The sequence below is a fragment of the Neurospora crassa genome, linkage group VII (assembly GCF_000182925.2).
Source record: "Neurospora crassa OR74A linkage group VII, whole genome shotgun sequence".
NCBI lineage: Eukaryota > Fungi > Ascomycota > Sordariomycetes > Sordariales > Sordariaceae > Neurospora > Neurospora crassa.
The window spans coordinates 454,867-508,189 of record NC_026507.1 but is presented as its reverse complement, the minus strand read 5'-3'; the positions used below and the strand labels follow the sequence as shown (position 1 = coordinate 508,189).

Sequence of the window (53,323 nt, the reverse complement as noted above, 5' to 3'; positions counted from 1 at the left end):
CTATAAAATCTAAGAACCGGTAGGCTATTATCTAAATATATTAAATTTATATACCTAACTTCGCTTTTATTAAAGTACAACCCCCCCCGCCCCCGTAATAGAAAAATATATTAAAAATATTAAATTAAAATAATTTTATATACTTAACTTCGCTTTAATTAAAATACAAACTGCCTACCCCGGCCCTATACTAAATATAGAAAGAATACTCAAATTTTTTTAAAATCTTTAAAAAATAAAATACTTTGTTCTAATTAGAGTATAAACCGCCCACCCCGGCCCCGTACTAAATACAAAGAGAATATTTAAATCTTTTTAAAATTTCTAAAAAATAAAATACTTCGCTTTAATTAAAATACAAACCGCCCACCCCAGCCCCATATATACAAAGAGGATATTCAAATCTTTTTAAAATCTCTAAAAGACAAAATACTTCGCTTTAATTAAAGTACAAACCGCCCACCCCGGCCCCGTACATACAAAGAGAATATAAATCTTCTTAAAATCTTTAAGAGATAAAATATTTTATTTTAGTTAGAGTACGAACCGCCTACCCTAGCCCTATACTAAATATAGAAAAAATACTCAAATCTTCTTAAAATCTCTAAAAAATAAAATACTTCGCTCTAGTTAGAATACGAACCGCCTACCCCAGCCCTATACTAAATACAGAGAGAATATTTAAATCTTTTTAAAATTTCTAAAAAATAAAATACTTCGCTCTAATTAGAGTATAAACCGCCTACCCTAGCCCCATATATACAAAGAAAATACTTAATAATCTTTTTAAAATTTTTAAGAAATAAAATATTTTATTTTAATTAGAGTACAAACCGCCTACCCCGGCCCCGTATATATAGAGAAAATACTTAATAATCTTCTTAAAATCTTTAAAAAATAAAATATTTTACTTTAATTAAAGTATAAACCGCCTACCCTAACCCTATATATATAAAGAGAATACTCAATAATCTTCTTAAAATTTCTAAGAAACAAAATACTTTACTTTAATTAAAGTACGAACTACCTACCCTAACTCCGTATTAAATATAAAGAAAATACTCAAATCTTTTTAAAATCTTTAAAAAATAAAATACTTCGCTTTAATTAGAATATAAACCGCCTACTCCGGCCCTATACTAAATATAGAAAGAATATTTAATAATCTTCTTAAAATCTAAGAGGTAGAAAAACCCTAACTTCGCTCTAATTAGAGTACGACCCCCCTTATTAACAAGTATAGACATTAAACCTAAAATAGTCTTATATATTTAATTTCGCTTTAATTAGAATATAGCGCTAGTTTTAATTAGATAGAATATTTAAATTATTAAATTTTATCTTAATATAATAATAAATATACAAATAAGTATCGTAGGTAATTCTAAATAAGGTTTATACGCTATACCCCGGGCCGTTTAGATTTTATTCTAATATAGTAGTAAATATATAGATAGGCGCCGTAAGTAATTCTAAATAAGGCTTATATACTATACCCCGGGCCGTTTAGATTTTATCTTAATATAGTAGTAAATATACTAATAGGCGCCGCAGGTAATTGTTAATAAGGCCTATATATAGTACCCTAGGCCTTAGGTCTTTATCCTAATATTTAGGATTAACCCTAACCCTTACTACTTCCCCTACCCCCTCCCCTCCTTAAAAACTATTTATTAAAATCGCCCTTACTTTTTATTCTAATACTAAGGTAAATAGAAGAGACGCTAATCTAAAGCGGCTTTAAACCCTCTTAAAAAGGTATAAGAATTATTCCCCCCCTTCCTTACCCCGGTCCCTAAATTCTCCCTTCTATACGTATATACTATCTAGCACTTCGAATGAGTATTTATATAACTAAAAATTTATTCGAAGTACTAGACGGTATATTCCTTTTACCGTAGGTTAATAATATCGTTACTTAATTTAATACTTATTAAAATACTAGATAGCGTATTCCTTTTACTATAAATTGGTAATAGTTACTACGAAGTTTGTAAAGCACGGGGTTTATTTATTAAATTTAATAATTTACTAATTTAATTTATAGGGAATTTAAATTAAATAATAAAAGTAATATTAATTTAAGCTTTAATATCGATTTATACTTTAAGATAGTAATTATATTTATTTGTATACTTTATAATTAGCGCTATTTGAATTAGGATAAAAGAAGTATTCTTAATATTACCGAGGTTAAATAATTAAAGATTAATTACGCCCCTCCCGGAATACTAACTTCTATATAAGAAGTATATTCATAGGAGCCTCAAACTAATTTATATTAAACTATAAAGCTTTCGGATAGAAATAATAAATATAGTAAAATAAAATAGGCGGAGGATAGTAAAATATATTAAATATTAAATTTAGTATTAATATCGAACTTTAAGGTCGATAGTATAAACGGAAATAAAATTTGGTTTACTAAGGAATTAGGAGAGGGAGTATAATAAAGTAGTACTTTAAAGAACGTATGGGTTTCTAAAAGTTATAAGGTACGAGGGTGTAGAAGGGGAGTAGACGAGGCTAATACTAGTAGCGAATACTAGAAGTAAGGAGTAAATTTATTAATTATAAACCTATATATATATTTTCTACCTAACTAACAAATCGAACCTAACCTACTATATTCAATCGAAATGCTATAATAGTCAAATACGGCTCTCGCTCTAATTAGAGTCTAGTAAACAACCTATATATTACTTATAGACGATTTTCGCTCTAGCTAAAGTAAATTCTAAACTACTATCTTTCGCTCTAATTAAAGCGAATAGATTCGTTTTAACTAAAACGAAGGTCATTTATAAATAATATATATAGGTTATTAAACTTTAATTAAAGTAAGAATTAAATAACTTTAATCCGAATAAACAACCCACTTTAATTAAAATAAAAATAATTAAACGTAAAAAGTACTTTAATAAATATATTAACGCTAGCTAGTAGTTGTATAGTATTTAGTAGGGCGGGGATTAGGAGTAGGGGCTAAGGTCGTAAGAATATAAAGAAGCGGGGGTAAAGTAGGTTAGATAATATTATTCCTATTATATATTATATTTTTAATAGAATTATTTTTACACTTACTATTCTAACTTACTTTAATAACCAATAGTACTCTAATATATTCTACGAAAAGGTTAGGCCCGTAAGTATTAAAGTACTCCTAATTCTATAAAAGAGGTATATATATTATTAGGTCGTCCAATATATATATCGAATCGCTTACCTTAATTACAACTATAATATATATAATTTACTAAGAGATTTTAGGTAGTAAAAGAATAGTATAAGGTATTTGGAAATTAATATAATATAATACGTATACCGACGTAATACGTTCCGAAAAAAAATTTTAGAGGTATAATAAGAAAATACTAGCTTTAAAGGTATCGGATAGTAGGCTAGACTTCTTCTTCGGCCTTTTAGGTAGCTATTTAACCTGACTAAGGTAGTAATTATACCTATTGCAACACATAGTACGAATATAATTATTATAATCGATATAACCCTAGAGAATATAGAGAATGGCTTTGTAGAAATACTTTGCATTCGCGATAATATATATATTAGGGTAATATACAATTAATTTAGCCTATTACTTAGTATTATACTTCGTCTATTTCTTTAGTTTAATAATCCCGAATATACCGAAATTAGGGTTTATTATAAACGAAGGGCATCTAAATTAGTTAAATAACTAAGATTAAACTATATTGAAGATTGTGTCCGATATAAATAACGATTTAGTATTATATATACATAAACAATTATTGTATAGTTAATTTTACAATAAAGACGGCTTTTTGAATATATATCCAAACCAATTAAAATACCAATAAAGTGCAAAGAAATAGGCGATACCCTCTCCGCCAGCGCAAACGGCGCGACCAAAACATTACTATAAATCTGCAATATCCTTAAACGTAACCTCATTATATTATATAACTCGGACTATATTAAATATATCTATACCTATCCCTAATACGACCATCGATATAATAATACAATATTAGGAATTAGGGGTAATAAATTACTAATATAGACGTTCTTAGTTAGGGGGGCGAATATAAAAGTAGTAAACTTAGACTACTATAGGCACTTCGGTTTTAGTATAGAGATTGCGCTTAATTATAGTATAAATAAAATACTTCCTTACTTTATTAATTAAGTCCTTACTATCAATATAAATAATAATTTTAGGGATTATTACCCCTATTATAGGGATAAGGAGAAATTCAAGTCGCTCAAAAACTTAATTTTCACTAAGTGGAATATAATTAAAAACTATATTAATATTAGGGCGGTCGATTAAAATATAGATAATACGTAGGGAGTTGGAAGATTCTCTAAATTTATAAAAATTAGCGTATTATTATATATAAACCTTAGATTCTCTAGTTAATATAGCTATATAACCGAACTAAGGAATAAAGAGGGGAAGGGTCCGGTAGAATTGAAAGAGATTAAAGAATTTAATATAGAAGTTACGCTATTGGTAAATTATATAAAGTTCGTCTATAATTATAAACGCTATACGGGCGGTAAATTCCGGATTACAAAGGATTTTAAAGAACCGGTAGTAAAGAACTTACTTAGGCCCGAGGAAGATATACGTAAAACGTCTAATATATATATAGTCCTATATTATATAAATCTAAATATATTAATTAAATACTCTATATTTAAAATAGTAATTACTAAATATACCTTATAAAGGTCCTAATTAATAAATAGAAGCTTAGCGCCGGAATACTTTATAATAACGTCCCTCTATTCCTAACCGAAACAGCTTAAAGGAATAATTTGTAGAATAATTTTATTTAGTAAAATTACTAATATTGTTTAAAGTATAATATTCTTACTAAAACCAATTACTACTATAAGGATAGTATTGCTAGAACGGTATATAATATAATAGATATATTTAACCTATTCCGGACGAGGTTTATAGCGGTTGGAATTTACAATTAATTAAGAGATTGGATTAAGTAGAAGTCGGACGATAGCGTATATAAAACGAGTCTAAAGTCTAGAGTATTCTATTGGGTATATATATTCAACGATAGTAGTAATATATTTGTACAATATTAATCCGGGAGAGGGCGAAATAGTAAAGTTGGAACAAGTTTTAAAGTATCGAATAAACCCCAAAACTTCGTCGAAGGTAGAATTAAATTGGGCTATATTTAATACCAAATTTTAAATTAATATAATAAAAAATAAGTAAAATATAATACTTATTTCTTAGGATAGTAATTATAGCGCTTAACGAAGGAACGCCCTAGACTTTATCTAATAATAAATATTAATTATAGTAAAAAAAAAAAAATTGCGAAACTAAAGGTAGGACTAATACTAAACTTAATAATTAAATTAAATTTAGGTATCGGTTGTAATTGTAGAGATATCTACGAGTAATATATTTGAGTAGAGTTTTGTTTGTATGGGAACAATAGCGCTTGACGGCCAAAATGCTCAAAATTGACACAGACCTCCTCTTACAAAGTTCGAGGAGACCCACATTTTATGTAGGGCGGGGGAACGGAGGTAGATGGGGTCTGTTCAGAGACTAGTATTATAAATGGTTTTGTTTGATATATCTTTATATAGGTTCACTTCGTTCCGTCTTATATATGTAGGTGCATACCTACCTACCTAGTTGAGAGTAGTATAGTCCGGAGAATTAAGCAGTAGGTACCTAGGATGGAAATTAACGAAGGGTGCTTAGACACTCTAGCGCCATATGCCTGTGATGATGATTCAAAGGTTGGGATAAAAAGGCTAAAATAAGGTAAGGGCGTGAAAATATGTACCTAAATGAATTGTAATTTCCTTTTCTTTTTCTCTCCATATAGTAGTGGGCCTTCATCGTGTGATTCCGAAAATGATGCATGTTGCATCGCCAGTGGTAGCTTTTGATGATACATCGGGGCAATACATTAGATGAACGCAGCAGATGAAGATTTTCCTGCATTGGGCAGCAAAGACAACGTTAAAAGTAAACCTGGATTCCCCCTTTCGTAACATACTCATAACTCCTCAAAATAAATAACACAGAAACCCACCACCCAACAACAACAAAAGACCATAATCTAGTGATCCCGATATGTAACAGAATTTACCGGCCAGCCTGCCAGCCGACGAGCCAAACCCACTTTCTATCATCTCCCTCCACCCCCCTCTCACAGTCCACCCTAAGCCTCAATACTAGCAACAGTAACCTCCGCAGCCGACTGTTGTCCCATCATTTCCCTCTCTCTTTGTTCCCTTTCTTGCCTTTCCCTCTTCTCCTCTTCTTTCTGGCGTCTCTCCCTCTCCCTCCGTTCTTTTTCCTCCTTCTGATGTTTGCCTCGCTGGATATAATCATGATTCTCAATTGTGACCGACTTGGTCATGTGGTTGACCTTGTAGACGCCGACCAGACGGGCGGCGAGCTCAAACATGTTGTTGCGCAGGGAGATGACGATGAATTGGGCGTTTTTGGTGCGTTCTTTGATGTAGGAGGCTACGATGGAGACCTTTTTCGCTTTGTCAGTGGGGAATGAAAAAAAAAGGGAGGGGGGAGGGGCGGGGATCGAGCGTAGCGAGGAAAGAAAAAAAAAAAAAAAAAGAAAAGGCAAAGGAAGGAAAAGGGGAAAAGGGGAAATACTAACATTCCTGAAATCCAGCGCCGCATCAATTTCATCCATCACATAAAGCGGCGTCGGCTTGTAATGATGCAATGCAAACACCAGCGCCAGAGAACTCAACGTCTTCTCGCCACCACTTAGATTAGAAATATTCTTCCAGCTCTTCTTGGGCGGCATCACGCTGAACAAGATTCCCTCCGAGAAGGGGTCCAGACTGTCCACCAGCTCCAGCTCTGCGTTGCCGCCCATGGTGATCATCTGGTACATCTCTTTTAGTCTAAGAGAGATGGTCGAGAACCCTTCCATGAAGCCCTCCAATCGCAGACGACGGAGCTCGTCGAGACGCTTCTTGGCGGCGTCGCGCTGGGAGACGGCTGAGGCCAAGTCCGAAGAACGCGCGAGATGTTCTTCCACGCGACGACGGTATTCGGAGAGTACAGACAGGTCGATGTTCACGTTGGAGATCTTCTCTTCGAGCGCGGCGATCTCGCCCTTGAGTTTCTCTTTGGACATGTCGGCTAGCTCGTCGCGGGTGTAGCGGGGGAGTTCGAGGGGGTTGCGGGGTTTGCGCGGGGTTTTGCCGGTTTGTTGACGGCGCTTTTGCTTTTGCTTCTTGGGGGTTTTCTGCTTGCGCTGGCGAGGTTCCTCGTCGTCTTCGTCGAGGGACATGGCTTCTGGATCTTCGTCTTCCTCCTCCTCCTCTTCCTCCTCGTCCTCCTCGTTCTCTTCGGCCTCGGCGGCTTCGGCCTCGAGTTGGGCTTGGAGAATGGAATCAGGGTCGTCGACGTCCATGGCATCAGGGTCGGCAAGTTGTTGAGGTGCTGCTGCGTCGCCGCTGGTGCCGCGCTCGAGATCTTCAATGTCTTGGAGGGCGAGCTTGGAGAGCTTGTCTTCCCAGTAGCGCAGACGCTTCTGGTTCTCAGACAGGATCTTTTGGTTTTCCTCGAGCTTATTGCGCATCTCAATTTCCACCGCCCTTGTCTCGTTGAGCTCGGCCGTCTTCTCATCCAGCTCCTTCTTCATAGCTGCCAGTTCTTTCTTCTTCTCCTTGAGTGCCTCCTGGGCCTCTTCAACACGGGTCGTGAGGCTCTCGGCAGTATCGCCCTGGTTCTGAATCTCCTCTTCCAGAGCCTCGGTCTCCTGAATGGCATTCTGCAGCTCTTTAGACGCCTTGTTAAAGTCCTTCTCTAGCTTGTGCTTCTGTTTCTCCGCTTTCGCCATCTTCACCTCGGCGGCAGAAGTTTCCTCGTTTTGCGTGGCGATCTCTGCCTTTAACGAGTCCACAGCGGCTTTTTGAGAGCGAAGCTTTTCACCACCTACCTTCATGATCTTATCTTGAAGAGCCTTAATTTCATCCTCGACGGAGGACATCTCCTCGCGCAGCTTCTCGACCTCGCCCTCAAGCTTGGCAATTTCCTTTTCAAGGGCGGCGACGCGGTTGTCATCCGTCTTGGAAGGCTGTTGCTCCTTGCTGAGCTCCTTGATACGGCGCTGGGCATCGGCAAGGTTGCGCTCCGAGCTCTCAACTTCGAGGTTGATCTTCTGCATCTTGGTCTCAAGCTGGGGAATCATGGACTGGATCTGGCGCAGACGGGACTCGAGTTCTCGTTGGCGGTCTTGGAACTCGTTGAAGGCCTGCTCCAAGGTATCACGGTCCGCCTCAAGCTTGTCAACTTGCTCCTTGGTGGTGTCAGCCACAAGCTTGGAGGACATCAGACCCCGCTTGACTGTAGTGCCACCACCGGTCATGGTACCTGACTTATCGATGAGCTCGCCGGCAAGGGTCACTACTCGCCATCTCTTAGCGCCATAGGCAATGCGGTTTGCCTGAGCGAGATCCTTGGCGACCAATGTGTCCTGAAGAGCATGGTAGAAGGCAGGTCGGAACTTGTCGTCTTTGGGCTTGACAAGGTCAAAGAGACGAGGGGCGTTTTCGGGAGTCTGAATAGGAGACATGTCGCGGACTCGCAACTTGTCCAAGCACATAAAATTACCACGTCCGAGGTTGGTTTTTCGGAGATATTCAATACATTGCTGACCGGCCTCAACAGTGTCGGTGACAAAGTTGTCCAGAGCACCACAGGCTGTAGAGATGGCAATATCGTACTTCTGGTCAATAGCACCGAGATTTCCAAGTCGTCCATGAAACCCATCGATACGACCCGACTCCTTCATGCGCATAAGGGCAGTCAAGACATTGCCTCGGTTTTGTGTGGCGGACAAGCTCGACCGCGCCTCGTCAGCCTTTTGGCGGGCATTCGAAAGCTGTTGCCGGTACTTGGGTTCCTCCTCCGCAAGCTTGGAAAGTTCAGCCTCGATCTTCTTGCCCTCCTTGATCAGGTTCGCTCTCTCAGCTTTGCACTGCTCCATCTCCTCCGCCTTCGCCGCTTGCCTTTCCTGGATGGCCACAATTTTCGTCTCCATCTCCTCAAGGGCCACAGTTCCGGCATTGGCCTTTTCCCTGAGAATGGCCAGCTCACTCTCCGCAACGGCAATGGCGGACTGTTTCTGATTGATCTTGTCCTTCCAAGGCTCGAGAGACTTTTGCTTTGCCGCGATCTGATCCGAGTACTTTTGCGTCTTGCCCTTGAGGCTCTCACGTATCGTCGCAAGCTCGGCCTCCTCTTCCTTGACCTTCTTCTCCAGGAAAACAATGTCCTTTTGACGACGCTCAATCTCCTTGGTGCAGTTCTGAATGGTCTCCTCCGCTTCAACAGCCGTCTTCTCGGCGTTAGCGATCGTCTTCTCAAGCTTCTTACGCTTGTCCGTCAAGAACTTCCGCTTCTCCTCGAATTTGACGCGTTCCTGCTCGAACTTGTTCATCTCCTTGACCAGCTGCTGTGTCTGCTTCTCCCAAGAGTCGTATTCCTTGCTACCCTTGGAGTAGGCCTTTTCCAACTGCTTGATGAGCTGTTCGCTGCCGTGGTGCTTCTCAAGCTCAGCGTCAAGTTGTGCCTGCATCTGACCGATAGCCTCCTCTGTGACAGCAATATTGTCGTCGCATTCGCTGATGTATAGCTGGTAGAGAGCCGACTGTTTCAGCGCCAGTTCGTTTTCATCGCGAACATACGCCAGCGCCTTGTTCTTCTTGTCCTCGAGACTGTTCCTTTCCTTTTCCACGTGCTGGACACGACCACTCTTCTCCATGCAGATCTCGTTGAGGGTTTCGACTTCGGTGGCCGACTCTTCAATTGGTGTCTTGTATTTGGAAGTGCCAATAATGTCTTCTAGGTACTCCAACAGACCATCTTCGTGCTCGTTGCCGGCTTTGGGCTTCATCTGGGCAATCGATTCGACTTCGCCCTGGAGAATGAGAAAACGCTTGTGATCCAGATCGACACCACGGTCGCGGAGTAGCGTGGTCACGGTGGTAAAATTGGATGATTTGCCGTTGATGTAGTACTGGCTCGAGTTGTTCTTGAATGCTTTGCGCGAGATGACGAGTGTTGAGTCGGGGATAACCTCGTGGCCACCGCCGGGCTATCAATGTCAGCACAATGACTCCCCTTCAAAACAATGTTTGACTTACCAAGTCCATGACTTCCTGGAAATGCACTTCCACCTCACAGTAGTCGAGATTCGGAAACTGCGCCGAATTGTGAATCAAGGCCGAGATCTTGCCTTGTCGCATCTTGCTGGCACGGAAACCAAAGACGAACAGCAACGAGTCGATGACGTTGGATTTGCCAGAACCGTTGGGACCCACGACCGAAGAGAACGAAGCATGGAAGGGGCCGACCTCCTGTCTACCGGCGTAACTCTTGAAGTTGATGAGCACAAGATTGGTGATGACAATGCGTGGCTTCGGGCCGGTATCCTCGACGACGGGAAGAGCCATGGTCCGTGACTTGAGCACAATATCCATGGGCTTTTCCAGAATAGTATCCATAGCCCTGACGGGCTTCTGGGCCGCCACGACGGTTTCATCTGCTGTTGATGTTGGCTGTGTGTTGACAAGGGTCTCTGATGCCGCGGTCGCTGGAGGTGGTAGGTTGATGAGGGTCTGGGTGATGTCCTGTAGAGGAGCAGGTTGGCGATCGACGCGTTGAGTTGACGGAGAGCCTGGCGTTGGTGTCCCTTGACGGCTGGCTTGTTGCTGTTGCAGCTCGAGTTGTTGCTGCATGATCTTTGCTGGCGATCTGCTGAGGCGCCGCACAAGAGTTCTACGCTTCCGCGGGGGTGACTGAATTTCTTGCGTATCCCGTGCTTCTGGCTCCGCGATCACGGCGGTTGTAGCGGGCGAAACGGCAGACGCGACAGTCACATTGGGGTCGATACCCTCCTCGATCGGCTCATCCTTTGGCTTGACGGCAGGCGCTGGGGCTTCGGGTTCGGCTTGGGGATCGTTATTCGCTTCGACACTCGGTTCGACACTGGGCTCTTTGCTGGGTTTGGGCGCGGCATTCTTCTTAGGTCGTCCGCGCCTTTTCGGCGCAGCTTTTGGTGCCGGTGCCGGTGCAGTTGATGATGATGCTGCTGCTGGTGTTCCTGCCCTAGGAGCGGGCGTGGCAGTGGATCTTCTGGTGGTTCGCTGAGCAGTCTTGCGGGCTGCCGAAGCTGGCGCGGGTGTATAATCGTCCTCCTCGTCGTCATCTTGGGCGCCTCTCGATGTGGTGTTTGCGATATCGTCGTCTGATGAGGATTCTTCGATGATGGCGGCGCGCCTGGTTGCGGCGGCCCGACGCGATGGGCGCGTCGACATGACTGATGTCTGTCGGTGGTTTCGGCCTGCAAATTCTCGACTCGATGATGAAAACAACAGAACAGAATGGAACAGAAAGCGCTGCAAGATGCGGGTATCAGACAACCAAGGAGTGAAAGTTTATGTAATAACAAGTAAAGATGAAAAATGGTATTCACATTTCGCAGGGCAGTTGTTGCGACAGACACGGAATGGGACGCCCACGCAGAAACTCTTTGAGTGCTGTCGCAGCTTCTTCCTTGCCCCGCCGCGGTTAGATTGTTGACATTCAGGGCAGTTTTTGGACGGACGCTTCTTGCAATACCGTGACTGCGGTGGTAAACAATCAGCCACAGCAGCCACGGGCAGCCAATGCAATTCGTGCACTGCAGCGGGCGACCCCTCCGCTGCCTGGAACGCTCGCACCGTGTTGCGCTATCACTGCATGCGTGGCAGGCTGGTGGAGTCCCGCTCTGTGTAACAAACATTCCATGCGCTTACGGCTTTCTTACCTTATCGATAAGCCAAGACAGGCCGTTACCTAGCGCAGGTACAGATCCGGGGAAGGCTCCATTCCAGGTGCAGGGGATGGACCTGACGGACCCGATGGCCGTTGCATACATGTATCCCAGGCCATGACGGCACTCATCCATCCCTTCGATTTTCCCTTTTCCCTTTCCATTCAATTCATTCAACAGCTAAGGACACTTGGGCACTTCAACTGTGCAATCCAACTTCAACATCACGATGCTCGACTATACAGAATACAACAACGTGTTCCCCTCTCCGGGATTCATAAACCCCTACGATCACAAGGGAGCCAGTGCCATTGAGACTTTCCGCAAATCATTGGGCGGCGTCCTGTTTGTGGATCGCGTCCTAAGTCGGTTAGGCATCGCCCAAGGTTAGTGTAGTGTAAACACCACACTACCACCTAATCACCCTAACAACCCATGCCCTGTCGTTATAGCGCGCTTCATCGCTAATCACCACTGTAACTACCTCTAGGCACTGCATATCCGCCCAGAGGTGAGAACGGCTTGCGCTCCCTCCACCAACAAATCTGCCAGAGCAGCGCCTCGTCGATCCAAAAGATATCCGTTCTTTACTATCTCCTCCTCGACCATGATGACGTCCATCCAGGTCGTTCGCATTGGGCGGACAGCTTTGCTGAGGAGACGGGACTGCCGAAAAAGTACCAGATCCTTATGAGGGGCCTGTGGCACATGGATCGCATGGAGTTCAAGGTGCGGACGTCCGTTTGGTTCTGGAACCTAAGTTGCACACTGGACATCAAGACGCTAACAAACGCTGCTAAACAGTACGCAATCGAAAACCTAACCCACCCATCCCTCCCCACCGAATTCGCCGACGAAATCACCATCGCCCTTGTCCGCCATCCGCTCGTCAACAAGCGCAGCTCCACCAGTCAGAGCGATTACACGCTAGCTCTCGCCTACTTCCACGCCGCCCAGCCCGTCTTTACTTCATCCGAGGCTCTCGAGCTGCTCTTTGGCGCTCTTGCTCGTACTAACGTCACCGAAGCACTCGATTTCTCGCGTCGCTACCCGGAGTGGACCCGCCAGCAGCTGTTTGAAAGGTTAGTAGCTTCCATTCTAGAGCAGCCGGACAAGTTAGGAGCGAGGGGCAAGGAACTCGTTAGCGCGGCGTTGACGGGCGAGGAGGAAAGCTGGTTTCAGGAGTACTTGAGGCACGGGGAAGGAAGGAAGAGTAAAGGCGCAAATGCGCTTTTGAGGATGAGAGGGGTTGTGACGGGGAGGTTGAGCAGCACTGCCGCTCTGGAGAACCTTGCTGGTTATTCGTGAGGCTAAAGAGTTGTGGGTATACCTTCATAGCTTGGCAGTTTTCTGTCGATAGGTTGATCTCTGGCAACGGGCATAGCGACGGCGTTTGGATACTTTTGGGTCTTGCCATGGGGAGATGGTCACCTGAGTCAACATGTTTATGACTGTTTATCGTCAAACCGACGAGAATGCTCTTTTGCTTTTTCGATTTGCAGCAACGAAGGTCGAGTCTCGCTGACTGGCAGTAATGACTGGACGTTCCTGATTGGTTTCAATCAACTGAAAGAGGCATCCAAAAAAAAAAAAAAAAAAAAAAAAAAAAAAAAAAAAAAAAAACCGCTCAAAGACAATTCTGACCACCAAAAAAGGCCTGAACAGAACTTCTTTAGCTCTTTGTTGCTTGTGTAGTCCGATCGCAACTATTACTTTGAAATCTAGGTACAGAAATCACTAATAGGAAATCATGGTACAATCTGTTTGAGAATGTACATTGAGGACAAGCGCGAGATCTCAAGTACCAAAGTCACTTCTACATGTAAGCATCTCGATTTCTACCCACTGTACCTAATGCGCTGTAAGTTCATCATAACTGAATTCTACTTTTACGCTCTATAATTGACACCAGTCACCCGATTACAAAAAAGACGAATTTGATACCAACCTTAACTTGAATACTAGAATCATTCACCTCATTGCTTCGTTAAGTGCATCTACTTCTAAAGGTATTGAGTAGAAAAACTGAGGAGTGGCTGAGGTGAGTTTTGGCTCTTTTTGTCGGTAAAAGAATCGTGGGGCGTTTTTTTGTACCAGCAACTTTCTCTCCGCCCGGGCAGTTGGGTAGCAGTGGAAGGCACCCATTCACTCTTTCCCTGCCACTCTAATCTCCAGGCGGTAACCGGCGAAACTCCCGCCGTGCCACGTCAATGTCTTCCATCTTTCTTCCCTCCAACGCAAAACACCGTGACATTCCTACCATTACTACTACCAATCCACCACTTTGAACAAGTCCCGCCTAAACGCCATAATGTCGACCCACCTATGCGCGGTTTGCAACCGCTTTGTACCCCACTGGCAACCGAAAGGGTTCAAATGGGGGACTCCACATCACTCGAGTCTACACAACCTCCTTCGAGCGGCAGACGAGGGATGCTATATATGCCAGTCAATCACAAAAAGTTGTCATTGGAGGGATATATCCTACCTGACCGTCCAAGGCTTTCCCTTTGACTTTACAGTGTCTTTAGGGACTAACTATAACGGCTCTCACTTGACTCTTACAGTTGAAGCCACCTGTCTCACGGATGACTCGCCTAAACTCAGGCAAGCTATTGAAGCTCTTGACGAGATTAGGGAGAAGTGGCTACCAAAACTAGGGAGCATGTTGATGTTGGGATCAATCTCCTTTTCTTTCCATTTTCATCTCCGGCCTATCGGAAATGGTGAGTCATGTACCCTCTCGAGCAAAATAATAACAAAAAAAAAAAGGGTTGACAGAAAAAAGGCAATCAAATTGACTTGCGAGCTTTCAATACAGAAGTCACTGATGATCATGAACAAAGATCGACACCATCTTCTGTACAGCGTGAACCAGACATGATGGGTTTACTGAAGTATTGGTTCAAAGAATGTTACAACAACCACCCCTACTGCCGCCCTTCAAGTCCCTCGTTTAGTCCAACAAGGCTCTTGCTCATAGAGAATGAGTACTCTGCCAGGATAGTGGAAACAAAAGATTGCAATGCTCACTACCCATATGTTGCTCTGTCGCACTGCTGGGGAACTGTAAGCCGACTCAAACTCCAGAAGAGCAACATGGCGGACCTGCTCAAGCATATCAGGATCACAGAGTTGCCAACGACCTACAGAGAAGGCATCTCTGTCACTTTGGCCCTTGGTTTCTCTTACATATGGATCGATTCGCTGTGCATCATCCAAGACGACGAAAAGGATTGGGCTGAGGAGGCGGCCATGATGAAGGACGTCTTCGAGCATTGCTTTATCAACTTGAGTGCCACCGCGGCGCCCGATAGCTTACAAAGCAATTTCACACACAGAGATGCCACAAGTATCCTGCTCCTTGAAGGTGAGACTCCCAATAGAAGAGGGGAAAAGCATGGACCATCGAGATTCTGGTTTGCGAGAAGTTGGGTAGACCTGAGGCAAGAAGACATTGTACACTCGCCTCTCCACTCACGGGCCTGGGTATTCCAGGAGGCGAACTTAGCTCGGCGCCGCATCGACCTCGCTCGATCCCAGATGTGGTGGCATTGCCAACAACACTGGGCTTGCGAGACGCATCCTTCGGGCGTATGGAGTCCAGAGGACTATGAATGGGAAACGGAAGAGAGCCAACAATATTACAACATGTGCAAACGAAGAGATAACCATAACGCATCGTTAGGTATGTCTTCACTAAGCGGGCCAATTACTAGCCATACCTGGTTTGAGGGAGACTACCGACGCGATTGGCTTGGAAAAATCCACAGATATTCCAGTTGCGATATTACCAAGACAAAAGACAGGCTAATAGCCTTTTCCGGGATTGCTCAACGATACGCTCAAGATCAAGGACATGACCTCAATGACTATCTTGCCGGCATCTGGCGCCAAGAACTCCCTCATTATCTTCTCTTTCGGGCGACTCACGAAAAACCAACGTACCGCTCGGATGAATATCGCGCTCCTTCTTGGTCCTGGATCTCGCTGGAAGGACCTGTTCGCCCCCCACCCCCCCAACATAGCAATCTATTGCTCTCGTGGTCGATGTGCAAGGTCATTACAGCAAAAACCATCCATCAGTCTGAGCGTTATAAAGCTGGGGAGGTAAAAGGAGGCGTCATCCATTTGAAGGGCTGTTTAGTTGAAGTGCTACTGGGCAGTCAGGCACCCAAGTGGCCTGGCCATCCAAGATATGAAGGGCCAGCCACTAAGATAATCGGTCCCGGCGCCTTCGACGAACGTCTGAATGGCAAAGATTCAGTCAGCTATCTTGAGCATCCCCAGGGCCAGCTTGACCAAAGAAAAGAGGGAATCGTGGACGGTGCGGTACGAAGATCGATTAGCTTCCAAACTCTGAACGAGCTGTCCGAGAATATTCGACTATTTATCCTCCCAATTACAGGGGAAATCATTTACGAAGAATTCAAACCAGTTTTCTCATGTCTTCTTCTCTGTCAGACGTCGGATGACTGCGTGGCAGGGAGCGACATCTATCAACGTGTAGGCTGTCTTGAGTCTGTTGAAGGGCTTAAGACTGTTGTTCCTGAACGGGATGTCTACATCATTTGACCTTCATCATTCTTCATTTGTCGTTACAGACAGAACCACGTCAGCAAAAATTTAACACAATTCCAACTTCCTTCCACTCTGCAAATACCTATATCTACCTACTATCTAGACTCGCTACGAAATACATACCTACCTATCGAGCTATTATCCCATGGCCACAGTCTGCCTCCAGCCTAGCCGAATCCAGCACCTTGGACACTCTCCAGTAGGTAGTTGCAAAAACAGAGACGTGATGCAAAAGTCATCAATTAGGTACATTTGCCACTTCGTCCCATATGCGGTTCCAGGTAAAGCGTCAAAAAAAAAGCGTTTAAGCATCCCATCAACGGGCGAAGCAGCGACACATAACACGTGCGAACGACGCCCATCGCCTTACACCGGGAAGTCTCACTTCTTACCAGATTGGCCTTCCGAAGGGGAACAAATCCCCAGCTCTTCGAATGATAAATACCTCCAAGTCTACTAGGAAGCGAGTCCATCAAAGTCTGTCTAAGGTCACTCACTTTATCTGTTAGAGACTTGTGGCAGCCCTTATCGCAGAGTGTCCTGGTAGAGAGAAACGTGGTGTGTTTTGCGTATGAAACGTGCCCGCCCGAGTTTCTAACTACCTAAAAAGTCTTGGCGCCAAGTGTTGTTAGTAAAGACACCAGTGCATAGCGGTTAAGTCGTTAACAATACCTAGGTAGTTAATTTAAGTCCCAAAACCGCCGTTCCAGGGTCAGGTGGGCGGTCATACCACCATCTTCGGCAGGGCGTTACGGTGATGCAGAAGGTACTGTACTGCCTTGATACAGGAATTACTATGCTATGTCCAGAAGAGCAGGAACTCAGGGTTGGCTGAGAAGGAGGAAAGTGAGGAAGGAAGGAAACCATCAACGTAGAGGAAGGCCGGTATGTAGGGGGCGACTAGAAATGTGTATATAATCCTGAAAGTCACCCCAATTTCATGATTTGGGTGGTTTTCCCTTTTGGAAGACAGAATCTACCAGCAATTTTTCCCGGATCTTTTGGCATACTACAACCTTTTTACCACTGCAGCTCTTCTTACACCGAGGCTCAGCCTACCCTGGTGCTGCCCGTCGGTACCTAGTATGATTCGCCCAGTGTCGCGAATGCAAGTAACTGGCAAACCACCCAACCGAACCAACATGACCAACAGCACCAACCACGGCAACGACATGGCAGACAACCCAAAACTCTTGTTCTTTTGCGGAAATTATGTAATATGAGACTTTCTATACCTCGAACTGCTTGATTCGTATAACTGGGCTGGCGCCGCCCTTGACCCAACAAAACGAAGTTCTTCAGATTCCCGCATCACCTCCACCACGAGTCCCAACGAAACCAACATTTTCTGCATCTTTGACCTTCCGTTTCATGGAGGAATCAAGGAAAAGGGGGTGCTACTGTAGAAGCCAACGCCAAGTTTTAAAAAGGCAGATACTAGCGAAAAGTCAATCAGTCGCGGTATAAAAGGGTGAAAATCCCACCAATCATGTCTACCACAGGACCATGGTACTAATCCATCCCAACCCACCAGTCCTTTCACAACTCACTCTCTCCTCCTTACCGCAACAAACTCACCATGAAGTTTTCACCCACCTCTCACCCTTGGCCCCGTCTGGGCCATCATCACCCCCCCTCCACAACAGCAGCTAGCTCCCACTTCTGACCCCAATGTTCCATCCAACTTCACTCTAGAACAAGCGATTTCCACTTCTTACAACTCCCGCGATAAGTCATCCATGGCAAAACGCGAGGTCAGATGCGACATCATCCCAGGCGACTCTAAAAAGTGGGAGTCCCACGGAAGGTTTTGCCTACTTGATTTCTACTTACACCCAAACGAAGAGGTAGTCGTCCTGGAAGCGGGGACGAAGGACTTGTGCGTCAAGGGCAGTGGGAAGCTGCGCGCAGGGGTTAGTGGGACTGAAGACCGGAGAACTAGCAAGTGAGTTTCCCCCCCCTTCCAACCTTTCATTCTTGGTACACATTTAGGTTGTTTGGGGCTTTTGAAAGGTGTTTGGTGGCTTAAGCATAAAGAGGCTGTAATGTTTGGATGATAGACAAGGTGGAAAGGGCGGCAGTGTTTGGTGCGTACCTCTAGGGCCTGGGAATATGGGGCTTTGCGTGGAAGAACTGAGGGTGGGATGAAAAGGAAAGGATTGGAAGCCAAGTAGATGTAGGATGAAAGTTGTGGAAGTGATTATTAACGAAAGGGCGATGCGGTTATGGTGTAGAGGAGCGATTGCCAAGGCTGCGTCGAGGATCTTGGGTGAGTTTTCATTTTTGGCTAGTACTCGGAAGGGGGAGTTGAGGATTGTTGAGTTCAGTCACTTCTGCTGACGGTGTGTAATATAGATACTTGTAGCAAGGATGGCTGGGTGGTTGGCACGGACAGCCTGGAGGGCACGAGTATCTGGCTGGTGTTCTCGAAGTAACTGAGATGGATGAAGGGTTACACAGTAGGGGTGAACTTGGGGGCATTCGAGTTGATCCTCCCAATAATGGCCTGAGAAAATGGGAAAAATATAGGATAAATCTGACGAGATTACTCATCAACTGTGTTGTTTTCTTGATCTCCATTTGATCTCGTTAACAATTCATACAAGAATCAAGTTACCTACTCACCGACCTCAGCTTTTCTCCGTTCTCTAGCATGAGCTGGAATCAGTCAAACGGCGCAGACTGGACAACAAACAAACGTATCTCGAAGGCAGCCACAAATCATCTCATCGCCATCATCGCCATCATCACCACGAGGATAATCCACCACTACCTAAAATTAGAAGTATAAAAGAACCCAATATCCCCCCCTCCCCATCCACAACTTCCCCTCTCCCTCATCATCAACCAACCTCACTGCCTCCTCTTACCAACCTTTGCCCCATTTCTCACCAAGCAACTCACTTACAACTCACAGCTTACCAACCACCACCCAAAATGCAACTCACCACCATCCCCTCTCTCTTCCTCGGCCTCACGGCTTTCATCGCCCCCCTGGCCCTTGCCTCTCCTACCCCCATCAACAGCAACAGCAACAACAACGGCAACGCCAACCTGCCCTTCAACCTGATCAACAAGCACCACAAGACCGTCGTTACCAGCCGCCAGACCGACTCTGTGGACACCACCCCGACTTGCGTGTCCGATCCCGAGGGGTTCATGACCATGTTCGACGCACGCTCTTGTCTCGAGGAGATCGCCGCCAAGGGCAGCGAGCAGGTGACGGTGCCGGCGCCGGGGAGGGCGTTGTGCGAGAGGAGCAGTGGCAAGTTTTGGGCGGGGGTTAGTATGCGGGGGACGCAGGTTGCTGATGCGTGAGTACCTATTCTTCTTTCTGTTTCTCATTCTTTTTTGACTGCTGGACCGCTGGGCCGGGAGTGACTTGGTGGTGGTGGTGGTGGTGGGGTGAAGGGGGTAGGAAAGCAAGGGGAAGGAAGGAAGGGGACTAGTGGTGATTGGAATGGGATGCTGATCGTGACTGACTGAAATGTAATGGGTGGATGTAGGTCCGACATGGCTGCTGCTGGACAGCTTATTTTGGGTGAGTATAACAACAAAATTCCTCAATTGTTTTATCTTGAGTAAACACATCGCTGACAAACAAAAAATGTAGACGCCTGCAAATTTGATGGCGTTGTGGGCATGCAGACTGAGATGACGGGTGGTGGAGCGTACGTGGCTACCAACGGCAACATCTATGTCATGTTCTCCAAGGATGAGGAGGATGATTGATTTTCCAGTCTCTTGCGGATTGTTTCTGTCGCCTATGGGTGAACAAGAAATCGGGCCGGTAATCGAGGAACACGAACGGATATCAGATATCCAAACAGAAAAGAGGAGTGGTGAAAATTTGGGGTATCACGTGGTTGGTCCTGCGTCTTGGATGGTCGTACAACACCTACAGGGGGAGCTTCTTTCCAGATTTGGACGGGTCGCCCGGTTATCCTCGGCCATGGGTTTTGCTTGCGATATCTAAATCGGGGTAACATGAATCGGTTGGATGCGGATATGGAAGGGTAGGAAACATTCATGAATGTGACTTGATACCTCACATCTTCGAGGAGATAAGGTTTAGGTTTGTATATTTGCAGTGATGCTGGATGATATTTTCCGTTCGGTTTGTGAATTCCATGTTAGTGCAACTGCTTCTGTAGCTCGGCGTTGTGGGGGAGTTCCATAACAGCCGGAGCAGGGGCAGCTAGGTCTCTCCGCATCTCTCCGGGGAAAACACGACGTCATTTGCAGCTTCCTCCCGCTGAAGCTCATGCCGCTCTCCACTCAATTTTTGGGCCGAGCTCACTGATAAGATTTATCGATTCCACATCTCGGGACTTGTGTGTGTTTGTCCCAATTGCATCTTTCGACAACGAACACCGGCCGCCAATTGCATCACCAAACTCACCATACACACAATGGCCGTCAGAATCGCCCTCCCGCGCAACACGACCTCGTCGTTCCGCCGCTTCGTCCGCGTCGCCGGCCGCTTCTACTCGACCGAGGCCCCCGCGGGTCCCATCATCCGGGTGACCAACCTTCCGGCGCCCAACTCGGGTCACATCCGCATTCTCGAGCTCAACCGCCCTGCCGCGCGCAACGCCATCTCGCGTGCTCTGTTGTCTTCGCTCCGGGACGAGATCGATGACGTCCACTCGCAGTACGATGCCGCGACCGGCGAGGAGAAGCCCGTGGCCTCGTGGCAGAAGCGCTTCGGCGGCGTGGCTGGCGAGGACGAGAAGGGCCCTACCCGCGCGCTGATTATTTCTTCGGCTGTTGACACCAGCTTTTGCGCGGGCGCGGATCTGAAGGAGCGCAAGGGGTTTTCGCAGGAAGAGTAAGCTTTTACCCTTTTTTTTTCTTTCTTTTTTTTTTTTTTTTTTTTTTTTTCTCCCATCCGGACGGCTAACGGATTCCTTTCCCTCCAAAACAGAACAGCGGCCTTCCTCACCTCCCTTCGCACTGCCCTCACCTCTTTGCAAAACCTCCCCATCCCCACCATCTCCGCCATCTCCTCCATCGCTCTCGGCGGCGGTCTCGAGCTTGCCCTGGCCACGCACTTCCGCGTTTTGACCTCCAACGCCGTTGTTGGCCTTCCCGAAACCCGACTAGGCATTATCCCCGGCGCCGGCGGCACCTACCGCCTGCCCCAACTCATCGGCATCCCCCGCGCGCGCGACCTGATTTTGACCGGCCGTCGCGTCAGCGCACCCGAGGCTTATTTCCTAGGCTTGGCCGACCGCTTGGTCGAGGTCGCGCCCGAATCCGAGGAGCAGGCCAAGGAGTGGGCGGCCATGGAGCAGGAGCCCAGGGACAAAATGATTCTAAGCCTGGCGCGCAGGACGGCGCTGAGCGAGGCGGTCCGTCTGGCGATGGAGATTTGCGAGGGTGGCCCGGTCGCCATCAGGGCCGCGCTCAAGGCCGTGCAGGAGCCCAGTGAGATGGTGGAGAACGATATGTATCTGAGGGTGGTAAGGACGGAAGACCGCGATGAGGCGTTGAAGGCGTTTGCGGAGAAGAGGAAGCCTGTGTTCAAGGGGCGGTAAATGCGGTGGTGTAGAGTGATGTGAAATTTTTGAAAATACCATTACCAGTTTGAAGTCATACACCACATGACTGAAAGACTGGAAGAGTGAGATGGGGTCACCGGGGTTCCTCCTCATGGATGGACCCTGGATACATTTGGTTCCATTGCTGTAACTTGCTTCATGTTTTGTCAAGCGTCAGAAGGCGTCACGGATCCATCTGATACAGACAATCAGGTAAGGTAAGTTAATGGTTGTTGAGGCTGTGATGGCCCTGGTGCAGGTATTTTTGGTGTAGCTAGGTTGGTACCTGAGTGGTAACGTCATGGAGTCCACCAAAAGGCCCATCAAGGTGCCAAGCTTTCGACATGGGTGACAGCCACGGGACTTGACGAGTTGCGATCTACCGCTCTAGGCCCCGATGGGCGCCGGTAATCACACTATCGAAAGGAGCCTCTTAAAAAAAAAAAACTTGTGGCCGTGGGAGCTCTCAATGTTTGAAGCTATGATGGTTGGTGTGAAGGTGTTTGGTGCTGGTTGCCATGTGAAGTGGAAAGTGTACATGTGGTGTCGCTTCTCGTCAAGACTTTAAATCAGGCATTAACTACACGAACCTCGACCGAAGCACTTGTCTCAGCTCTTGAGTTCTTGCTCTTCTGACAGATTTTACTGGCATCATCGCCTCAAAACTGTCAAGCCTAGAGGATACAGCTGTCTCCAGCGTTCCGTGCTTGTTTACATGCGAGCCATGATCGTTGGCGGTGGAGTAGCAGGTGATAGTTCCCAAGTACAACCAAGGCACGGGAACTTCACAATTTGTATAATTTGAACAATTTCAAAAAAAATTATTTGTAAAATCTGGACCAAAGAAGACTGAAAAAGCTGAACCGAGAATTGTGCAAGGTACGCAGGTACCTCCTTCCCTCACAAAGACCAGCGAGTTTCGCACGCACCTTCCCCGCAAGAGGACGTCATTGGCCTGCAGGGGTTACACGCAGCTGCACTTCACAATACCTATGACATCACCACAACAAAACGTGAGAGGAAGGAACAAACAAACAACCTTTTTATAAGCAACATTATCCTCGATCTCAGACAATTCCTTCTTCCCTTTCCATTCAGTCACACAAACACCGATAATCAAGCAAACACCTTTTTTTTTTCTCAAACAAATAACGAGAAAAAGATCACGAACCGAATCCCAAAGCAGAGGATCTAATTCAAACAACAAAACAACAACAACAACACCCAAGATACCCAACACATAAACACAACAACCAACCACACATCATCACAATGTCAGCCTTCACAATTGCTACTCGCAGGGTCGCCACCCAAATCCCCCGCGCCGCCGCCGTCTCTACGCCCCGCGCCGCCTTCTCTTCTTCCGTTACTCTTCAAAAGTCCATCTCCGAGACCGTAAAGGACACCCTCAACACCGTCAACCGCGCTGTTTCTGACAAGGCCCTCGATGGCATGGACATTGGCTGTACGTATTCCCTGTCTCCTTTAAGTTGTCTTCCATCATCCAATGATAACAAAAACACTCACTAACTCATTCCCTCCTCGAAACAGCCAACGTAGCCTCAAAACTCAAGGAAACCGCCGACACCCTCACCAACGCCTCCTCGCCCTCCGACCTCGCCTCCCGCGTCAAGGACGCCGCCAGCAACGCCGCTTCGGACGCCGCCGACGCCATCCCCAAGGACGTCAAGGGCAAGGCTTCGGAGCTCGCTGGTGAGGCGAAGGGTAAGGCGTCTGAGCTGTCAGGCAAGGCCAAGGGCGCCGCCAACGAGGCCACCTCAGGCAACGTTTCGGAGCTAGCGGGCGAAGCCAAGGGCAAGGCTTCCGAGCTCGCTGGTGAGGCCAAGGGCAAGGCGTCTGAGCTGGCGGGCAAGGCCAAGGGCGCTGCCAACGAGGCGACGAGCGGAAACTTGTCTGGCGCTGCTTCTGAGTTGACTGGCGAGGCTAAGGGCAAGGCTTCAGAGCTCGCTGGCAAGGCCAAGGGTGCTGCCAACGAGGCTGCTGGTGGGGATGTGCAGGGAAAGGCCCAGGAGCTCAAGCATGAGGCGAGCGGTAAGGCCAGCGAGCTCGCCGGTAAGGCGAAGGGTGCCGTGAGCGAGGGACAAGGGAAGGCCAAGGGTATGGCTCAGGAGACGGAGAAGATGGCCAAGGAGGCTGGCAAGCAATCTGAGTTCTCTTAAAGGGGTTCATTCAACCGAGAAAAAGGACGGAATTTGCATTTAGGATTGAAGAACGGGACCATTCAGATTCACAGGGATGGATGGATGGATGGATGGGTAAAGGGAAAGCAGAGGCGTTCAGGGACGCGCGCACAGCAGTTATTGATTGCATCATGATGACTATCACGAAGTTTTCCTCCTATTAGAAAATCATCAAGAGTCGAATCGTAATTTTTATTACATTTCACTTCACCTTACCTTCCACTGCAACCTTCAAACGTGAACATATTCCTATGTATCGAAATGTATCAGCGCACAACACCCGACTTCCTATCAGGGCTGCCCGACAGGCAAAGGAAGCCAGGATAAAAAAGAAAAAAAAGATTCTTCTTCTCCCACCACTTGTACTCTTGGTACAAATCCCACCAAAGTGACGCTGACAAGTTCCACCCCATTGGGGATTTGCTTGTTTTGATGTACCGCTCGGAATACAGAGCCTGGAATCAAGGATTGTTCTCGCCTTGTGCTCCACCTGAACGTGCGGAAATATTCCTGAAAAGGAGGAATGTTTTCGGAGGAAATGGGGAGGAGTATATAGGGAGGATGTGTGTGGGATATATGGGATGTATTGGAATGGGTAGGTAGACTTGCAGGGTGGAAATGCAAGTGGAAGTGGAAGGGTGTCCAAAAAAAAAAAGGTGAAAAAAAAAAAAGGTGAAAAAAAAAGGGGGCTGAAAGGGGTTCGGGCGACTGGGACGTGAAAATAAAACTGATGGGAATACTTGTTGAGGTTAGCTGGTAACTTGAGGCATGGAATTCAACGTCGAGAAAATAAAGGGGATCAAGGGAAAAAAGTGGACAAGTGGAAGTTGGTAGCAAAGGTGCAAACGGTCCTTGCCTGACTGAACAGACGATGCTGGTAATTGTCTTTCGTTCTCCTTCAAAAGATATCTTATGCTTATGCATGCTGACAGCAGAAAATGTCCTTGTTTAGGGAAGAGTTAGCATTGTCGGGTATCTGTAGACAACTTTCCATATGCCTCCCCTCCATTTGTTCTCATCCGTCGGTAGGTGGGTAGACAAATACTCGGCACTGCTTGTCGTCGGTACTGTTCTTTCCGGCACAGACTGGTGTTGGTGTAGATTGCTGCGCCGGTGGTGTCATTCAGATGTGTGACGTCTTCAAGTCGGTGTTATCGCTTCCGTCTCGTAAATGTGTTGTCGCCATGTCAAGCCCGCAAACGTTCAGCCCTCCTCAAAAAACACCCTTTTAGTCCCCTGTTTACCCCTCTGACTCTCCATCTCCTCCAACTCCCTATCAATCTCCATGATATCCATTAACTCGGCCTCGATATCTCTTCCCTCCGCCTCCGACTTGTCATCCTCCACGTCCGCAGCAAAGTTCAAATCATTGATGAACAACAAGCCCGGATCACGACCCTGGCTCTGACTCTTTCCTCCTCCATAGGCGCTGAACGCAACAGTGTCTTGACTATCGGGGCCAACCCCTCCCTCGTCAATCTCTTGTGTTGATGCCGCGCCGTCAAAGCTTGCGCTCGGGGATTTGGTTGTTGCCTCTAACAGTTTGGGTTTGAGCAATTTCTCTCCGTTTTCTGGACGGGCCAAGCTGAGGTTGAACGCCATGGAACTGGGTTGTTCAGGCTTCGGGAAGGCGATGATTGCTTTGGCGGTGCCGCTGGTAAGATCCAGCCTGGCTTTCTTACGGGCAGGTAGGGGTATCAGACGGCGTTCGGTGGATGAGAAAGGACCGGCGGCGGCTGCTGCTGCTGCGGCAGCTTGATCGAAGGCATCTTCGTTTTCGTGGATGACGACCATCCTACTTTCGCCTAGCAAGATGGTCTCGATAGGGAGCTGCTTTCCTTCTGTTGATTCGGTGAGAGACCCGGTCGAGCGCGGGATGGCGGTGGCTGCTGTGAGGCGCTCGCCTAGTAAGCCGGCGTTGAGGTCGGTGAGGCGCAGCATTCGCGCGGCGGGTTGGGTGCTGCTAGTCCAAAGGTTGCCTCCAGTTCGCTGAAGCTGGGCGTCCCAGAACCGGGAGAGGATGGGGATGGTGCAGACGATAGGGTTAGTATGATCGGCGCCGGTGTTGGAAAGCCACAGGATCGCAGACTCTTCGCCTAGGCCGTTACGAGGGAGGGGAAGTTGGGAGACGTAAACGCCGCCTCTGACGGTGGCGAGCTTTTCGGGGGCGCTGGCGCTGGCGGAAACCGCCGAGGGGACGATGAGGGGTGCGGATTTCTGGGTTGTGGTGGGAAGGTTGCGCTGGGGCTGCAGACTGGTAGCGGTTCCCTCTAGGTAGCCTGAGACGCTAAATTGAGTGAGTGCTGACCCGCGGAGGCCAGAGCTGGCCTTGGTAAAGAGACCGGCCGACGAGGCAGTGGTCGGGTTGGCGTTGTCAATGTCCCAGATACCCCATTGACCATCGGCCAGCAGCACGAGGATCGCCCGGCCGTGGGCCATCCACTCGGCGCCGACGACGGGTTTGCGAGACGTGGACATGTCCGTCCCGCGGGCGAATGGTTGGTAGAGGGAGATTAACCATGAACCCTGGGTAGGGAATGGGCCCTCTGAGGTATCGTCCGAAGGCAGAGATGGGATGGAGTAATCGTAGATTCGCACCGCATGCGCTGGATCAACAACGAGAAGCTGGGTGACGTGCAGCGGGTTGAAAGAGATGCCGCCGAGTGGTGATGGGAGGTACTCAGTCTGGAACGGTTCGACACGAGCAGTCGTGCCGGGCGTGGCGTCCAAGGGAACATCCCAGAAGCGAAGGGTTCCGCTCGCCTCGCGCGTGTGTGCTGCAACAACGACACGGGTTACAGACCCCTTACGGCCCTGTGATGACTCCGACCCTGGCTGTTCCTTCACGAGCGTAATGGCGACTCCTTCCGAAGGTTTGCGCTGGCCTGCTAGCAATGTTAGAGTCTCCCCCCATGCACCCTTGCCCGCATTTCCAGCGAGCAGGCTGTGCTTTAGTGCCGGCCGCGCCTTGCTCTCGTTTGACGGGGGTGTCAGTGGTAGTGTCACGACAAAGACGTCGCCGTTGGCGCATGTGACGGCAAAGACGAGTTTCTCTTTCAGGATCTGCGCTCCGTTCCAGGCTTCGTCTTGGGCGGTGCAGGTGGGCATGGGCAATACAGCGATGTGGTGGACGGCTGTACCAAATGCCAGGTCGAGAGTCTGGACAATATCGGCGAGCGAGGAAGCATCGGTAGTAACGGTGTCATCGAACTCGGGCTTGTCCACGAAGGGTGTAGCTGGAATGGCCGGACTCTCGTCGTCCGAGTCAATAATCATAACGGCGTCTTCCGGCTTTCCCCCATTTTGCGCCGCGCCTGCTCCTTTTTTGGATGTCTTAAGTTTGCGACCGCCTCGCCATATCAGAGCGACGCCGTTTTCGTGGCCATAGATGAGGACAGTGGAGCCTTGGGCAGTCTGGACGGGGTATGTCTTGATGTCGTACACTCGGCTCTTAAGGGGGTATCTGATAGACCAAAGTCAGTTTTGCGTCTCTTTCGTGTTTGTACGGTGGTAGTGAGGGACTCTGCGCACGTGAATTGTGTACTTTGCGGCGTGCGCCTTGTTCTGGGAGTGGTCGACTGCATCGTCGAAAGTCAAGGAGTTCGCAAAGAAGAATCAACAGGAAAAAGATGGATGCGCTATGGTGATGTCGTTATCATGGCCTTATCAATTGGGTATTATGGCGTCGTGAAGAGAAGCAGTATTACGGTGTGAAAGAGTGGTTGGCGATGTTGATGATGTGGTGATGTTGGTGGTGTTGGTGTTGTTGGATCGATCGATGGCTTTGGAATTGACGGGAACCCTTCTGAAAATCACCGCGTCACAAACGCGCTGCAGCTTGGACCATCAGAGCTCAGAGCTCCTGACATGACAGCACAGCTGAAAGTGGTCTGTGCACTAGGTAGATCAATGCCAAATCACGTGTTACATAAAGCACAGACCAACTGAATCAGGACGTCCTCGACTTCCATCGTCGAACAACAACACTCACCCCGTCATCCAACAAGACTTACTCAACGTCTTGATACGAGATCTGATGCTGACAGGACGACTTCTTCCAAATGCTTAAACCAAGTACTGCTTGATGCTATTCCTTGCGCCATTCAACTCAGACCAGGATATTATCCCCACTGCCTCGACATTGATATCCTCTCTACCTATAGTGTCTACCTCGTTCAACTGATGAGCCAAACCCCATGCGATGACCTTTGGCCCTACCAAAGAATTTGAGAAACATGTCCCTTTTTCTACCTTCTTTTCACTCTCTCACTCTCTCACCCTCTTCCGACTTTATTGCATTCTTAGTTACTTCCTTATCCTCTTCTTACCTTCTCACCTTCCTACTTTATCTTCTCACGTTCTTCTTACATTCTCACCTTGACCTACTGCCTTTCGTTTCTCACCCTTTGATATTCTAACCTTATCGCCTTGCAGTTGCATAGCAATATGGCGAACTAAACTCTCTTTCAGACATTCAATCTCCTGTATAAATCAACTGTCGGGCCCTTTCTCGCAGATTTGCCACATGTATCACTGGCAACGACAACATGGAACCGGATTGGAGACTGCAGTTATCTATTTGTTTCCGAGGAAGAACCAATGACTCGGATCATAACCAAACAGGCAACCATCCCTTCCGACTCAGCCAGCCCAACCAAACCAACCAGTCAAAGAGGACAAAAGCAACACAGCCCAATCATGCACTCATGCTATCTTTTATCATCGCGAGAAAAAAGTCGTTTGGCCGTTTGTTGTCGACAAGACACCGCTTAAGCGCAAGCACTGCAGATAGCAGAAGCGGCGCTGATGACGGTGGGGGCAGCCTCAATGCCGCAGCCTCCGAGAACGCAACCTTGAGCGGAAGCCACGAGCTGAGCAGACTTGGAGCATTGGCAGGCATAGTCAGCTCCATTGCAGCCGACGGCGGATGCAGCAGAACTGATGCAGGGGGTCTGTGAAACTGTGAGTCAATGGCTGACACAAACCTCGCGAATTCAAGGTATTAGAGGGGAGGGAGAACGTACAGCACATGCGGGCATAAGAGTGGCCTGAGGGCAATTCTGGGCCATGGCGACGGCGCTGAACAGAGCGAGGGCGATGGTGAACTTCATTTTGAAGGTTGTCTAAGGGGTTGCTTGGTTGGTTGGTTGGAAGTGATGGAAGTATCGGATGTGAAGAGGCTGTTGATGCTGCTGATGATGAGACATGAAAAGTCGTCGATAAGGGCGGATGAGAAGGTCTCTTTATACCTTTTCCGTCCAATTCCTAACCCTTCATCCAACAACCTCAACTCAGAGGCACAACAACATAGGTAACGAAGCACCGAATCACACATGGCAGGACACGATCGGCCTCGGTTTCCCCCAGCCTCAACTTCTGACTTCTTCACGACGTTGGATGCCAGCAACGTGCGGCCTGTACACACAGTGTCGGTGTAAGGTTGCTTGGCCATTAGCGCCAATCTTTTTGGGCAGTGACACCAATCGGATCACTCATGAGAGACTCTCATCCCCCGAAGGATGAAGGAGGGGTTTCGTTCACGATGCAGATCTTTCTTCCTCATCAACATAGTTCTCCTGAAAGCAACGCAGAACTGACAAGTATTGAGCATGATGTTGACCGAGTCGATCATGATTGGTGGGCCGGCGGGCTTACCCGCCCCTTGCCGTTGCACTAATAGACGGGACCATCCTTTTCACTTTCCCCGCGGCCCGTTGCTGGCTCATCGATCCTTCGATGCGCAAAGAGGAATTGGTAAAGTTGATGTGGGAATGAAGGTTCGCAGGTAAACTACTACCTGAAATGGAAGGCTTTGCACGGTATTTAGGACGCCTTTATGTACTCCGGATTTTCTCTTTGTCATGCAATGCTTCCTCGCTTACTGTACCTATCCTAGACTCTCCGCAAAAACCACGCTTTGCGAGACGGCGGGTTGCGGGGAGCTTCCCGCTTTCTTTCGGCGGGGGGTGACATCGATGGAGATCCAAGTGGGTCGGATCTTCTGTTTAACGTCAGCCATTGTGGCATTGCGTCCGTGTTGGGGGACACTGGGGCCCATGTGCACCACAATGGGAATAAGGAGGTTACATCAAACTCTGAGTTGGTGTGTGAAGAGTTTCCACTCTCATCCCTCGAGCTGCCTTTCTCAGTACAGGCACAAGGGGAGCGGGATTCATTGTCAACCCAAACTAGTTTGCCCCCACTGAACGCAAGACTGCCTCGTTGTCTTCCCCGGTTCCTTTTTATTCTTTCTTGTCATTATAAGAGGCAACTCTTCTGTGAATAGCCTTTCTATTATGGCGTTTACAGGGAATGCCAGCAGCAGGGAACAAGAAATCTTTGCGACGGAGTCAAGTCCAAGCTACCTTCCACCTGGACGACCAGAACGGTGTAGCTTGTCGATGATATTGAACTGTCAATGCTACGATCCCCACTCATGTGCAAATACAACCGGGGAAAAGCAGGCGGGCAATGTCAAAAGTGTGATCCTGAAGACGGTGAAGCACCGCAAACGCCGAGGTTGCCCAAGAGGTTGAGAGCACAGACTTGAGGATGACAACAGCATGTGAAAGGATTGGAACATCGGGGCTTGTGGCTCTGTGCGAGTTGCACTTCTCTGCTAAATCTCTGTCAGTTTGACACAGGTCAACTACCTAGTTGCCCGTCCTCGAGGCATCAAGCCTTGTGCGTCTCACAGAACGATGAACCACATACGTGACTGGGAACAAATTTCTCCACTGAGAACCACCATCTAACTTGAGACCAAAAGGTAGGTAAATACCCTTCTCACCTGCCGCTCATCTACAAGTCGTCAATCAATCCTCCACCAGACTCTTTCCTATTAACTGATAATCCTCTCCAGTTCAGCAGCTCTTGTTGCCGCCTCCCAAATAGCTCGCCATACGCACTGATGAAAACGTGGCTAAGTACCTTTCCTATTCGCGAACGATGTGTTCTCAGCGGGCACCTTACCTCATCAATCGGACGGTTGTTCGAGATTATTTCCTAATCCCTTCCTTACTCCCACCTTGGAGTTTGGTATGTTCTTCTACGTTGACGCTGGTTTACCAAAGTGGCCCTTCGTGGCCCAGCGACTCCTGATATTGTTGAAACGCATGTTCAAGATGGCGCTCAGGTACGGGTATCTTGGTGGATGTCATTCGTATGCGAGACACGGCACGTTTTTTCAGTTAGGTATGTACATCGAGTTTAGCATGTTAACTCGTTGACGCCAAGTCAACAGCATATACCTCTATGGAACAGAACGCAACCCTGGTCTCATTTGAGAGGACATCGATAACCGTCGGAGCCTCGGAGGGCTTGGCTCTTGTGCACCTATTCACCACGGAGCCAAAGAACATACTACATGTAAGTGGAAAGGCACTGCTGTCTGTTCTTCTGTGGTCACGGTACCTCTACCCTGGCGTGTACCTAGAGGTAGTATGATCTCTGCCCTCCATCCAGCCACCATACTCTTTCTCCTGTGGACTATCTGTCAAATTTGTTACGGCAGCGAGAACTGCGAGCTACTAGGTATTTATCTCATGATAGGTATCGTGGCTTTTCTGACTGATAGAAGAAGAGGGATGATACCTAATCTATGGAATGCTCGATTGCTCGAAGATAGTACCTGTGATGTGAGAAAGGGAAGAAAAGTTTCTGGAGATATAAGCACCTCTACCAACTTAGGGGGAAAAAGAAAAGAGATTCCGTTGAAGAGAGATGGATGATGATGAAGAAGGAAAAAGCCTGAGAAAGACAAAGGATCGTTACCGTATACATTCGATTCGATTCGTTTCGTTTCGTTTAGACCTCTAGGCATCCCCAACCGTGTAAACAGCGAGAACCTCCCACACAAACACAACGAGCCTCGGTGTGTCTATATGGACCCAAACACCTCCACACTACCTATTGACGCGCGGTGAAGACCACTCGATTACTTCCATCATCCATGTCCAGATCAGCGTACTGTAAGTACCTCCAAACCTGCGCAGTCAGTGCATATGAGTAGACAGCGTTAGGTAAGGTGAAAAGGTAGGCAAAAATCAGAGATTCGCCCCCCCATGCCTCAACACCTTCTGCACCTTCAACACGCACATCTCAACCAGCTTGGTGAACCCCTTTTGGAAGTCCTCTTGGATCTCGCTGATGAGCAAGGCCGTCTGCGGATCGTGCTGCGCGCTTGCGTACTCGGGGATGGCATTGAGTAGCCCGGTGTGAAGCATTTGGAGTTGAGTCGGAGGCGGTAAGACGTTTTGTATTAAGGCCTTCGATTCCTGTTTTCCGGGGGCGGATGTTAGATACTAAACTGGGATCGGGAAAGAGGGGGGGGGGGGGGAGAATTGATGGCAAGGTACCTGGATATCAGTGCGTGATAATAGTGAAGGAGGGTTACAGAGAGAGTGAAAGAGAGCTGGAGGGTAAGAGAGAGGGAAAAAGAGAAAGGGAAAGAGGGAGAGAAAGTAGAAAAGTGAACTTACCTCCTCGCTATCCTTCTTCATGATCTGCTTCCACCGCTTCGAAATGGCATTTCCCGATCTCACCACGCCGAACTCCCTTTTCAGCTCCTCCTTGATTTGCGCCACCTTCTTCTTCTCGTGTTTGAGGCGACGAACCAGATCGTCTTGTGGTGTTGTCCAGCTGTTTGTATTGGCTGGTAGTGCCGCGTCGTTGGGCTGTGGGACTTCTGGATAGGTACTGGGCATAGATGGGCCCATCGGCGGGACAATGAAGTGGTTGTGGTCCATAAAGTTGTGACTGTTGTTGTTGTTGAGTTGGAACCCAGTGGCTGGCATACCGGGTATGGATTGATTGGGTGAGAAGACGTTGTGGTGGACCTGCTGCAGCGAAGGGTCGACCCCAGACTGATAGTGCAGGGGAGAGTGAGATGCTTGTGCTGCATGTGTACCTGCAGACATCCCGAATACAGCCTGTGCCTGAAAGGCGGGATGCTGCATGACAGGAGACGGGTAGGCGGGTTGGACTTGTGCTGTATAGGGCGAAGTGATGGAGGGACGAGTCATGTTGAGATTTTGATCAAATCCAGGTGCCTCCAAGGTATTATATGGAGAAGTAAACTGGCCCATGGCACCGGATTGTGCGCTCCCAATCTGCCGTTGTTGCCAGTCGAAGGCGTTTGGCATGGTACCAGCAAAGAAGGACACGGCCTGGTAGTGTGAAGGTGCGCTTGTCCTTGGTTGTTGGGGCTCGGGGGCACTTTCATCTTGGTCATCCTGTACCTCACTCTGAGACTGGCTAGGCGACATTGCTGCTCCGTATTGGCTGGGAGATAATGAGGTAAATAAAGTCTTGCTGATGAACGAAAGGACTTCGCGGGACCTTTGCGCCAATGTGAAAGACGGGCTAAGGGATATTTCTGAGTGCCAAAAGAGAAAAGTATGAAAGCATGAAGAGATATGATCAGCGGCCGTTGTGGTAATTCGACACGGGGTTGGAGTGTGTGAGTGACACTTGAAGCTGTTTGGTTCTTGACAAGCTGAAAGATCAAAGTGCACGAGACAGCGGGTGAGGATGACGCCGCAGGTGCAAATGCCACCTGGTCGGGACGCCTCCTGAAACCCAGTTGTGCAGCAAAGTTGAAGAAAAGTCCAAGTGGAGATAGAATATGAACAGGACCGATGTGAATGAAGCGAAAAGAATGCGAGGTAGGCCACGGATCAAGATAAGCCCCTGAAGCGTGAGAAGGGACCTCGCAATGTTCTGGTGAAAACAATTAGACGGAGGAGAACAGAAGATCCGGGAGGTGTGAGTTTGGGAATGCCCGCTTATATAGCCGATTCGATCTTCCTGCTGCACCTTTAGTAGCACGCCCGCTGATGGAAAACCTACCTCTAGGGACTATACACCGCTCATGAGCAGGCAATGTGCCGGCATCAAGCCAAAAAGGCTCCACTGTCTACTTTTTACGAGGTAGAACCCAACTTCTGACATCTGGATTCCGGTACTGTCGTTGCGAGTCTCGCTCGTTATCAGATACCCGATCTAAAGCGGACAAATGAGAAAGGAGGTCAGTGTTACACGAACTCATGTGCGGTGCTAAAGCAGGGGAAAGACAAATGGCAGATGGGCGAGAAGTAGAAAGGATAGTTCGGGGGATCCGGTACCTGACTTTCATCTTTCGGGCGCCAGGCAGAGAGGTAGTGTGCTTCGATTGGGAGTCTAATCTGCCTTGCGAGGTACCTATCCAGTTTTAGATGATTGAGTGTTGCCAATCCTCCTTGCCCATCTCTTTTCCCGTGAGCCATTACCGCCTATCCGTCATTGTGCATTATCGATTAGCTCTTATCGCACCGCATGAAGGTTTCTTACATAACGTGGCTCAGGAGGACGAGGGGCCAAATATACGGAGAACTAGGGGCGACACGTAATTTCAGAAAGCCTCATGTGTGTTCACAAGCACCGACAGCACCGACAGCCGACTGTGCGGACTATTGATCTCGTTGAACGGATTGGCTAGGAAGGAAGCGGATAATTGACGAGATGGTCTGATGTTGAGCCGCGGCCTCAAAGTGTGAGTTGGCAATTGAATGCTGTACATTATGTCATCTTCGCCGAGTAAGGGCGTCTGGCCTTTCATTGTGTTAGTTGCTCCTATCACACCGGGAATTGAAAGCTCCAAGTCTCGCCAATTTGTAGTTTGTATATCTGCAGCGTAAGAACATGGATAGCACACTGTTTGCGATATGCTGCATGTGATGAGAAGGTGCTGGGTCCATCCAATTGGCGGAGAATGGGGCCTCGGGGTGTGGACAGGGAGGGGGCGAACACCTACCTAGCTGTGTTACCGGCTTGACTGACAGCCGACTCAGGCTTTGCGCGTGTGAAGATAGCTTGTCAGCGAGTGCCATCTTTCAGAGGCGCTGCGAAAGGTCGGGTTCGCTGGGCCGCTGGGTTCTCCCGGGGCTGGTTTCCGTGGTTACCGTGATGGTATGTATCTGTTGTTGTTGATGGTTGCTTTCGTCGTCGGCTTCGGTGGTCCAAATCGTGCTTTTGGCTCACCGAGCCAAAGAAATCATGCCCAGTTCCAACTGGCCAATGATACTTTCTCTACTTTATTGTGGCTGAGTGAAGCTTATTGGACTGTCCCTGTCCTTCACTCTGTTCGCCTTATCCTGGATTCTGAACATGCGATTCAAAGCAGGTAGTCGGTACTTACTCAACGTAGCTCATGCTGGCCGCGGCCCAGAAAGGCAATGTGCACTGCTCCGCCCGCCCGCTCTCTTCGGACGGATCCCAGACTGACTACACGTGTAGAGTAGTGTCAATGGCCGCGCCACCAGGCGCCATCTGCGGACCAGCCGTACAGCCTCTCAGCCAACCGGATGACTCTCGCTCGCCACAGCGTAGGAACCGGGATCTTTTCAAGCCTACCCCGCGAAGAGACCTGTTAGGAATAACAGATGCTAGCCTGTTCAACTGATACCGACCGATCTGCGAACGCTTCCTTTTGGTTGCCGGGTAAGGTATGTCCGGAGGGAGTGTCTGAAGAAACGGAGGACGTTGAAAGTGGATCCATTCCGTACACTAAAGGTTGGATGAACAGCAAATCAAATTTGTACAAGCGTTTGACAGTTCCAGGGGAAATGCGGTGTGGGGCCACTGCGTTTGAATAAGTGTTAGTGCACTCCCCTAAACCAAGTTAGTATGTACAGCGACGTTACCTTAGCAGGACGGTAACACATTTTTTTAAAGTGCAGCACGCATGCACCCTTGACACCTGCCAGTGTCAATTGCCAACACCTAGGTAACCACGGCACTCATCGCGATGACCTCCATACAAGGGGTACTGGATGTCTGGTAAGCGGGCTCCTTCGGGGTTTCTTCATTAACAACCACCACTAAAATCTGCTCCCCAATTCCCCCCATTTTCCCACAACCACATGGCAAACCCCAACGAAGCATTTTTCATGTGACGTCCAATGGATGCCACGTCCCGTTCTGGCATCGAAGCTCCGGGGCCAGCTGCGTCTGGCCCATGATTTCGTGCACAGCGAACATGCATACACGTCAGCATAAGGTGTCAGGGGGAATACCCAATAATTCATCATGTATAATCCAGCCCTGGTTTGTTTCTTGGTTTGGTCTAGGAAAAGCCCAGAGCTTACCACCAGACTTGAGAAAGCAGTCGGAAGTCTCGGGAATGGATATAGTAAATTAGTAACTTGTGTTCTGAAGGGGATAGAGAGGTGCTTCTGTGGTGTTGATAGCCCCAAGTCATTGACGAACCACGACGGGAATTATTCTCTACCTACCTGATGCCAATGAAGTCCCTAGGCTGGCCTTGTTCTACCCTTGTTTTGACCCGTCGGAAGAACCAAACTAACAGACAACCCAGTCTTATGTCCAATCGTGTGACTGGCTGCTTTGCCTCCATGGAACATAACTGACAGCACAGCCTTCTAGGTTCAAAGCCAAAGGAGGTGGTGCTTGATCGATCGATCGTGATGCTTTTGTCTCTTTCTAGCAGACCCTGTACATTCATCAAAGTTCTAGTATTTACATGCTACGTATGTTGAAGATTGCTTTATGCCGTGCCCTATGCCCTTGTCTTTACGGAAGACAACCCGCCTGCCAAGCCACCCAAGAACCATTGATACCCAGTGCCCAGACCGATCATGTACCCTAGACTCAAGCGCGAGAACCAAAAGATTTAATGCGTGATCTCTAACTATCATGAAGAAAAAAAAAACACAGCAATAACTACAAGGAGTAGGTAGAAAAGAAAGAGCCATCAAGACAAAAAGCGAGAGCAAGAAAGGAATCGAATCGGAACCAGAAAAAAAAAAAAGGAAATCAAACCCCCGGTCACGATCTCAAATAATCTCATAATCCTCAATTGAGTCCTTTCCAAAATCCATCGTCATCATAGCGTTGTACTCGGCATTCCGCTCCCTCTGCTCACTCAACATTCTCTGCTCCAAATTGGCACCGACTAAACTGCCCCTTAGCCTCTGCTCCAGCTCCAGACGCACAGCCAACCCAACATCAGCCAGTTGCTCGTCATTTATTGCAGTGGGGGTGTCGGTGGAGGTTGTAGTGCTGTCAGGTTGTTGAATGCTGCCCAAGTTTTCTGTAACAGACAGCTGTTCTTGAAACATTGTTGTGCTTAGCTGTTGTATGGTCTTTGCTATTGCTTGTTTGAGTTGCTGTGGTTGTTAGCGCCATGGCCAGTTGACCACCAGCATGACTGACTAAGTTTGTCCGGAATGCAATGGTAAACAAAACTCACGTCGTCACTCCACGCTTTGCCTCTTGCCCGCAAAAATGCTAGTTGTCTCGCAATCGTGTCGGCATCTCTCTCCACGTGGAACACATGCTTGAGAGCATCGGAGATTTCCTGAAGGGATTTTCCTTCGACTTTGTCGAGCCGGAGGATGAATCGATTCTGCTCCGGAGTCCATGTATCTTTGGAATTCGTGGGTGCTGTAGATTTTGTCGATTGTTGAGCGGGTGAATTAAGAATGGGCGATGAAAGAGTGCTCGGATTGTGGCTGACCTGAACTGACTGTGCTGAATGATGTGATGGCGGGGGGCTTGGCCCCTGGACGATTAGACCCGGTGCCCAAGCCATCTCAGCCATTCCAGTCCCAGAAATCACGGCCGCATATCCGCCGTGGGCGAAATTGGGGGAGAAGGAGCTGATGTGTCCCTGGTCTTGAGTCCCATACTGAGGCGTTGGAAAAGCAGGAATAATTTGAGGATTCTGATCCAGACGATGGGAAGCTGGAGCTCGATGAACTCTCTCAGCCACTGCCACATCGTATGCGGGCGGCGGGGAGGATCCTCCCAATGCGGGAATGAACTGGCCGTCATCTTCGGTGAAGCGGCCATCGATGTAGGTCTCGTCCCCCGTGGGCGCCATCACAACTGGCCTCCCGGTCTCCTTCTTGCCTTAAAGATTCAAGTAAGTATTTTCAAGTAAGTATTTGGGAATTGTAAAGTTATGAGCTGGGTCTTGTTTTGAATTTGATGTTTGCGTTCATGTCATGATCTCGTAGAAGGGGGCCAGGCTAGAATTCATATATCAAGCGGATTGGAGATAAATCAGGCACCATGCCAACGTCGTCAGTGAGTGGATGCCGATTCTCCCCGTTCCCCATCCTGGAAACTTACGATCCAAGCTTGAGGTAGGAAGGCTGCTGTCTTGCCTCTGTTCATTTGGCCAACAGAGCCGCTTGATGGCCCAGCCTACTTGCTTTTTGACAAGGCGTCAGTCCGCAGTTGATACCTAACTGTCAAGGAGTGGAGCGGGCACTAGGTCTGAATGCATTGGTCGCCGAATTGAGCAGGAACCAAAACCGCGGACGCATTTTACCTACGGTTCGGCACTCTGTTATGTAGGTGAATTGACGAATATTACCGAGGTCCAAATTCATCGAATGAGTGAGTACCTTTAGAGAGTCATCCAGCTTGCCGAAGAGCAGCCTGACATGCTATCCAGCGGCACAATCAGCACACCACCGCCGCCAGCAAATGACCGAAGTGCCCTGCTGGCCGAGCCTCCTAGCAGCTGTCGCATTCTAGCCGGGCGTCGGTGTTCGCGGCTTCGAGCTGTCGAGCTGGGTGCGTAGGTGACTATGAGTGTAGAAGTATTCGATGTCAGCACCAATCGCCCGGCCAGTAGGTACCTCTAGAGGTAGATATATGATACCATCACTCCGTCGGAGCGAATCATCGGTGCGAATTACCTACCGAGGTGATCATCCGGCGGCCTTCCGGGCTTGAAGCCCAGCAAATCACAAGCCCACCAATCCTCCGAGTTGTACGACGAATCCAGGCAATTGCGGTCTGGTCAGGGTCGCTGGCACAACGCCCGCAGAATCCCTAGGCTTCGAGCATGGCTTCAAGCCAAGCACATGCAGGCATCGATATGCTGCATAATGCTGGGGAATTGAGTGGACGGATGGTTTGGTGGGACCTATGGCTGGCTTTAAGCCTGGGTGGGGGCCCGTTGCCCTGTGTCAGCAACCCCCGGTCCCCCGGGCCGGCATATGTACTTGCATGGGAACTTGGCTCGGAGCCAGGCTTGAAGCCTTGAATACTGTATCAAAAACCAAAACGCTTGACGTTACACCCAAAGTGAACCCTTTGTTTCTTATTTTAGGCATGTCTTCTCCCATTGCAGCATGCATGATGCTCGGTGCGGCGCTACGCGGATCCCTACACCTTTCCCGCTGCTAAAGGTTGCAATCCCTCAAGCGTCATGTTATCTTTTTCTTTTCCATTGTGACTCTCATGCAACTGAAACGGAATTCCATGGAATGACAGATACGCCTCTTGCCAATATCAGTCCCTGCCTACTTTACCCTTGGGCAAATGGCAGAACATGGAGTGGAGATTGCGTACCAGAAAGGATAAACTGGAACAATTGCAGCCCAGGAGATGGTGTCCGCACCAGAGCCTCAACGCCAACGGCGCAATCACATTCCGGAGAATGGCCCCTACCAAGCAGTTCTGGTAACACTTGTCCAGGGTCTGATGTCGTAGTAGGTTGCCGAGTTATCTCCTGATGTGACAAAGGCTTTGGTCAGAGCTGTCAGCGATTGTCCCTGTGCAGAGGATCAAGAGTTAGGACCTCACCGAGATAGACTGAGGGAGAATAATAAAAGATTGAGGGAATCCCCGATTTGAGTTGCCTTGATTGCCTCATTCTCGTCTTCACATCACGTTCTTACCTCTATATCATCAGTCTTTACAGGCTAGTTGTTAGCTCCTTCAAGACTTTCCTCATAGGAACGGATCTCAGACCGCTACACGTCCACCTGTTCTTCTCTTCCGCCACAACCCAATCCGGATCACGTACCCATAAGGCGAGAGACGGACAGTTTTGGAAACCAAAGCCATAGAAACGACATCCAACAGATCTGAATGCAGCACCAGCCTCGATGGACCGCCCCACGCGTGAGCACGTCCTTATCAATGGTCGGGCTTTTGAACGATACAAGAAGTCCGACCATGCTCCTCTAGTCCCGCACACATTCGTCCCCGTGCCGGCCTCTTCGACCAGATGTGCTGGCTCAACACGGGCTGCTGTAACCGCTCCCCAACCGCGTATGGCTGAGGTCATGAGCATCAACGACATCCTTCTGGAAAGAGCCAGGAGGGTTCAAGAGCTTCAACTATCATTGTCATACGATTGGGGCCAACATCCCCATGACTTGATCGCGGGCATCACTCCTCTTCCAACACCGCCCGGACAAGCCGAGCTCATGTACGACGACGCAATCGGAATGAACAGAGGTCTGCCGGTTTCAACCCACGTCCACCACGCCCACACCCAGGAACTCCAATGTCAAAACAGGCCATGCATACATGGTTATGGAGGCCGAGGACAGACTAAACGCACTTACCTACCTCATCATCCGCAGTCCGAAAAGGACTTTCTGGCTCAACACTACGCCGGCCTCCCCTTAGCAGACACGGGCGCTAACCAAATACCCCATATTCCCGCACTTATACCTGAAGCGCCAGCAGCCCTGCAGCAACCCCAGATCGTCACCGAGACCAGGAGTACGGGCACGACAGCGGCGGGATCCACAGGCCTCACGATAACCACCATCACTACCACAGGTACGGGCGCGGGCGCCACCACCACGACGAGAACGATAACCGGACCCGATGGAACCGTCCTCGTCCCTCCTCCCATCCCCGCTCACCCGGGCTGCGAACTCTCCCCGCAGATGGCCAAAGTGATGGACGAGTATGGAATCGAGCATGTCTGCGATTACTTGCGAGCCAAGAAGTTGCTCAGAGACAAGGTAATTGACAAACACAGTTTTCGTTTCGTTATAAATCCTTTCTACTAAAGAATTCAAGGAAAAAGGCTGGACTGACCAGACCCCACAACGCAATTCAGATAGTAAAGAAAGTCCTTGATAACACGCAGGACAAACTCATGGAACTGCTGCAGAAAGAACTTGATCGAATGAGTAGCGAAGAAGAGGAGGAGGAGGAGGAGGATGCCGATCTCGACCTTCTTGACTCTGACATGGAAGATGGCGGCGAGACGACGGGTCGTCGCCAGGAGGGTGAAGTGGACTGGACCTTTGCGGGTTGAAATGTAGGTAGGTACGGACGTATCTCATCTGATGAGGAGAGTACCATGGCTTCACGCCGCTGAAAGAGAGAAAAAGAAATGCTGGGCCATTTACGATGGTGGCGAGGTGGGTGGTGTTGGAGCTGGAAGCAAGGCCATGTACCTACTGTTTGTTGATTTTGACTCTTTTTATTTCATTTCTTTGCACCTCATGGGGCTGTACTACGGTGGGTGATTTAGGTAGTCTATCTTTGATAAAATATCAGTGTTAATTATGGATCGTAAGCATGGTACCAAGGTTGAATTTGGTGAAATTTGCGATATAAAACCTCAGTTACCTGTGGGGGCACTTATCGGTGATGCGTTTACTCACTCTCTTTTCCTTGCCTTGCCTGGAAAATCGTCTCTGCCATGGGTATCAGTTAGCTTGTTTCATTTTCTTTTCTTGTCAGCGGTTGTCAGCGGTGGGGGTGTTCATTTCCCTTCAAGGAAATCATTGTCGCCTGGAGTCAACGCTATCGCTGCCTTCCTTCCTTTCCTCCCGTCTACTCTATACCCCAACCAGGCAGCCAACCTACTGATCCTCCTTCCATCCCTCCTTCCCACAACCTTGCACCGGGTGGGTAGGTACATAAGGTACCTCTTGGCCGTGCTCCTTGCAACTCAGAACCAAGAGAAAGCGCGGTTGGCGGAGTGGTCTAACGCATCACTCGATTTGTGGGTTGAAATTCCCGGAGAGCCTCTTTCCAAAGACCGACTCTGGGGGCAAACAACATCACCAGAACAAATGCTGAGTGAAGACCTGGGTTGTGTCCCGGACCGCGCATATCTTTTCGTTCTTTTTGAACAATTTTTGGCCCATCCAACTGTTTGTTGTAAGGACATCATTTCATCACTCGGTCAACACTTCTGTGTTTCGACACTTGCGCGTGTCTAGCTTAGAGGTACCTATAGCTTCAATAGAAGAGCCCGATTTGGGTCCATCCTGTGCAACATATATTGGGCAATCAAATATTTTGAAGTGTACCCATCAGAATACCGAGCTCGACTCGAGAGAAAACAGTATCGGAATCTCATATGTCGCCGAGCTCAGGTATTAACCGACGACTTTGAGCCATGTCAGTCAATAATCCCTCGCAAGGGGCAAAGAGATGGATGACACTGAGCATTCGTTCTGACGCGACCTACAGGTCAACCCGACGTCCAGATGGAGTCTGATACGTTTGGTTGACGTGAGAATGAAGATACCTATTCGAGTAGGCGAACAATGGAAAGGGACAAGAGTGCACAGACCACTTCCTTCTTAAATGCTTATGCCAGAACCTCGACCTCCAACCATGAGAGCATCAGGTTCTCGAGTCTGAGCCATGATATAATCCAAACGATGAATTTTTGCTGTCAACAAATCGAAATGGTCCGCTCCTTCATCAATACCACTCTGTTCACTGCCGGTTGACACGGTCGTGTTTTCGGTGATTGTTCGGCGATGGTGAGGAAAAGCGTTGTTGCCAAGGATCATGACTCCCGCTCCACTTTGTTATCAGCTTGCACTACTTACCTCTACTGATAAGAACTCCAAATGTCGATGACGTAGGGCTCCTCCTCCCGAAATCAAACATCCCGCGCGGGGCCGAGGGGACCCTACAACCGGAACAATAAACAATGACGACGGATTGATATTAGCCTTGTGTGAATCCTGACGGACATGGCTGATGCTCCAGTTCCCCCCCGGCTCTCTGACGTCGTAAAGCCATGGTCGGCAGTTATAAGTTCTCGGTAACCCTTCCGAGACCTCCGCCTCAGAAACTCCCCTAACATGTCCATTCATTCTTCGCAGCACTCTTAATACCAATCCATCGATACCCAGATACCCACGACTTGATACAGGAATAAACACAAACAAATCACACCAAAACACACCATGGCCACTGCTCAACTAGCCTACGGCGTCGAAAAGATTGTCGGCAACGGCCCCGAACAGATCAAGCAGGACGTCTCCGCCTACGACCCCTCAAAAGGCACCGGCGATGCCTCGGAACTCATGAAGGCCCTCGTCTGGGAGGGCGCAAAGAAGGTCCAGGTTGTCGAGGTTCCCAAGCCCAAGATCGTCGAGCCCACCGATGTCATTCTCAAGGTCACCGGCTCAACCATTTGCGGCTCCGACCTGCACCTCTACCACGGCGCCGTCATGCAGATGAACAAGGGCGACATCCTCGGCCACGAGTTCTGCGGTATCGTCGAGCAGGTCGGCCCCGCGGTCCAGAAGGTCAAGCCCGGCAAGCGCTACGTCGTCTCCTTCCAGATTGCCTGCGGCAACTGCTTCTTCTGCAAGAACAAACTCTCGAGCCAGTGCGAGGTCACCAACTCCAACTCTCAGATGAAGGCCATGTACGGCGGCCGCACCGCTGGCATCTTTGGCTACTCGCACCTGACGGGCGGTTTCGCCGGTGGCCAGGCCGAGTACGTCCGTGTGCCGCTGGCCGACGCCAACATGCTCGAGATCCCCGACGACGTCCCCGATGAAAAGGCCCTCTACCTCTCCGACGTGCTTCCCACTTCGTACAACGGCGTCAAGGATACCGCCGTCTATCCTGGCGATGCCCTCGCCATCTTTGGTGGTGGTCCGATCGGTCAGATGGTGGGCATCTTTGCGCTGTGGGAGGGAGCCAGCAAGGTCATCTACGTCGACACGGAGCCGAGACTTTCCTTCATCAAGAGCCGCTGGCCAGCCGAGCACGCGGATAAGCTCCACTTGGTAGACTTCAAGCAACTCAGCTCTGGCTTCACCAAGAACGAGACGGTTGTCAGCAAGTTGAAGGAGTTGACGGGTAACCGCGGCCCCGATGTCGCCATCGACTGCGCGGCCGGCGAGTATGCCAAGGGCTGGCTGCACTGGCTCGAGATGCAGATTGGCGCCGAGACAGATACCAGCGAGATCATCAACGAGATGGTTGAGGGTGTGAGGAATTACGGCAGAGTGGGCTTGACTGGTGTCTATGTCGGCTACGTAAGTTATCTTCAAAATATTTTGACTGTCACCGGGCTAAACTAACCTCCTTTTCATCCAGACCAACCACTTCAACGTCGGCTCTCTTATGCAGCGCGGCATCCGCCTCATTGGAAACGGTCAGGCACCCGTGCACAAATACTGGGAGGACTTGTTGCAAAAGATCCGCGAGGGTACTCTCGATCCCACCATCATGATCTCCCACCGTGTCCGCCTAGATGATATGGACAAGGTCTACCACAAGTTTGATGCCAAGGAGGACGCGATGCAAAAGGTCTTCGTCGAGACCAAGTTCTCTCTGCCACGGGCCCCGGGAACTCCCGAGTTGACGACGTACGAATAAGTGGAAGGGGAGGAGATACCTAATGAAATAGTAGTGGTATACTAGTAGTAGTAGTAGTAATGATGTGTCACGACCTTAAGAAGAATGAATCCAGCTTTCTTGGATACCAACGCATGTTTTTAGTTGTTTACTAGTCTCTCTTTCTGCCTTTCATCTCGGACAACATCTTGTGTTAGCGTACGATACAGCACCCGCCTGTCGCCATCGTAACACCCTGGGAACAGTCGCCCACAAGGTCAAGTCTGTGAGCAGCAAGCCACATATTCTTGCATGCAGAAATCGTGTGCACTGACTGACCTTATGTAGATAGTAGGCCGCATTATCATGAGGTCCTGCATAAGCAGTGGCATGAACCTGTTTTCGTACCAGCAGCCAACCACCCACGTAAGCTTCATCCGTCACATAGGAACGAAATCTCGACGAGCAAAGTAAGCCGAGGGCTTGGTCGGTGGACGGGGACAAGGCTGTTTTTTTTTTTTTTTTTTTTTTTTTTTTTTTTTTTTTTGGAGGTCGCCTTCCGGGGAAATAGATCGAAATGAAGGTCTCAAACTTCAGCCCCCCAAAAACGTTCTAGCTCATGACGATGAAAGCATCCACTTTGGAAAGATCGTCAAGGAGATATTTGATCGTCGACTTAATCGTCGCTAGTCACCGTCACTGATCTTCATACATACATACCGCCCTATATTTGCTCCACAGATTGTCGGTCGATAAGACGTTTCCCGATCGCCGCCGCTTCTAGTTGTTCACCGGTGTGTGATGTTCCTTATTTCAACCAGCCTCGCCAGCTTACCCAATTCCACGTTTATCGCGATTTGTTGTTGTTGTTGCGGTGGGAGGGAGAACGAAGCTGAAAGTTATAATAATACTCCGATAGGATGTCTCGAAATAGTTGGAGTGATTGGCAGCTAATCCGACAGACACAAGAGGAATAACTTAAGAACGTCAGAAAGGACACTCACTTGACGATCATGCGAGTCTGGACGGACGGGAGTTTCTGGAGGAGGATCAAGCATCGACGCAGCGAGCGAGCTCAACCACAAACTGACAACACGTGCCTCCCACCGCACGCAAATGCACAACAAAAACAAACTGGGAATTGCACGCACTTCCTGGAAGAATACGGTTCACAGATCATCTACCCGATGCGATGCACCTGCATCCCTCAGTCACGCCCCCCTCTCCCCGTATCATTGCAGACCACTGCCGACGAGCATCTTCCTATTTTTGTCTCCGCTGCGGCGTTCATCCAGAGAGAGAATGGGCACAGATAGAGATGGCTTGGATGTGGTTTATGCCGATACATGCGCATTGGGACGGACCCCAGGATCCGTGACCGCTGCAAGCGCAATCGCATTCGCAAACCTTGTTGTGCTAGATGGAATGGGCCCTGTCCTTTTTTCTTTTCTTTTTTTATCCTTTTTTTTCTCGTTTCCATCGCGTTGTACTAGGATCATTGACTTAGAGTTTTGGGACTAAAAAGAAACACAGATCGTGTCCACGGAAACATGGAAAATGAACTACTACCCTTTTCTAGTACACCCCGTGGCCGCCCTCCCCCCACGGTGGTGGATGTGGTGTCCGTCCGATCAAGATCGTCGTCGTCCTCGTCGTCGTCGTCTCCTCCCACCGTGACTTTCAACAAGACCCTCGGGGTCCAGGCCAACGAAGAAAAAGAAAAAGAAGAAAAAGAAGTGGAGGCCGAAATCGACGATCAAGAACGACGACTGGGGTCCCATATAACTACTCGACGACGATCACGATTACCGCCCGTTGCTCCCCCACAAGCTACTAAGAGGAAGGCCAAGTGTGATGTAAATCGTGACCCATCATACGACCACGACGACAGCGACAGCAACAACGACAACGACAACGATAACGACTTCCTCGAAAGTCCCACCCTTCGATCCCATCCCCCTCACAGTTCCTGTCACCGTAACCGTACTACCACCACGGCATCGGCAGGCAGTGACGGTCTTTTCCCACCAACGTGTGACCCGTTGTATCATCTGTACGACCTTTCGTCCTCGTCGTCCTCGTCGTCGTATTATCTCCCTGAACACGCAATGTTCTCCCTTATCCACAACCCACGCACCTTCCTCCGCTTCATCTTCGGCATCGTCTTTCTCATGTGTTTCCTCACCAACATGGTTTCCGGCGGGCCCTTGACAGCGCAACACCTCCGCGACGCTTTTCGCGGTCACCGCCCATGGAAAACAGATAATAATGAAAGACGAGACGACGACATCACCCAATCCCAATCCCAATCCCAATCCACACCACCACCACAACAGGGCAGCGGCAACGTAATCCGCGTCGCCGCCTCTCCCGCCCAAATCGATCCTCACGGCGTCTACATCCGCGCTTCCCCTCTCTACTCCCCCACCGATGGACGTCCCGACACCTCCCGCATCATCGCCGGCTTCGCCAGCACCTCCGGGTCTGACCGCGTCTTACGCGTCTCTTCATCCACCAACTCGGGCGCCTCCTGGTCTCCTTTAGGTGAAATCACCCGTTTCCCCTCCGACGGGACGCACGACCTCGACAACGCCATGCCTTTAGCTTTACCGTCTGGCCGCATCCTGTTCGCCTTTCGGCACCACTCTTTATCCCCTTCTTCTTCTCCGTCAGGAGGCTTCCACTATACTTTTTACCGCCTCGACCTCTGTTCCTCCTCCGACGGGGGCCGCACCTGGTCTTTTCTGTCTCATATCGACCAACGGGCTGCTGCCTCTTCTTCTGGAAATAAAAACGGCCTCTGGGAACCCTTTTTAAGAGTTGCAGCAGACGGCAACACAATCCAAGCGTACTACTCCTCTGAAAACTCGGCCGACGACCAAGATAACCTCATGCGATACTCCACTGACGAAGGAAAAACCTGGTCGGACCCGCCCATCTTAGTCTCATCCTCGCCTACTGCGGCGTCAAGAGACGGGATGACGGGCGTTTCTGCTCTTTCTTCTTCCTCCTCGCCCAGGGAGTTAATCTGCGTGTTTGAAACGACTTCCCCAGACGGGACCTTTTCGATAGCGAGGGTGCTAAGTCACGATGATGGACTCACTTGGGGAGAGAGGGAGAACGTGTACATGGCTCAAGGAGGTAAATGGGCGGGTGCGCCGCAGGTGTATCTCGTGGGGGACACGTTGGTGACGAGTTTCTTGACGAACGAAGGGACGGATTTACCTAAGATCGATGGGGCGTATACCAAGGTGGTGGTTAGTAAGGATCAAGGCAAAACGTGGACGGAGACGGGCAAGGCGGAGACGGTCGCGGGGACGGGGAGTCATTGGCCGGGTTTGTTCAGTTTGAATGGGACGCATTTCCTGGCGCTGTATTCGACGGATGAGATGGGGGCGGTTAGTCATTTGCATAGTGTTTCGTGAGCTTTTTGCTTGGAGGGTGAGGTTGGATCCATGTATATTTGGGGGGTGGCTGGATAGAACTGAAGTAATTAATGATAAAACCTAGGAAATATTAATTAATAGGAATCAGGATAGCGATGGGAATAGGAGTAATGTCCAAGTACCTAGATATCTTGAGGTAGCCTAGGAACCTGCGACAATGTGTTTGAGTAGGTATTCTTGTGGGATCGAAGTCATGAAACAGCGGTGGTTGAAAGTGAGGTCAAAGAAGGTGGTGGTAGTAGTAGTAGTAGTAGTACTGTCGATGGAAGGTACTGTGGCGTTGATAGGTAGAGGCATTTACTCTTGAAAATCGTGTTAGTCTCAAAGGACGGTATCGATCCCCGGTAGCAGAGGTTTAGTTGTTCAGCGACCGCATCTCAGAATATTTTCCCCCGATACATGAAGCCCCCGTCAAGTGCCTCTTACTCATCGTCCACGCAGCGAGAGAACTGAAAGCGTACATCCGCTTGTTTTCGACTTGATGCTCAGGGGGCATTATGGGATATGAAAGCAGCATATAATTGGTGAACCTACCTAAGTGAGGATTCGCGCATGAGTGAAAAGCTCCAAGACTAAACGAGGGATCTTCCGGCTTCCATGTTATCTGATTCCACGACGACTGTTTTTGCGAGTTCATCGAAATCGTCATTTGCGAAATTACCCATCACTGGAGTGGAGAGTAGAGGTAGTCAACATAGGTCGGGCGTCTTCTTCGTAGTACAACCACCGCGCCTCCATGTCGAGGGCGACAAGAAGGATCTGAAGGAAACACGAAGGATGTTCTTTCCGGTGGAGATTTTCCTTATCGCGGCGTGTGCTGCACTCTTCGGTCCAGAAACAAGTATACTTGTAGAGGACTGAGACAACGGAAGGAGGAAGGCATGAACTCTAGCCGCGCACGGTGGTGAAAATCGGCCCAAGTTCCATTGCTGTTGCTTCACGCCTAGAAATGAAGGCCTGTACTTGGTTTCTGATGCGATTGTCGGATGCCTTTTGGCAGCGGCAGTTCTGGAGAATGCCCAAGTAAGTCCTCCTGGTTCGACCATCCTTCTGTCTTTGATGCCTTAAGTCGGGAGTGATATTCACATCAAGCTGACCCTTCGATACAACAAAGTCAAATGTGTTTTCTTCAATCAGCCATCCCAAATTGATACTAGACCTACTTAATAACCTCAGGGTAGGAACTGTTCTGACTCAAGGTCGTTTTCTAGTGTTCACTCGGAGACACTGGACTCCTTGATACCGCTCCATGTGGCTGCCGTGGTGTTTACTCTTTGTCCAAGATTTGTGTAGAATTGTAAAGATTGGTTTCAGAATGCATGCTGTAAAGATACTGGACACGACAGGCATTGATTGGATCCAGATACTATGATGAGGCGAGTGGGAGATCTGGACATGTCCATTGTCGGTCGGTATTGACTGCCGCTTCTTTTCCTTGGTAGGTACCTAGTTTAAGGATTTGACCAGGTTATTACAAGGGAAGCCGTGTTGGATAATGAAGTAGGATGTATTTGGAATCGAACGATAAAGACCTCCGTGACATGATGAAATGGAAAATGTACAGTCCGGGGGTTGTTGTAAAAACGTCGCGGCCCTGGTGTTGTTATGGAAACTGGATGTACAATAAAGCCGGGCGGCTATAATAACCCTGCGGTGCCGACCCGCTATGACCTCCGGGCCGCTAACCGCTAACCGTTACTTATGGAACCGCCGCCCGCGCTGCCTGTTTACAGCCCCACATTCTCCAAAGGGAACGACGAATATGAGAACACTGCCCCTGGCCAGCCAACGGTTGATTGATGCCGCGCGGTGACGGTCCATTCCCCACATGGTGTGTCTGACCAACAATTGACCAAGCAGTGCAAAGCATGCAGAGAGCGGTTTTTGGTTTTTTGTTTCATGTTTTTGTTTTTTCCCTTGATTATCAACGGGTTTATAATGGTGGCTCAGGGGTCTGGACTCTGGATCAACATCATATCACTTTTCTCTTTACTTTTTAACTTTTTTTACTTTTCTTGTAATGGTCAATGATGGGAGTACATATGTACGGTGATTCGTGATATGTATGTGCTGTACCTATGTACAACGCCAGACCAGACCTGGTGCGTCCAGTAGAGGTAGTATGTACTGTGTAGAAGATGATTGGGATAGATGGACAGGAGCAGAAGTGAGTGAGGAAATAGACAAGTCAACGTTCGCCCAAGAAGAACAGTATCGCAATGATCATTGTCTGTTTAGTGTAATATGTAAAAAGAATAGAAAAAAGAAAGACACTTGGTGCTTCCAAACTCCACCATCACCACCTCCCCATCCCACCCCCATTCCGAATTCCCGATCGACGCAAGCAAGGTGCCGTTCGGTGCAGATCCCATCCGCTCCTTGTGCCCCTGCCGCCCCGCACGCATGCCTTTCTGTGTGAGTGTGCGCACATACCGTAACTGTCACCCTAGCTAGCATCCTTACCTATAGTATGTACACCACAACAAATGCGCCTGGCCCAACGGTCACTGCACTGCATCGACTAGTACTACACTACACCGTCTTCGTAATGCTTACTCAGGTCGACGAACGAGCCCCTACAGAAACTTACCTAATGTTTACAATCGACAGATGCCCAAATTGCCAAGGCGTTAGAAACCTACCTACCTACGACCTACCTACTCAATTTGATCGCTCGAATATCGGCTTGGCTTAGTCAAGGTACATGTTGAATTAGTGTACATAACATACATACCTTAGCACTCCGCTTGGAATGCAATGGAAAATGGAACTAACTACATACCTACGGTACCGTATGGCCAAGCAGAGGAGGGAGCATGGAGTCAGGCCCGCAACCGCGGTCCATCGAGATCTGCCCCAGCTCGCGGTGTAGACAGGGAAGGTGCCACCTTTTTTTTATTTTAGTCAGGGACGAGCCAAGTTCAAGACGGACAGACGGGCAACTACATAAAATATCTTGATGGGATCTCCCCCTTCGTTAGCGGGCCCCAGATTTCTCTTCTTCTCTGACTCCCGGCTTTTTGAAGAATCCACAAACTCAAGTATCAGCACCGAAGTTAGACGACAGACAAGGCTATTCACCAGCCATGACGCAAACAGAAAAACACAACATCCTCCAGACCGACCTCCTCATCGTTGGTGCTGGCCCAGCCGGTGCTTCGCTGGCTTGCTTCCTTGCTGCTCATGGTAGGCCTTCCGTCGCATGACACGAGGAACCTCGACGCTGATGACTGACGCCTCCCACTCTCCAGGACGGACTGGCATCTTGATCGCGGCCGCTCCCGGCACTGCGGACACACCACGGGCTCATATCACCAACATGGCTGCTCTTGGTACGTAGTGGTAATAATGCTACCCGGTACGATGAATAGGCAAACATGGTTAACAGTTGGTGTTGCTTGTTTCTTTCTCGACAACAGAATGCCTGCGAGACATTGAACTGGAACAAGAATGCAGACTCGCCGGGACGGACAGCAAGCACATGGAGCACACGCGCTGGTGTCGTAGCATGGCGGGCGAAGAGTTTGCGCGCGTTTACTCGTGGGGTCACGATCCGAAGCACAAGGTAGGTCGCTCACCTGCGTGTACCATCTTTCAAGTCGCCAAACGTGCTAACCACCATCGCCATACACACACAGGGCGCCTACGAAGAGGCTAGCCCGTGCGACCACATCGACCTGCCGCAAACCCTCCTCGAGCCCATCCTCGTCAAGCGCGCCACCCACGCCGGCTGGACCGTCCGCTTCAACACGCGCTACGTGCGCCTCTCACGCCCCTCTCCCGACGTCATCCTCTCCGAGGTCCTCGACGAGCTCACCGGACAGACCTACTTCATCCAGTCGCGCTACCTCTTTGGGTGCGACGGCGCCCGCAGCCAGGTCGTCCGCGAGTTGCAGCTGCCCCTCATCAAGAAGCCTGGCCAGGGCTTGGCGCTCAACGTCTTTGTGCGCGCCGATCTGTCGCATCTGATGGAGAACCGGTCGGGCAACCTCCATTGGGTGTTCAACCCGGAGGAGGAGGAGTACCCGGTCTGGGGCAAGGAGTGCATTGTCCGCATGGTCCGAGCGTGGGACGAGTGGATGTTCATCTTCTTGCCGCAACCGGGCGCCGATCTAAAGGCGGATGACATGAGCGCTACCAACGACGAGTACGTGGCGCGCGTGAAACAGGTGATTGGAGACGAGAAGGTCGAGGTGACGCTGCTGCATGCGAGCAAGTGGTGGATCAACGAGGTGGTTGCGGAGCGGTATTCGGATGGCGGCAATGTGTTTTGCTTTGGCGATGCCACCCATCGGCATCCGCCCTTCAACGGCTTGGGAAGCAACACGTGCATCCAGGACGCCTTCAACTTGGCGTGGAAGGTGGATTATGTCATGTCTGGCAAGGCGGGCAAGCAGCTGCTGGACAGCTTCGACAAGGAGAGGCAGCCCGTGGGCATGGATATCGTGACCAGGGCGAATCAAGGGCTGCGCGACCATTACGGATGGCAGAAGACGCTAGGCTTGCTGGAGAACGACATGGAGAAGACGAGGGAAATCTTGGCCGAGTTTGAGGACCCCGGCGAGAAGGGCCGCCTGCGACGGAAGGCGTTCCGCGACGGAATTGAGAACACCACGACCGAGTTCCACGGCTTGGGCATCGAGATGAACCAGAAATACGTGTCGAAGGCGGTTTATCTGGCGGATCAGGGAGAGGCGCCGCCTTCGCCCAAGGATACAGTTAGGACGCTCCAGGTTACCACGTATCCCGGACGCAGACTGCCGCACGCCTGGTTGAACACACGGGTGCCTGGGAAGAAGATCTCGACGATTGACTTGGCGGGACATCGGCGCTTCTGTCTGCTTACCGGACCAGGCGGACAGGCGTGGAAGGAGGCGGTCAAGGCGGTCGGGGAGAAGCTGGGTGTTGAGGTGGTCGCGTACTCGATTGGCTGGAAGCAGGATTATGAAGATGTCTACTTTGACTGGGCCGAGAGGAGAGAGGTCGAGGACGATGGGTGTGTGTTGGTGAGGCCGGATCGGTTTGTGGCGTGGAGGAGCAGGTCGGTGATTGAGAAGCCGGAGGTGAAGCTAGAAGAGGTTTTGAGGAATGTTTTGTCGCTATAAGCCTTGGATATACATTACCGTAACGAAGCTGTTGTTGTCGTCGTCGCCGCATTGTCGTCGCATGTCGGGTTTCTATGGCCGTCGTCGTCGTCGTCGTCGTGCGGATCATGTCTTGTCTCGCCATATTTCCGTAGTATACTAGGTACGTATGTAGAACTGCGGCACAGAGTTTCATTACACGTGTCGGTGCTGTCTGTCGTTGGTGACAGAGACAATAACTTGAACTTAAAGTGAAACACAGTGCCGATAACCGTT

At 49.2% G+C, this 53,323-nt stretch overlaps 15 protein-coding genes across 15 annotated transcripts; 10 read left to right on the top strand and 5 right to left on the bottom strand.

Annotated features, from left to right (window-relative positions):
* Positions 1 to 5,980: 5,980 nt before the first annotated feature.
* On the bottom strand, positions 5,981 to 11,632 carry NCU09063 (nuclear condensin complex subunit Smc4). Its single transcript, XM_953474.3, has 3 exons — positions 10,159 to 11,632; positions 6,654 to 10,109; positions 5,981 to 6,518 (listed from the first exon to the last, which is right to left on the bottom strand). Exons 1-3 carry the CDS (start codon positions 11,329 to 11,331, stop codon positions 6,195 to 6,197), a joined length of 4,953 nt encoding a protein of 1,650 aa, XP_958567.2. The 5' UTR covers positions 11,332 to 11,632; the 3' UTR covers positions 5,981 to 6,194.
* Positions 11,633 to 12,003: 371 nt separating this feature from the next.
* Positions 12,004 to 13,409, top strand: NCU09062 (hypothetical protein). The gene is made up of 3 exons (XM_953473.2): positions 12,004 to 12,214; positions 12,319 to 12,557; positions 12,633 to 13,409. The coding sequence occupies exons 1-3, from the start codon at positions 12,058 to 12,060 to the stop codon at positions 13,134 to 13,136; spliced, it is 900 nt and encodes a 299-aa protein (XP_958566.2). The 5' UTR covers positions 12,004 to 12,057; the 3' UTR covers positions 13,137 to 13,409.
* A 644-nt stretch (positions 13,410 to 14,053) lies between these two features.
* On the top strand, positions 14,054 to 15,445 carry NCU09061 (hypothetical protein; the record flags this gene model as incomplete). The annotated part of the gene is made up of 3 exons (XM_953472.2): positions 14,054 to 14,554; positions 14,675 to 15,198; positions 15,327 to 15,445. Exons 2-3 carry the CDS (start codon positions 14,709 to 14,711, stop codon positions 15,443 to 15,445), a joined length of 609 nt encoding a protein of 202 aa, XP_958565.2. The 5' UTR covers positions 14,054 to 14,554; positions 14,675 to 14,708.
* Positions 15,446 to 18,148: 2,703 nt separating this feature from the next.
* NCU09060 (hypothetical protein) lies at positions 18,149 to 18,557 on the top strand (the record flags this gene model as incomplete). Its single annotated transcript, XM_953471.1, has 2 exons — positions 18,149 to 18,354; positions 18,470 to 18,557. The coding sequence occupies 2 exons, from the start codon at positions 18,149 to 18,151 to the stop codon at positions 18,555 to 18,557; spliced, it is 294 nt and encodes a 97-aa protein (XP_958564.1).
* A 789-nt stretch (positions 18,558 to 19,346) lies between these two features.
* On the top strand, positions 19,347 to 20,141 carry NCU09059 (hypothetical protein; the record flags this gene model as incomplete). The annotated part of the gene is made up of 3 exons (XM_953470.1): positions 19,347 to 19,723; positions 19,916 to 19,950; positions 20,023 to 20,141. The coding sequence occupies 3 exons, from the start codon at positions 19,347 to 19,349 to the stop codon at positions 20,139 to 20,141; spliced, it is 531 nt and encodes a 176-aa protein (XP_958563.1).
* A 443-nt stretch (positions 20,142 to 20,584) lies between these two features.
* On the top strand, positions 20,585 to 22,526 carry NCU09058 (enoyl-CoA hydratase). The gene is made up of 2 exons (XM_953469.2): positions 20,585 to 21,240; positions 21,337 to 22,526. Exons 1-2 carry the CDS (start codon positions 20,822 to 20,824, stop codon positions 21,947 to 21,949), a joined length of 1,032 nt encoding a protein of 343 aa, XP_958562.1. The 5' UTR covers positions 20,585 to 20,821; the 3' UTR covers positions 21,950 to 22,526.
* Positions 22,527 to 22,966: 440 nt separating this feature from the next.
* On the top strand, positions 22,967 to 24,629 carry NCU09057 (hypothetical protein). Its single transcript, XM_953468.3, has 2 exons — positions 22,967 to 23,417; positions 23,504 to 24,629. The coding sequence occupies exons 1-2, from the start codon at positions 23,225 to 23,227 to the stop codon at positions 24,130 to 24,132; spliced, it is 822 nt and encodes a 273-aa protein (XP_958561.1). The 5' UTR covers positions 22,967 to 23,224; the 3' UTR covers positions 24,133 to 24,629.
* A 222-nt stretch (positions 24,630 to 24,851) lies between these two features.
* Positions 24,852 to 27,961, bottom strand: NCU09056 (hypothetical protein). Its single transcript, XM_953467.2, has 2 exons — positions 27,685 to 27,961; positions 24,852 to 27,616 (listed from the first exon to the last, which is right to left on the bottom strand). Exons 1-2 carry the CDS (start codon positions 27,735 to 27,737, stop codon positions 25,357 to 25,359), a joined length of 2,313 nt encoding a protein of 770 aa, XP_958560.2. The 5' UTR covers positions 27,738 to 27,961; the 3' UTR covers positions 24,852 to 25,356.
* A 752-nt stretch (positions 27,962 to 28,713) lies between these two features.
* NCU09055 (hypothetical protein) lies at positions 28,714 to 29,327 on the bottom strand. Its single transcript, XM_953466.2, has 2 exons — positions 29,178 to 29,327; positions 28,714 to 29,105 (listed from the first exon to the last, which is right to left on the bottom strand). The coding sequence occupies exons 1-2, from the start codon at positions 29,262 to 29,264 to the stop codon at positions 28,923 to 28,925; spliced, it is 270 nt and encodes an 89-aa protein (XP_958559.1). The 5' UTR covers positions 29,265 to 29,327; the 3' UTR covers positions 28,714 to 28,922.
* Positions 29,328 to 32,198: 2,871 nt separating this feature from the next.
* On the bottom strand, positions 32,199 to 33,419 carry NCU09054 (hypothetical protein; the record flags this gene model as incomplete). The annotated part of the gene is made up of 2 exons (XM_953465.1): positions 32,199 to 32,429; positions 32,634 to 33,419. The coding sequence occupies 2 exons, from the start codon at positions 33,417 to 33,419 to the stop codon at positions 32,199 to 32,201; spliced, it is 1,017 nt and encodes a 338-aa protein (XP_958558.1).
* A 3,409-nt stretch (positions 33,420 to 36,828) lies between these two features.
* On the bottom strand, positions 36,829 to 38,090 carry NCU09053 (hypothetical protein). Its single transcript, XM_953464.2, has 2 exons — positions 37,403 to 38,090; positions 36,829 to 37,319 (listed from the first exon to the last, which is right to left on the bottom strand). Exons 1-2 carry the CDS (start codon positions 38,033 to 38,035, stop codon positions 36,987 to 36,989), a joined length of 966 nt encoding a protein of 321 aa, XP_958557.2. The 5' UTR covers positions 38,036 to 38,090; the 3' UTR covers positions 36,829 to 36,986.
* A 1,968-nt stretch (positions 38,091 to 40,058) lies between these two features.
* NCU09052 (hypothetical protein) lies at positions 40,059 to 41,230 on the top strand (the record flags this gene model as incomplete). The annotated part of the gene is made up of 2 exons (XM_953463.2): positions 40,059 to 40,931; positions 41,030 to 41,230. The coding sequence occupies 2 exons, from the start codon at positions 40,059 to 40,061 to the stop codon at positions 41,228 to 41,230; spliced, it is 1,074 nt and encodes a 357-aa protein (XP_958556.2).
* A 1,591-nt stretch (positions 41,231 to 42,821) lies between these two features.
* Positions 42,822 to 44,718, top strand: NCU11395 (S-(hydroxymethyl)glutathione dehydrogenase). Its single transcript, XM_001727979.2, has 2 exons — positions 42,822 to 44,216; positions 44,278 to 44,718. The coding sequence occupies exons 1-2, from the start codon at positions 43,131 to 43,133 to the stop codon at positions 44,557 to 44,559; spliced, it is 1,368 nt and encodes a 455-aa protein (XP_001728031.1). The 5' UTR covers positions 42,822 to 43,130; the 3' UTR covers positions 44,560 to 44,718.
* A 1,907-nt stretch (positions 44,719 to 46,625) lies between these two features.
* Positions 46,626 to 47,942, top strand: NCU11396 (hypothetical protein; the record flags this gene model as incomplete). The annotated part of the gene is made up of 1 exon (XM_001727980.2): positions 46,626 to 47,942. One exon carries the CDS (start codon positions 46,626 to 46,628, stop codon positions 47,940 to 47,942), a length of 1,317 nt encoding a protein of 438 aa, XP_001728032.2.
* A 2,911-nt stretch (positions 47,943 to 50,853) lies between these two features.
* NCU09050 (FAD binding domain-containing protein) lies at positions 50,854 to 53,068 on the top strand (the record flags this gene model as incomplete). The annotated part of the gene is made up of 2 exons (XM_953461.2): positions 50,854 to 51,528; positions 51,602 to 53,068. The coding sequence occupies exons 1-2, from the start codon at positions 51,445 to 51,447 to the stop codon at positions 53,066 to 53,068; spliced, it is 1,551 nt and encodes a 516-aa protein (XP_958554.2). The 5' UTR covers positions 50,854 to 51,444.
* Positions 53,069 to 53,323: the final 255 nt, after the last annotated feature.

Bases quoted from the DNA above. Each gene is read 5' to 3' on its own strand.
- NCU09063 (XM_953474.3), bottom strand. From the start codon at position 11,331: ATGTCGACGCGCCCATCGCGTCGGGCCGCCGCAACCAGGCGCGCCGCC. The intron at 10,110-10,158 runs GTAAGTCAAACA...TGACATTGATAG, and splicing joins TCCAGGAAGTCATGGACTTG to CCCGGCGGTGGCCACGAGGT. The intron at 6,519-6,653 runs GTTAGTATTTCC...AAAGCGAAAAAG, and splicing joins CGGCGCTGGATTTCAGGAAT to GTCTCCATCGTAGCCTCCTA.
- NCU09062 (XM_953473.2), top strand. From the start codon at position 12,058: ATGCTCGACTATACAGAATACAACAACGTGTTCCCCTCTCCGGGATTC. The intron at 12,215-12,318 runs GTTAGTGTAGTG...AACTACCTCTAG, and splicing joins TCGGTTAGGCATCGCCCAAG to GCACTGCATATCCGCCCAGA. The intron at 12,558-12,632 runs GTGCGGACGTCC...GCTGCTAAACAG, and splicing joins TGGATCGCATGGAGTTCAAG to TACGCAATCGAAAACCTAAC.
- NCU09058 (XM_953469.2), top strand. From the start codon at position 20,822: ATGGCCGTCAGAATCGCCCTCCCGCGCAACACGACCTCGTCGTTCCGC. The intron at 21,241-21,336 runs GTAAGCTTTTAC...CCTCCAAAACAG, and splicing joins AAGGGGTTTTCGCAGGAAGA to AACAGCGGCCTTCCTCACCT.
- NCU09057 (XM_953468.3), top strand. From the start codon at position 23,225: ATGTCAGCCTTCACAATTGCTACTCGCAGGGTCGCCACCCAAATCCCC. The intron at 23,418-23,503 runs GTACGTATTCCC...TCCTCGAAACAG, and splicing joins CGATGGCATGGACATTGGCT to CCAACGTAGCCTCAAAACTC.
- NCU09056 (XM_953467.2), bottom strand. From the start codon at position 27,737: ATGCAGTCGACCACTCCCAGAACAAGGCGCACGCCGCAAAGTACACAA. The intron at 27,617-27,684 runs GTGCGCAGAGTC...TTGGTCTATCAG, and splicing joins CCGCAAAGTACACAATTCAC to ATACCCCCTTAAGAGCCGAG.
- NCU09055 (XM_953466.2), bottom strand. From the start codon at position 29,264: ATGAAGTTCACCATCGCCCTCGCTCTGTTCAGCGCCGTCGCCATGGCC. The intron at 29,106-29,177 runs GTACGTTCTCCC...ACAGTTTCACAG, and splicing joins CTCTTATGCCCGCATGTGCT to ACCCCCTGCATCAGTTCTGC.
- NCU09053 (XM_953464.2), bottom strand. From the start codon at position 38,035: ATGGCGCCCACGGGGGACGAGACCTACATCGATGGCCGCTTCACCGAA. The intron at 37,320-37,402 runs GTGAGTTTTGTT...TAACAACCACAG, and splicing joins GCAAAGCGTGGAGTGACGAC to CAACTCAAACAAGCAATAGC.
- NCU11395 (XM_001727979.2), top strand. From the start codon at position 43,131: ATGGCCACTGCTCAACTAGCCTACGGCGTCGAAAAGATTGTCGGCAAC. The intron at 44,217-44,277 runs GTAAGTTATCTT...CTTTTCATCCAG, and splicing joins CTGGTGTCTATGTCGGCTAC to ACCAACCACTTCAACGTCGG.